The sequence below is a fragment of the Acipenser ruthenus genome, chromosome 5, assembly GCF_902713425.1.
Source record: "Acipenser ruthenus chromosome 5, fAciRut3.2 maternal haplotype, whole genome shotgun sequence".
NCBI lineage: Eukaryota > Metazoa > Chordata > Actinopteri > Acipenseriformes > Acipenseridae > Acipenser > Acipenser ruthenus.
The window spans coordinates 915,875-987,963 of NC_081193.1; the positions used below are offsets into that span (position 1 = coordinate 915,875).

At 41.6% G+C, this 72,089-nt stretch overlaps 1 protein-coding gene and 1 long non-coding RNA gene across 3 annotated transcripts; one reads left to right on the top strand and one right to left on the bottom strand.

Moving 5' to 3' along the window:
* Window positions 1–6,425: 6,425 nt before the first annotated feature.
* LOC117972458 (C-X-C chemokine receptor type 3-like) lies at window positions 6,426–23,747 on the top strand. The gene is made up of 3 exons (XM_059024742.1): window positions 6,426–6,905; window positions 21,797–22,186; window positions 22,880–23,747. Exons 1-3 carry the CDS (start codon window positions 6,426–6,428, stop codon window positions 23,525–23,527), a joined length of 1,518 nt encoding a protein of 505 aa, XP_058880725.1. The 3' UTR covers window positions 23,528–23,747.
* A 7,256-nt stretch (window positions 23,748–31,003) lies between these two features.
* Window positions 31,004–35,932, bottom strand: LOC131737076 (uncharacterized). Of its 2 annotated transcripts, XR_009328640.1 has the most exons (4): window positions 34,851–35,929; window positions 34,509–34,616; window positions 32,735–33,736; window positions 31,004–32,623 (listed from the first exon to the last, which is right to left on the bottom strand). It is a non-coding gene; the product is annotated as an uncharacterized LOC131737076 (long non-coding RNA). The 2 variants fall into 2 exon arrangements; XR_009328639.1 differs by having other exon boundaries at window positions 32,735–34,616; window positions 34,851–35,932.
* Window positions 35,933–72,089: the final 36,157 nt, after the last annotated feature.

Here is a 72,089-nt window from a genome sequence, read left to right on the forward strand (position 1 = left end):
CAGTAAACAGAATCCCTCCATTCCCCTCTATATCAAACAGTACCCCCTTCCCCCCTCTATATTAAACAGAATCCCCCCTCCCCCCCTCTCTCTCTCTCTCTCTCTCTCTCTCTCTCTCTCTCTCTCTCTCTCTCTCTCTTTTCTGATTTCTATTGCTCAAAGGAAATCTTTCAACCCTGGCTGGATTTAGTCCATCAGTTTTTTATGGTTTGTAATAGTCCTGACATTTACATTAAATGCTTAAGACATACAGTAGCACTAAACATAAACTTAGCAAGAAAAGCAGGCATACATTTCAAGAATAATCTGTGTCAGTGTAGCTATAAAACATTACTTCTACTTGTAATGTTTGTCAATAAGTTTAATTTGTAAAGTTTTAACATTACTTCCTTTGATTTAAATTCAACACTTCTCACAATATATCCAAGCATCTTGTTGGCTTTTTTATAACTTCCCCACATTGTCTAGATGAAGACATTTCTGAGTCAACATAAACTCCTAGGTCTTTTTCATAGATCCCTTCTTCAATTTCAGTGTCTCCCATATGATATTTATAATGCACATTTTTATTTCCTGCATGCTATAGTTTACACTTTTCTCTATTAAATGTCATTTGCCATGTGTCTGCCCAGTTCTGAATGCTGTCTAGATCATTTTTAATGAAATTTGCTGCTGCAACAGTGTTTGCCACGCCTCCTATTTTTGTGTCGTCTGCAAATTTAACAAGTTTGCTTACTATACCAGAATCTAAATCATTAATGTAGATTAGAAATAGCAGAGGACCTAATACTGATCCCTGTGGTACACCACTGGTTACCTCGCTCCACTTTGAGGTTTCTCCTCTAATAAGTACTTTCTGTTTTCTACATGTTTACCACTCCCTAATCCATGTGAATGCATTTCCATGAATCGCTACTGCGTTCAATTTCAGCATTAATCTTTTATGCGGGACTTTGTCAAAAGCTTTCTGGAAATCTAAATAAACCATGTCGTATGCTTTGCAGTTATCCATTGTCGATGTTGCATCCTCAAAAAAATCAAGCAGGTTAGTTAGACACGATCTCTCTTTCCTAAAACTAATGTGTGCTCCAGATGGAACTGGAACAAAAGCCATGAGCTAACAGAAAAGGAGCTCACTTTCTCATTGCCTTGTTGACTTCTCGCTTGCCTCTGCTCTCCCGCAGACGCACCATGATGGCAAAGATACAGCATTCAGCACGCGTGGGAGCTAGCAAGGGGTCTTATTTATTTAGAACATTATTCAGCATTGTTTCTTTAGAACTTAGCAAAAAAAGAAAGAACATATTTAGTCTTCTCATTGGAGCTCCATCGTGCCTTCAATCCCAACCTGAAGCCCCCTGGAATGCAGTCCAGTATGTGACCCTATTGCATATGTTTCAGCAGGTGAAGCTTTTGCTGTACCTATTACAGCTTTCCAGTCACACAAAGGTCAATGTATGTATTAGTAGTCAGGAAGTTACTTCAATAATTACTCTTCTCATTTACATTTTTCTGGCTGTGGGCATATCTAATCCATACTTAATAGATGTATTCAACAGTCGCATATCTTAAAATGATACACTGAATGCAAATGCTATTGAAATACAATGGTGTACTTACAAGGTTTTCCGCAAAGTGTATATATATATATATATATATATATATATATTGTGAAAAGATTGCACTCACTTGCGTTCGTTGCCCCTTTAAAAATACGACCCAGAACACAGAAGTGGATTTTTCAGCGCGTTTGCGCTATTTTTTTAATAACACACAAACAAAACAAATACAAAGCAAAACAAACACCTAGCTCCTCTTGGAGCGCTAACTCAACTTTCAGGAACCCTTCCTAACACGGGACAGCTAAGCTGTTTTCCCGTCTTCACAAAACCCAGGTTTAACACCGCACTTACTTTTCTCTCTCGAATGGCTACTCGGAGACAGCGCCCCTCTCTGCCTCCTTCCATTCAGCAGCCCCGAGCAGACTGCTTGCTCTCCTTTTAAACTCCCGCACCTGGACCTAATTTTTAATAACGCCCAGGTGCGGATAATAATTAATAATAAAACAATTAAACTAAACAATTAACAAACTAAATGAAACAATAAAGCAATACAAAACGGTGCATTCTCACATGTTTTTTTCTTGCAGGGAGGTTTTAACCCCCTCCCTGCCGTCTCTCACAACCCGCTATATTACATTTCCCCCCCCTTGTCTTTCCAAGACACAGGCCACGAGACGGCCACCTCCTCCCCTAAAACACAACCACCCACCCTCGAGTCCATAAATGTCAATTTTCGCCCTCTTCCATAGGCGAACTCGAGGGTGGATTGGTCCACATCCCGGCTCAGCCAGGTAGGGACCGCACACCGGCGACGAGGGACCCCACCGGTTTGTCAGGGGCGACCGGCACGACAACCGGGGCACTGGAGGCTGCAGTAGCGGGCAGAGGTCTGCAGCTGGGACCCAGTGCATCGACGTCCGGTCAGCAAGGGGGAGTGAAGTAGTGACCAGGGGGAGCGTACGTGACGTCTGGGAGCAGCGTAGCGACGTCTTAGTGTCCGGGAGGAGCGGAGCAGGGGACCAGGTGGAGAACTGTGCCCGATCCTGCCGACTCCTGGGCTCCAGGTCAAGTGAAGGGAGGTCCAGGCTAACCGACAGGGTGTCCAGGAGCAAGGGGTGAGGGACTGGACGCAGCGACGCCGGACTGGACCGTAGGGGTGGTGGTCGGGGCTGTGGTGGAGGTACGCTTGTCACCTCCTCCCTAGGCTCCGGAAGCGGCAGCTCCTCCCCTCTGGGCTCTGGCAGCGGCAGCTCCTCCCCTCTGGGCTCTGGCAGCTCCTCCCCTCTGGGCTCTGGCAGCGGCAGCTCCTCCCCTCTGGGCTCTGGCAGCGGCAGCTCCTCCCCTCTGGGCTCTGGCAGCGGCAGCTCCTCCCCTCTGGGCTCCGGCAGCGGCAGCTCCTCCCCTCTGGGCTCCGGCAGCGGCAGCTCCTCCCCTCTGGGCTCCGGCAGCTCCTCCCCTCTGGGCTCCGGCAGCGGCAGCTCCTCCCCTCTGGGCTCCGGCAGCTCCTCCCCTCTGGGCTCTGGCTCGGGAGACTGCGGAGCTGCACTAGCCTGCTCCCACTTTTGGAGTAACAGCTCCAATTCTGTTGGCTCCCTTTTCTTCACTGGAGCCAACCCCATCTCTCTCTCCCATCTCTCAAGTTGCTCTCTCTGAGCAACAGCATTCTTCGTGATCTGCTCAATCATCTCCAGCAAATCCATCTTTTCTGGGTCTTAGGGGCGATCCCACTTCTGACACCAAATGTGAAAAGATTGCACTCACTTGCGTTCGTTGCCCCTTTAAAAATACGACCCAGAACACAGAAGTGGATTTTTCAGCGCGTTTGCGCTATTTTTTTAATAACACACAAACAAAACAAATACAAAGCAAAACAAACACCTAGCTCCTCTTGGAGCGCTAACTCAACTTTCAGGAACCCTTCCTAACACGGGACAGCTAAGCTGTTTTCCCGTCTTCACAAAACCCAGGTTTAACACCGCACTTACTTTTCTCTCTCGAATGGCTACTCGGAGACAGCGCCCCTCTCTGCCTCCTTCCATTCAGCAGCCCCGAGCAGACTGCTTGCTCTCCTTTTAAACTCCCGCACCTGGACCTAATTTTTAATAACGCCCAGGTGCGGATAATAATTAATAATAAAACAATTAAACTAAACAATTAACAAACTAAATGAAACAATAAAGCAATACAAAACGGTGCATTCTCACATGTTTTTTTCTTGCAGGGAGGTTTTAACCCCCTCCCTGCCGTCTCTCACAACCCGCTATATTACAATATATATATATATATATATATATATATATATATATATATATATATATATATATATATATATATATAGATCAGGTCAGGTGTGGTGCAATACAATACATGGAGAATGGTCTGGGCGCTGGCTCATTGGTAGGTCTACAGCAGCATATGTTTCTTTTTCTGATTGTTAATTTAGGGCCTGAGTGCGATTATATTTGTTTTATTTAATTGTTGAGATACACAGGTGACAGTGGCTGATGAAACCTGGTTCGTTTTTGTCTCCCTTTTTGTGGATCGGTATTATGTTTGCAATTCTGCAGTCTGTCGATACAACCCCTGTGTCAAGAGACTGTTGCATGATCTTGGTTAGCGGTTTGTAAATAACTTCTTTCATTTCTTTGAGTACTATTGGGAAGATCTCATCCGGCCCAGGGGATTTGTTTATTTTAAGAGCTCCTAGTCCCTTTAACACTTCTGCCTCTGTTATGCTAAAGTTATTTAAAACTGGATAGGAACAGGTCGACATGTGGGGCATGTTGTCCGTGTCCTCCTTTGTAAAAACTTGTGAAAAGTAATCATTTAATATATTTACTATTTTTTTCTTCATCTATGATTTTGTCATTTGTATCTCTTAGACATTTAACCTCCTCTTTGAATATTCTCTTGTTGTTATAATATTGGAAAAAATTTTGGAATTGGTTTCAGCCCCCTTAGCAATATTGATTTCTATCTCTCTCTTGGCCTTTCTAACTTCCTTTTTGACTTGTGTTTGCAGTTCCAAGTACTCTTTCTGTGTACTTTGTTTTTGGTCCCTTTTAAACGCTCTGTAAAGTGCCTTTTTTCGCAGAATATTTTTTTTAATGGATCTATTAAACCATTTTGGCCATTTTGTTTTAGATTTAGATTTGTCTACTTTTGGGATGTAATTGTTTTGCGCCTCTAGTACTACCTTTTTAAAAAACAGCCATCCTTTTTCTGTGGATATTTTCTCTATTTTTCTCCTACTTCTGCTAGTCTCTACTTCTGTTAGTCTCTGTTTCATACCTTCATAGTTTGCTTTTGTAACATTGTAAACCTTAGCTTTAGTCATTACTTTTTGGGTTTTAAAAATCACTTCGAATGAGACCATGTTGTGGTCTGAGTTTGCCAATGGTTCTCTGTTTTAGTTATTCTGTCTTTATTATTTGAAAAGACCAAATCAAGGCATGCACTGCACGAATATAAAGGTTTACAAATTTAGTACATTTATAAACAATTTGTAAACCTTAAGTTTGCAGGAGTTTACAACATCATGGTAAACCATTTTGTAAACTGTATGTTTACATTAAGTTTACACACACATGTGAGTAAACATTATGTTTACAATGTTTACACAATGCATGTAGACTACACACAAAAAAGGTTTGCAGGTGTATAGGGAACCGCTTGTAAAATTTAAGTCTGCATAATGTTTACAAGAAACTTATATAGAGTAAAACTGATTTGTACCTTGTATACACTGCAACTGCATGAAACATAAGGTTTCCTAAGTTTATCAAAATTGTAAACCATTTTAAACCTTAGGTTAAAAAAGGTATATTTACATGGTTTACTCACAATCTTTCTGGTATAAAATAGTACTGAAGGGATAATGCAGTGGCCATATAGTTTATATTGTTAGCTGATTTTCCCAGTCTTTTTAATTGTGTTTTGTAACTTTAGGAGAAAGATTCAGTGTAATTTTTTTTAATTGTCAGAGCTTTCCTAGGTTTTCATTGCCCCACTTTCTCTGAAAACAAATCTATAAAACTGATGACATAGTAAAATCCTACTATCAATGCCATTTTGGCGGGGTGGCATTTTGCAGTATTTCATTGTGAGGATTTTTTTTTTCATCACGATACCATAAAAAAGTGTTAAGCAACATTACATGTGTTTGCCCACGGTATGCTCAGCAAAATCAACTGCTCATGGAAGGCATGACCAGTCCATCATGCTGAACGCTCTGGGCAAACACATGCAATGTTCTATGTCCCGGGCTCACTCCTTCTCATCTCTTGTCCCTCATTTATGGTATCAGCTGTCCATAAGCATCAGGACAATGCCGTGCTTCACCACCTTCTGGTGTCTCCTCATCACCTACCTTGGACTGCTTAACAGCTTCTCTTTCATTACCCTAACTAAATTGTACTTGGCTCTGTTGTTTCCTAAAGTGATTCAAGTGAGGGCGAGGTAAACAGACAGCCCCTAAGAAGAACATAAAGTTTATTAACGAGGAGGCCATTTGGCCCATCTTCCTCCTTGTTTTATCCCCTGCTGTGTTGGCACTGAACTCTGCTGGGAAAAAAACCCCCAAAATAAACCGAAGGACTGCTGTGCTGTAAGTAGTTCATCTTGGGTGGTCTGTCGGGACTGTACCATAAAATAAAATTTGCTTACTAAGGTGTGTGTACATTAGTCTGTGTTACATGGTGGATTGAGGCTGCAATCCACCACGTAACACTTCGGGAGCGTCATGTGTACATAGCCAGAGCACGTTTCTTTCTTTATTTTTTGAGCAGGGGTAGAAAAAAGCTGATATCTGAGTGAGGCGTTAATTCGAGGGCGGCATTAATTATATATATATCCAGCCCCCAGATGGGGGTACCGCGAGCATCCAGCCCCCAGAAGGGGGACCGCGAGCGTCCAGCCCCCAGACGGGGGTACCGCGAGCATCCAGCCCCCAGACGGGGGGACCGCGAGCATCCAGCCCCCAGACAGGGGACCGCGAGCGTCCAGCCCCCAGACGGGGGACCGCGAGCATCCAGCCTCCAGACGGGGGACCCCGAGCATCCAGCCTCCAGACGGGGGACCGCGAGCGTCCAGCCCCCAGACGGGGGACCGCGAGCGTCCAGCCCCCAGACGGGGGACCGCGAGCGTCCAGCCCCCAGACGGGGGACCGCGAGTGTCCAGCCCCCAGATGGGGGACCGCGAGCGTCCAGCCCCCAGACGGGGGACCGCGAGCGTCCAGCCCCCAGACAGGGGGACCGCGAGCATCCAGCCCCCAGACGGGGGACCGCGAGCATCCAGCGCCCAGACTGGGGGACAGCGAGCGTCCAGCGCCCAGACGGGGGGACCGTGGGAATCCAAAGCCCGAGAGGCAGCTGTTCCCATCTCTACCAGCAGAGGAAGAATGCCTGCTCTCCCCATCTCCACCAGCAGAGGAAAAATGCCTACTGTCCCCATCTCCACCAACAGAGGAAAAATGCCTGCTGTCCCCATCTCCACCAGCAGAAGAAGAATGCCTGCTGTCCCCATCTCCACCAGCAGAGGAAAAGTGCCTGCTGGTTGCACCTTCAGAGCCGCATCCGTCCCCTGCAAGAGAGGGACACCCGCACCAGTCCCCTGCAAGAGATGGAGACCCGCACCAGTCCTCTGCAAGAGAGGGAGACCCGCACCAGTCCCTTGCAAGTGAGGGAGACGCGCACCAGTCCCCTGCAAGAGAGGGAGACCCGCACCAGTCTCCTGCAATAGAGGTAGAGCCACACCAGTCCCCTGCAAGAGAGGGGGAGCCGCACTAGTCCCCTGCAAGTAAGGCAGAGCCGTACCAGTCCCCTGCAAGAGATGGAGAGCCACACAAGTTCCCTGCAAGAGAGGGAGAGCTGCACCAGCCCCCTGCAAGAGGGGGAGACTACACGCTGCTCCCACCTCCGTCGCCAGGAGACTACATGCTGCTCCAACCTCCGTCGCCAGGAGACTACACGCTGCTCCCACCTCCGTCACCAGGAGACTACACGCTGCTCCCACCTCCACCGCTTCCGCCACTAGGAGCAGAGCAGCAGAAGCTGCCTCTGCCTCCTCCACCAGCAGAGGATGAATACCTGCTGGTTCCGCCTCCACCATTGTGGGAGGACTGCTTGCCCTTCCCATCTCCACCAGTAGAGGGTGAATACCTGCTGAAGACACTTTGATTGGCATTAAAGAGAAAATGAATGAACCACAGACATGCAACAGACCACTCAGAGACATGCGTCAACTCTTGCCTATGATTCAGAGAATAAGAGGAAATAAACAAACCACGGACATAAAACTTCTAAATTGTGTCAAACTGCAGTGTGAAGAACAGTAACAATCAAATTAGTCTTTTGTAAATACAATGCAGTATATAAAATGTAATAGTGTGATACAAAATTAAAAAAAAAAAAATCTGCTTTACTATTTGTGTCCCTGGTTTTCCATTATGTTTGCTAAGGGGGCTAAAACCAATTCCAAAATGTTTTTCCAATATTATAACAGCAAGAGAACATTCAAAGAGGAGGTTAAATGTCTAAGAGACACAAATGGCAAAATCATAGACGAAGAAAAAAAAAATAGCAAATATATTAAATGATTACTTTTCACAGGTTTTTACAAAGGAGGACACGGACAACATGCCCCACAGGTCGACCTGTTCCTATCCAGTTTTAAATAACTTTAGCATAACAGAGGCAGAAGTGTTAAAGGGACTAGGAGCTCTTAAAATAAACAAATCCCCTGGTCTGGATGAGATCCTCCCAATAGTATTCAAAGAAATGAAAGAAGTTATTTACAAACCGCTAACCCAGATCATGCAACAGTCTCCTCACACAGGGGTTGTACCGACAGACTGGAAAATTGCAAACGTAATACCGAGCCACAAAAAGGGAGACAAAACCAAACCAGGTAACTATAGACCAATAAGCCTGACTTCTATTATATGTAAATTTATGGAAACTATAATAAGATCCAAAATGGAAAATTACCTATATTGTAACAATATGCTGGGAGACAGTCAGCATGGTTTTTGGAAAGGGAGATTGTGTCTAACTAACCTGCTTGATTTTTTTGAGGATGCAACATTGACAATGGATAATTGCAAAGCATACGACATGGTTTATTTAGATTTCCAGAAAGCTTTTGACAAAGTCCCGCATAAAAGATTAATTCTCAAACTGAACGCAGTGGGGTTTCAAGGAAATGCATGCACATGGATTAGGGAGTAGTTAACATGTAGAAAACAGAAAGTACTGATTAGAGGAGAAACCTCAAAATGGAGTGAGGTAACCAGTGGTGTACCACAGGGATCAGTATTAGGTCCTCTGCTATTCCTAATCTACATTAATGATTTAGATTCTGGTATTGTAAGCAAACTTGTTAAATTTGCAGACGACACAAAAATAGAAGGAGTGGCAAACACTGTTGCAGCAGCAAAGGTCATTCAAAATGATCTAGACAGCATTCAGAACTGGGCAAACACATGGCAAATTACATTTAATAGAGAAAAGTGTAAAGTACTGCACACAGGCAATATAAATGTGCATTATAAATATCATATGGGAGATACTGAAATTGAAGAAGGAATCTATGAAAAAGACCTAGGAGCTTATGTTGACTCAGAAATGTCTTCATCTAGACAATGTGGGGAAGCTATAAAATAGGACAACAAGATGCTCGGATATATTGTGAGAAGTGTTGAATTTAAATCAAAGGAAGTAATGTTAAAACTTTACAATGCATTAGTAAGGCATGCCATATGCAGACAAAATAATTTAATCTATTCAGTCTTGAACAAAGAAAACTACGCGGTGATCTGATTGAAGCATTCAAAATCCTAAAAAGGTATAGACAATGTCGACCCAGGGGACTTTTTTGACCTGAGAAAAGAAACAAGGACCAGGGGTCACAAATGGAGATTAGATAACGGGGCATTCAGAACAGAATATAAGAGGCACTATTTTACACAGAGAATTGTGAGGGTCTGGAACCAGCTCCCCAGTAATGTTGTTGAAGCTGACACCCTGGGATCCTTCAAGAAGCTGCTTGATGAGATTCTGGGATCAATAAGCTACTAACAACCAAACGAGCAAGATGGGCTGAATGGCCTCCTCTCGTTGTAAACTTTCTTATGTTCTTCTTATGTTCTTTTATATATATATATATATATATATATATATATATATATATATATATATATATATATATTGTGAGGGATTGGTTAAAGGAAGGTGAATGACAACATAAACCAACTGGATGATAAACAAAGGAATTAATGTAAAGTGCTTGGGATCAAAAATGAAGTTGGGTTAAATAATACACTTTATAAATAATAACAGTGTTAAATAAAGGAAAGTACAAATAAAAAGTATGGTTTAAAATAAATGTTTAATATTATGCAGAGACAATACCTGGGGGACAATAGGACCAGGGGGAAGCTACTGGAGTCAAAGCTGGCTCCAGGTCAAATTAATTGTCCAATTTTATGACCTGTCAATTGTTTAATAATTTAATTGGTTACCATTTAAAATGTCTGTTTGCTGAATGCTTGAACGAGGGTGATGGTAGGAGCTGAGTTGGAGAGTTGGAGAGTAAAACAAGGAAAAAAGAATATTCGGATTGTGAGAACTGGTTAACGACATTTTGGAAAGGTATCTGGATTACGATTTTGGTTTTGGAGACGAGGTAACAGGCTTAGCCTGCCCCGTCATTAGTTAGGAAACGATTTGTTTAGTTAGGACCCGAGACTGGGTTAGGTTTTGTTTTCTTTATTTTCTTTTTTCAGTCTGTAAATAATAAACATACGCTACGGCGTTTCCTTGCATCTGGTTGTCAAGTGTCTGATTGAAGCAAAGCCTGGGATAGGAACGCAGGTCGTCACATTGTGGTACCAGAAGTGGGGCTGTTTTGTCTGACAATAAATTCAGACTCATACCCTGGCTTTGTACTGTGATAAGAGTGGATCATGGAGGCGGCAGTACAGGCACTGTTGCAGGCTAGTGCTATGCAGCACGAGGCCAATCGGATGATACAGCAACAATTGACTGTAATGCAAGAACAAGTTACTAAACTGTTTGAAGAACGGGCTGTATCCACAACTTCTCTTTTACAAAAGATGACTGACCAGGATGATGTGGAGTCTTTCCTGCTAACCTTTGAGCGGACAGCGGAACGGGAGAAATGGCCGCAGGTTCGTTGGGCAGGGATCTTAGCACCACTCCTGATAGGGGACGCCCAAAAAGCATATTCTGACTTGGAGCCGGACTCGGCTGCTGACTACAGTCAGTTGAAGAAGGAGATATTGGCCCGGGCGGGAGTTACTACAGCTGTACGAGCTCAGCGGTTCCATGACTGGCAGTTCCTAAAGGATAAAGTGCCGCGGTCTCAAATGTTTGACCTGATACATCTAACCCGAAAATGGTTACAACCGGAGCTCAACTCATCCGCACGGGTCGTGGAATTACTTGTTATGGACCGGTATTTGAGAGCGTTGCCGTTTTTTTTAAGGAAAACGGTTGGACAGGCCAATCCAGCCAACGCCGATGAACTGATATCTCTGGTCGAGAGTCATACAGCCGCCGACAGGTTGGCTCGTTGTTCCCCGGAGGGACAACGCCGCTTCAACCCGCGCACCCCATTCCTGAAGAGGCAGGAACACACCGACGTGGGTAAGACTGTGCTTGGGAAACGGGGTGACGAAGAGCAGCCACGGGCTGTGAAGGGACCTTGGGGTGAAAAATATATGGGACGGGATAACCCTGACATTATATGTTTTAATTGTCATCAGAAGGGACACATTGCTAGACAATGTAGGAAAACTCAAGGGGTAGAAAATATGGAGTGTGATTGGGCTGATGCATATGGGGCCTGTGACTATACCTGCAATTACGTCACCACTGTTAATAACTTGTTTACCTCACGAATGTTGGAGGGGGATTATTTGTCTACTGTTAAAGTAGCTGGTAGGGAGACGGTAGCACTTTTGGATTCAGGCTGTGGGCAAAGTTTGATCACTGCATCACTAATTGAACATTTAAATTTACCAGAGTGTAACGAAGTTAGGATTAATTGCATTCATGGGGACATTAAAACCTATCCGGCTAAGTTAGTGGAGATAGAGATTGCCGGAGAACCAGTACGCTATAAATTTGGAGTATTTCCACGTCTTCCCTACCCGGTAGTTATAGGGAGAGATTGTCCTAGTTTTAACATTCTGATCAAGAACCAAAAGAAATTGTCCTCAATGTCAGCTGTTGATGAAGGTGTGTCTGAGGGACATACGTTGTTTGATTTTTCAGATGAGATATTTGCAGAACCGGGTAAGACAAGAAAGTCCAGGAAATTAAAAAAACAAGACGGGGTTATAGGGAAAAGGGAACGAGAAAAGAGGCAACTCTGTAACGTTATGGTAAACACTGATAATGAGTCTGGGAGAGGTGGGGATATTATACCTGAGAGCAGGGGTCAGCCTAAACCACAAAGGTTACCATCAGGAAAACATACAAAGAAAAGTGAAACTTCAAAACAAGAAAGGCTTAGAAAAGCCGAAACGTTGATTTCACAAGGAAATATGTCCGTGAAAATGTGGAATGAGTTGCCGGTATCGCAATTGGATTTCAGGAAAGAGCAGGCAGCAGACCCAAATTTACGTGCTGCTTTTAGCCAAGTCTTTGAAATTGATGACGACTATGAAAATATCCGAGACAGCCTACCTCTTCCACATTTTATCACCAGACATGACTTATTATATCGGGTAACCAAAACTGATCAAGGTGATTGGTTAGAACAGTTATTGGTTCCTGGTAAATTTAAAGAACTGATTTTTCATCTGTCACATAGTCATGTGTTAAGTGGCCACTTAGGGGCTCAGAAAACTAGGGAAAGGATTTTAAGTAGATTCTTCTGGCCTGGGATTTATCAAGAAATTCTTAATCGTTGTAATCAATGCAAAGAGTGTCAATTGGTTTCAGAAAGAAAGCCTGCACCCGCTCCTTTGATTCCTTTGCCCATAATTGAAATTCCGTTTTCCCGAATTGGCATGGATTTGGTGGGGCCGTTAGAAAAAACGAGTTCGGGGTACAAACACATTTTGGTTATAGTAGATTACGCAACTAGGTATCCGGAAGCGATTCCCTTAAGAGTTGCCAGCGCCAAGAACATAGCTCGAGCCTTGTTGCAAGTGTTTAGTCGAATGGGTTTTCCAAACGAAATAATTACCGACCAGGGAACTCCCTTTGTGTCTTCAATACTGAAGGAGCTGTGCACGCTATGTAATATTAAAAAGATAGTGACCTCTGTTTACCACCCACAATCAGACGGTTTGGTGGAGAGGTTTAATAAAACACTAAAGCAAATGTTAAAGAAAGTAATGCGCCCTGATGGGAAGGACTGGGACCAGCTGTTGCCCTTTGTGCTTTTTGCTTTTAGGGAAGTACCCCAAAGTTCCACTGGGTTTTCGCCATTTGAGTTGCTGTATGGCAGACAACCCCGGGGGATTTTGGACATAGTTAAAGAAGCTTGGGAGGAGAAATCAAGTTCAGGCCAAAATGTAGTTGAGTATGTCTGTCAAGTGCAAGAAAGAATGGGAAAAGTTGCTGAAATTGTCAAACAGAACATGGAAAGTGCACAAGAGAAACAACAGAGACATTACAATGCAGGTGCTAGGTTAAGGGAGTTTGCAGTAGGAGATTAAGTTTTGGTTTTATTACCCTCACATGTACATAAGTTTTTAGCTAAGTGGCAAGGGCCATACCAGGTAGTAGAAAAAATCTCTGATGTTAACTATCGGTTGTTTAGGCCAGGTAAGAGAAACCCATATCAGCTGTTTCACATTAATTTGCTGAAGCCATGGAATGAGGGGGATCTGACAGTGAATGATACACAGACAGAAGTGTTGAACGTGAATGTGGAAGAGGTACAGATTGGTGAACAGTTGTCTGAGATGCAGAAGAAAGAAATAAATCAGTTAATACAAACAAATCTAGATGTTTTTTCAGAGGTCCCAGGTAGGACTAATCTGGTGGAACACAGGATTATTACACCCCCAGGGGTAGTGATCAGGAAAAGGCCATATAGAATCCCACAAGCTAAGCGAGAGGGTATGAAAACAGAAATACAGAGTATGTTGAAAATGGGAATAATCGAGGAATCGGACAGTGACTGGTCAAGTCCAGTGGTAATGGTCCCGAAACCTGATGGGACAGTAAGGTTTTGCATTGACTTTAGAAAGGTTAATGAGATATCAAAGTTTGATGCATATCCCATGCCCAGAATAGATGAAATGATTGAGAAACTGGGCAGGGCTAAATATATTACCACGTTAGATCTGACTAAAGGATATTGGCAGGTTCCTTTAGAAGAAAGCTCAAAAGAAAAAACAACGTTTGCTACGCCAGAGGGTCTTTTTAAGTTTACAGTGCTTCCATTTGGCCTTCATGGCGCGCCAGCCACTTTTCAGAGGTTGATGAATAAAGTTCTTCGTCCCCATCAGCAGTACGCTGCTGCATATCTGGATGATGTAGTCATTTTTAGTAAGGATTAGAAATCCCATTTACACCAGGTGAGCGCGGTACTACAGGCGTTGCGGGACGCTAAACTGACCGCAAATAAAAAAAAGTGTGCGTTCGCCTTACAGGAAACCAAGTATTTGGGGTTTATACTGGGGAATGGAGAAATAAAACCCCAAGATAGGAAAGTACATGCAATCCAAGCTTGTAAACAACCAGCAAATAAAAAACAGCTGAGGGCATTTTTGGGGTTAGTAGGGTATTACAGACGATTCATAAAAGATTTTGCTACTCGAGCAGTTCCCCTGACAGAGCTGACGAAGGGAACAAGGTCAAACAAAATTGTCTGGAACTCTGAAGCGGAAAGGGCTTTTAAAGATTTAAAAACAGCAATTTGTCAGGAGCCAGTCTTGATTAGCCCAGATTTCAAGAAACCTTTCATTTTGCAGACTGATGCTTCTGTTGTAGGTTTAGGGGCTGTATTGTCCCAAGAAAGGAACGGAGAGGAACACCCAGTCTTGTTTTTAAGCAGGAAGTTGTTACCAAGGGAAATCAAATACGCCACTGTAGAGAAGGAGTGTATGGCTATCAAGTGGGCAGTAGAGGCTCTACGCTATTACTTGTGGGGTAGAAAATTTACCTTGGTAACAGACCATGCACCTCTAAAATGGCTTTACCGCAACAAAGACGGGAATGCAAGGGTGACCCGGTGGTTCTTGTCTTTACAACCGTACTGTTTCGAGCTCAAGTACAGAAAGGGCAAAGAGCATATTAATGCAGATTTTTTTTCACGGTACCCACAAACAGAGGTTAGTTTGTTTGCACAGCAGGGTGAGGTTAAACGGAGAGGTTGGGTACAGGACGGAATCTATGTGTCCAAACAGCGCTTAAGAGGCCTCGGACATTGGGTGGAAAATTGTTAATTTTGGCAGCTCTGCCAGGTTGGTATGCCCGATCCCACGGGATCGTGCAAAAGGGGGGGGTAGTGTGAGGGATTGGTTAAAGGAAGGTGAATGACAACATAAACCAACTGGATGGTAAACAAAGGAATTAATGTAAAGTGCTTGGGATCAAAAATGAAGTTGGGTTAAATAATACACTTTATAAATAATAACAGTGTTAAATAAAGGAAAGTACAAATAAAAAGTATGGTTTAAAATAAATGTTTAATATTATGCAGAGACAATACCTGGGGGACAATAGGACCAGGGGGAAGCTACTGGAGTCAAAGCTGGCTCCAGGTCAAATTAATTGTCCAATTTTATGACCTGTCAATTGTTTAATAATTTAATTGGTTACCATTTAAAATGTCTGTTTGCTGAATGCTTGAACGAGGGTGATGGTAGGAGCTGAGTTGGAGAGTTGGAGAGTAAAACAAGGAAAAAGAATATTCGGATTGTGAGAACTGGTTAACGACATTTTGGAAAGGTATCTGGATTACGATTTTGGTTTTGGAGACGAGGTAACAGGCTTAGCCTGCCCCGTCATTAGTTAGGAAACGATTTGTTTAGTTAGGACCCGAGACTGGGTTAGGTTTTGTTTTCTTTATTTTCTTTTTTCAGTCTGTAAATAATAAACATACGCTACGGCGTTTCCTTGCATCTGGTTGTCAAGTGTCTGATTGAAGCAAAGCCTGGGATAGGAACGCAGATCGTCACAATAGATATATATATATATATATACAGACGTGCTCAAATTTGTTGGTACCCCTCCACAAAAAACGAAGAATGCACAATTTTCTCCGAAATAACTTGAAACTGACAAAAGTAATTGGCATCCACCATTGTTTATTCCATATTTCATAGAAATCAAACTTTGCTTTTGATTTTTTATTCAACATAATATTGTAAATAAGAAAACAAATGAAAATGGCATGGACAAAAATGATGGGACCGCTAACCTAATATTTTGTTGCACAACCTTTAGAGGCAATCACTGCAATCAATTGTTTTCTGTAGCTCTCAATGAGACTTCTGCACCTGTTAACAGGTAGTTTGGCCCACTCTTACTGAGCAAACTGCTCCAGCTGTCTCAGGTTTGATGGGTGCCTTCTCCAGACTGCAAGTTTCAGCTCTTTCCATAGATGTTCGATAGGATTCAGATCAGGACTCATAGAAGGCCACTTCAGAATAGTCCAATGTGACTTGCCAAAAAGCTCCAGTTTTGACTCATCTGTCCAAAGGACATTCTCCCTGAAGGATTGTGGCTTGTGAATAAGCATTTTAGCAAATTCCAGTCTGGCTTTTTTATGTTTTTCTGTCAAAAGTGGAGTCCTCCTGGGTCTTCTTCCATGGAGCCCACTTTCACTCAAAAAGCGACGGATGGTGCGATCAGAAACTGACGTACCTTCACCTTGGAGTTCAGCTTGTATCTTTTTGGCAGTTATCCTTGGTTCTTTTTCTACCATTCGCACTATCCTTCTGTTCAATCTGGGGTCGATTTTCCTCTTGCGGCCGCGCCCAGGGAGGTTGGCTACAGTTCCATGGACCTTAAACTTCTTAATAATATTTGCAACTGTTGTCACAGGAACATCAAGCTGCTTGGAGATGGTCTTGTAGCCTTTACCTTTACCATGCTTGTCTATTATTTTCTTTCTGATCTCCTCAGACAACTCTCTCCTTTGCTTTCTCTGGTCCATGTTCAGTGTGGTGCACACAATGATACCAAACAGCACAGTGACTACTTTTCTCCATTTAAATAGGCTGAATGACTGATTACAAGATTGGAGACATGTGTGATACTAATTAAAGAAACTAATTAGTTTGAAATATCACTATAATCCAATTATTTATTATCTTTTCTAAGGGGTACCAACAAATGTGTCCAGGCCTTTTTAGAATATCTTTGTAGAATAAGCAATAATTAATCTCTTTTCACAGCTTCTTTGCTTTATTCTATGACATAGCAAAGGCATGCAAGTATACATGATAAAATAGCTTTTAATTTCATCACTTTTCAGGAGGAATGAAGGATTATTTCAATGAGCTGTAAGGGTACCAACAAATTTGAGCACGTCTGTATATATTTGCTGTGGTTTACTTTTTTTATTAAAAAAGTGGTTTTCAGATCTAATACTGATAGACTTACCCGCGTCACACAGCTCCCCTCCCTCCCAGTCCCTCAGCTCTAACCACTAGACCAGGACACACCTCCCTCCCTCCCTCCTTCCTAACCCCTCCACCCTAACCACTAGACCAGGCTACACTACTCCCCTCCCTCCTAGCCCCTCGGCTCTAATGCACAAGACCAGCCTTTGGGTTCCATTCTGGGGGGCTAGGTGGCGGTAGCAGGTTAATGTTAATGCATTAGAGCAGCCTTTCACCTTCCTCTGGGGGCTGGGTTCGAATCTGGGGGGCTAGGTGGCGCTAGCGGGTTAATGTTAATGCACTAGACCAGCCTTTCACCTTCCTTTGGGGGCCTGGGTTCCATTCTGGGGGGCTAGGTGGCGCTAGCGGGTTCATGTTAATACACTAGATCAGCATTTCAGTGTGGACGCTACAAACTGCAGCTATGCTCCCTCGCTCCTCTCCCCCCCCCCCCCCCTCTCTCAATTTCTTGTAAATGACATCGCTTCCTCTCTCTCTAATAACTCTCTCAATCAGTCTCATCTCAATCCACTCGGATTGCGAGAATCTGAGAGAGACGGCAGCAGGGATTTTGAATCTCATCGTATCTGTTCCTGAAACAAAGCAAACAAACAAACAAACTAAACAACAACAACAACAACAACAACAACAACAACAACAACAACAACAACAACAACAAAACCCTTTAGTGTGTTCAGAATCACTGAATGGACGTGAGCCTGACCGACACGATGGAAGACTGGGTGAGTCCTGTTACATGTGATGAGTTAGCAGTGCTCTACCCTTCAGCGTTATTATTAGTATTATTATTATTAGCAGTAGTAATAGTATTAGTGGCATTAGTATCATTATCATTATTATTATCATGGACATACTTATTATTTATTTATTTATTTAGTTATTTATTTATTTATTAGCAGATGCCCTTATTCTTGAAATGTATTTTTTGTTTACAACTGTAATATTATAATAATAATAATAATAATAATAATAATAATAGAAAGTATAAAACTACAAACAGTGTTCGGGAAACAATGGCTTTGTATTGCTGGATTATCAACTCGTTGAAATGGTGTTAAGTACAGATGTTATCAAATGAGATTGAGTTTTATTGTGTTTTCTCTTCGCATTAGTTTCCGAATAAGCTTGTATATAAGAACAAAGGTAACGTAGGTACACACCTGTGAATAATTGATCAAAAATCTATCACATCAGGACGTTCTTTCTTCAGCTGGATTGAAAAAGCAGCGCCTAAACAGTTTTTGTCAACCTACCTGAGCTTTCTCTTTTAGATTTTGCACCTTTTGGCAGAGAAGCCTTCAGGCATCCTGGTACTGAGTCTGTTTATGAGTTTAGTTTCCTTTATTCTGCTGTATTGCACACAACTCATGTTATATCTTCTAAAAACTACAACATTGTAAGTCATTTGCATATAAAAATGCACATTCGCTAAAGTATTTATAAGCACATTAATAAGTTTTTTTTTATTTTTTTATAACAGCATCAGAAGCATGTTCTCAAAGCACGCACATTTCCCATTAATTAATCTCTAAAAACATTTACGCGTTAATCGCAGAAGTTAACTGCGATTAATTGACAGCACTAAATATATATATATATATATATATATATATATATATATATATATGCATGAGATTCCTCTAGTGGTCTCTACGAGCGTCATCGGGCAAAGTATACATGGTTTACATGCCATTACTGTGAAGTATTTTTTAACTCTGTATATACAGTCACCTCCCAAATTATTGGCACCCTTGATAAAGATGAGCAAAAAAGGCTGTATGAAATAAACAACAGAGGTAATTAGCTATATTTTATGCTCAAATATATGGAAAAATCATATTCTTTTATTCTAATACAATTGCTCAGAGAAAAAGATAGGTGTCAGAATTATTGACACCCCTAAAGATTCTTATGAATAAAATCAAACAAAATTAAATCTGCATTAACATTCTACTTCTTTAAGTTCATCTCGGTCTTAAGGAACTGTATTGTGGCCTTCCATGGCTTCCTGTTTCACTGGGGTATAAAAATGAGGTAACACGCATATGAAATCCATTTGTCATCCATCACCATGGGGTAGGGCAAAGAACTCACAAATAAAAAGAGACAAATGGTTGTTGACCTTCATAAATCAGGCAATGGGTACAAAACAATAGCTAAAAAAACTAAATATACCACCTACCACTATTAGGGCAATAATTAAGAAGTTCAAAACCACTGGAACAGTGGTAAACTTGCCTGGTAGAGGACGCAAGTGTATCTTGCCCCCACGCACAGTGAGGCAGATGGTTCGGGAGGCAAAGGGAAATCCAAGGGCCACAGTTGGAGAATTACAGAATTTGGTTGCATCTTGGGGTCACCAAGTCTCCAAATCTACAATTAGACGCCACCTCCATGCCAATAGGCTATTTGGAAGGGTTGCCAGAATAAAAGCCTTTATTGAGAGCAACCAACAAACGTAAGCGCCTGGAGTTTGCTAAACGGCATTGGCACTTCGATTGGAACCGGGTGCTATGGTCAGATGAGATGAAAATAGAGCTCTTTGGCCACGCACACCAGTGGTGGGTTTGGCGTCAAAAGAAGGATGCGAGTGCAGAAAAGAACCTCATACCTACTGTAAAATATGGTGGTGGATCTTTGATGTTATGGGGCTGTTCCACTGGTCCTGGGGCCCTTGTTAAGATCAACAGCATCATGAACTCTACCCAGTACCAGGACATTTTAGCCAAAAACCTGGTTGCCTCTGCCAGGAGGCTGAAACTTGGCCGCAAGTGGATCTTCCAGCAAGACAATGACCCCAAGCACACATCAAAATCCACAAAGAAATGGTTAATTGACCACAAAATCAACATTTTGCAATGGCCATCTCAGTCTCCGGACTTGAACCCCATTGAAAACCTGAAAACCTGTGGTTTCAATTGAAGAGGACAGTCCATAAGCGCAGACTGAAAGATATCAAGGATCTGGAAAGATTCTGTATGGAGGAATAGTCTAAGATCCCTCCCAATGTGTTCTCCAATCTCATTAAATATTATAGACTCCGTGCCGTTATCCTTTCAAGGGGAGGGTGCACAAAGTACTGAAAACAAGGGTGCCAATAATTGTGACACTTCATTTTTTTGGGAAAAAAATGTGAAATGAGAAATGTGTAATTTTGTCTGTATATATACACACACACCCTAATGTCGTAGCACTGAAAAGTGATTCATACCGTACTTGGTTTTTAACACAGATGTAAATTAGTTGCGATAGCGGCAGGCGCATTTATCTGCGTTTTTATTATGCTTTGGGTTACATTGTGGTGTTTTCAGTCACTAGAAAACTAGTCAGTCTAAATTCTAAACATCACAACCGCCATCATAGGACTGAAAAAAAAAAAAAAACCTCTACAGACCATTTTGGCAACGGTGGTGATCTATGTTTTCTCTGTGAAAAAGAAAGTGGGTAACACTTTACGTGTAGTGTCTGTAAGTTCTGCACATTTACATAGGAGTTAATCAGTGAATGCATGAGTGCTTACACAGTATTACAATGTTATTGGGTGTATTTATATGTTTATATGTACATCTTTGTGCGCGATATATTTAGAGTTCGGTTTAGAGTTAGGGTTGGGATTAAAGTTCGGATTATATCATGCAAAAAGATGCACACATTAAGTACATTGTAACTAGGCATAACAACATTGTAATGCTTTGTAAGCACACATGCATTTACTAAGTAAGCACTCTATAAAGACACAGTAATTAGAGACGCCGTAGAAAGTGCTACCCAGCTCCCCCTCGCTCAGAGACAGGACGGTTTTATTTTATTATTTTTTTAGCAGACATCCTTATCCAGGGCGATTTACAATTGTTACAAGATATCACATTATTTTTTTTATATACAATTACCCATTTATACAGTTGGGTTTTTATTGGAACAATCTAGGTAAAGTACCTTGCTCAAGGGTACAGCAGCAGTGTCCCCACCGGGGATTGAACCCATGACCCTCTGGTCAAAAGTCCAGAGCCCTAACCACTACTCCACACTCCACACTGCTTTGTGTATTTCACCTTTTACCAAAATAAGAGCCACTGTTTAGTTTCTGTTCCTCAGAGATGCTGCCTGGTTTCATTAACACGCTCGCTGTTTATTCTTTCAAAACAGCGTCCCTTTAAGGTTTCCATATAAACAGATAATTTCTGACTTCAGCATAACAGTACATCCACCGTTACCACACACACGCACACGCACACGTCATTCCTTTCTGTTGATCGACCGAACCTCAATTTGAAAAAAAAAAAAAAAAAAGAAAAGCCTGCTTTACTTGCGTAGTTTACTGCAGCTCTCGTTCGTCTGGTTATTTTAATAAACACGCTTGTTTCCCACGCAGAATATCAACAGTTTTTGGTTCCTCATTCATTTCAGTTCACAGCAGCCGCCACTGACCGGAATGAGTTTCAACCAAAGTATTAAATTAGAAACAGTTCTTTATCTGAGGTGTCAAGTTTTCAACCGCAGGGGTCAGACTCATTGGTGACTGACAACATCTCTGCCTGCTAAGCTGCTGTTGGGTTTTATGTTTTATGATTGATGATTATGTTTGTATTCGTTTTTAACACATATCTATTTATTGTATTTAAAGGGTTTCTCTGAGAAGATTTCCTTTGAAGCGGATGATCTGTTCAATGACAACGGCACCTATGACTATAACTACGCCTACAACTATAACTACTCCAGCGACTATAACTACTCCAGCGACTCCTGCTGTGGTCAGGCGTGTACCCAGCATGATGGCGTCTTCGAGCCCGTGCTGTACTCCCTGATCTTCGTGCTGGGGTTGCTAGGGAACGGGCTGGTCATAGCAGTGCTGCTGCAGTTCAGGCGCACCTGGAATGTGACGGACACTTTCATCCTCCACCTGGCGCTGGCCGACTTCCTGCTGGTCATCACGATGCCCTTCTGGGCCACCGAGGCCGTCCACGGCTGGGTCTTCGGAACCGGGCTGTGCAAGATCGTAGGGGCCACTTTCAAGGTAAGGGTGCAAGTAACAGGGCGGAGACTGTGCTTTAGAAACCCCCAAAACACAGCCACGTGACCCTGCCAGCAATGTGGAGCACAGGCTGCACAATACAGGTATGGACACAAGTTTTGCAGCATCACCCTATAGAATTAACTAATTCTGCTTCATCAAGTCGAATGAAACCTGCTGGAATAACATTATGTTAACATATTGAATTACACACCACCGCTTTGTAGTTTTCCCTGTACTTATTGGAAAAACTGAGAAAAAGTTTGTCGTTTTTGTCGTTTCTTTGATTAGATGATGTTAAATAAAAGCTATAAAATGTTGTTCATATATTATGTCCACATCTTCTAGATGGTGATGCAAAACTTTTGGCCACAGCTGGAGGAGCTGTGCAAAACTGGTTGTCTAATAACATTGTTTGGCTGCATAAAGAGGAGCCTTAATTTTATTATTAGTCATTTATCAGAGACTTTTATCCAAAGTGACTTACAGAGACTAGGGGGTGAACTATGCGTCAACAGTTACTGCTGCAGAGTCACTTACAATAGGACCTCGTTATACGTCTCATCCAAAGGACGGAGCACAAGGAGGTGAAGCGACTTGCTCAGGGTCACACACAGTGAGTCAGAGGCTGAGCCGGGATTTGACCCTCCTGGTATCAAGCCCCCTGTGTTCATCCCACGTTCCTCCTTATTTCAGGTGAACTTCTACTGCTGGATATTCTTGCTGGGCTGCATCAGCTTGGATCGCTACCTGTCCATCGTCCACGCGGTCCAGATGTACAGCCGGAGGAAGCCCTGGGTGGTCCAGGCCAACTGCGTGATCATGTGGGGGGTCTGTTTCCTCATGAGCGTCCCTGACCTGGTGTTCCTGGAAGCCGTGAAGGACGACAGGAGAGACGGCCGGACGGAGTGTCTCCACAACTACAGCATCGAAGCGGCAGGACAGTGGAGGCTCTTCTCCCGGCTCCTGTACCACATCGCTGGGTTCTTCCTCCCCTCCGCGGTCATGGTCTTCTGCTACACCATGATCCTCCACACGCTGGGCAAGTCCCAAGGCCTCCAGAAGAGAAAAGCCATGAAGGTAATTCTGGCTTTGGTGGTGGCTTTCTTTGTGTGCTGGACTCCCTTCAACGTGGTCATCTTCTTGGACACGCTGGTCTTGGAGAAAGCGATGGAGCCAACCTGCGGGATGCAGAATTTCCTGGATATTGGGAAGACTGTCACCTCCTGTCTGGGGTACCTGCACTGCTGCCTGAACCCCATCCTGTACGCCTTCGTGGGGGTGAAGTTTCGGAATAACCTCCTGGATGTTTTGAGCACGCTCGGCTGCAACATCAAGAAATAACGGCCAGTCGGGTGGAGGGGAACCAATTGGTCGGAATCTGGGGATACGAGTGTTTTGAGGAAAAGCTCCAGGGGGGCCACAGCACAGTCACAGAGCTTTTAGAACCCCATGCAAAATGGACACCATTGGTTTTTTTTGTGTGTTTTTTTACAGTAGGCTAAAAGGCACATTTTTATAGTTTTTTTTTTTAAATAAATAAATAACCCTGAATGATATGGAAGTAACTATATATATATAGTAATGATTTTATAAGTAGGCTAACACCTTACATGAAGTGTCTCTAGTGACAGTGTATTTACATCAGAGTTACATGGAAAAAATGTACAGACTAAGTACATTGTAACTATGTATACTAACATTGTATACTAGCTGTGTAGCATGCATGTATTTACTAAGTAACTACTCTGTAAACACAGTCATTAGAGGCGCTTCATGGAAAGTGTTACAATATTTTAATAGAAAATCTGTAAATATCTCAGTGTGTCTCTCTAGCATGGTGTAGGGTGTAGATATGTACATAGATATTAAAGATCATTCTTTAAATATGAATGATACATTTATTCTGTTTAGTCTAACATTAGTTTATGGATCCAGTTATAACACATTTATTGACCAGTTTTGAAGATTGTAACGATATATATGCAATTCTGTAAATATTAAGTATATTATTATTATTATTATTATTATTATTATTATTATTATTATTATTATTATTAGCAATAACTAACAGCAGATTCATATCATGTTTTAATGTAATGTAGCCAGTTGCGAGATTTCAAAATGTAATATGAAATACTACTGTACTACTATTATGGCTTCCGGTAGACTTTTGCGATATCATTTTGCAGTTTCTTTGATTACATGATGTTAAATAAAAGATCTAAATTCTGTTCATATAGTTTTCTAGGTGATGCAAAACTTTTGTCCTCAGCTGTATGTGATTAAACGATGAATGTGTTTTTTTTTTCCTTGTTTATTTTTTTTTTGAATGGAAGCGAATTGGATTGTGAAACTCCTGAAACTGCTTTGTGAAACTCTCCCCTGGCATTAACAGTGTAATATCGCTTATAACACACAAGTATTAATGCATGGATACATAATATGTACTATTTTCACCCCTTCTGATTTTATTTTTATGTCAATAAAGGATATTTTGTGCAGATGCATTTATGTGTTTGTTTGTTTGTTTATTTATTGTTAATTATTTATGGAAATCAATCAATTTAGGGTTAAACTAAGAAAGGGTGTTCCCTCCAGTCCAGGGCAGACTTGAGGCACGGAGACTGAACTGCTCCCTCCCTCCCTCACCCCCCTAAGAGAAAGGGTGCTCCCTCCAGTCCAGGGCAGGCTTGAGGCACGGAGACTGAACTGATCCCTCTATACTTTCTTTTTTTTTTATTTTGTAATTGTGGTGCTTTGTCATACCTTTCACAACCACAATAATTCACCACACAGAAACACACACACACAGACACACACACATAGATTACAGATAAGAAATAAACACTTTTGAAAGCTGATAAGCAGCAAACAATTATTTTTAAGTCAGATCAGAGCTGCACAGCAAATTAATTAGTGTTAAAATCCCAGTGTTACTGATTTCAGAGTTGAAGTGTTGGCATATTGGTGTTGTTTTTAAGAGGATTGATATCACCTAGTGCCTAGTTACCTAAAGTACGGGTATTAAATCAAAGTGTTGCGTCAAACATCACCACCGAGTGTTTAATTAACATCCGGGTCTTCCATTTTCAAGCCTGATCCGTTTGTTGTCTCGGATGAGTGGCCGTCATTACCAGAGGCACGCGCTGAACAGGTAGGGATTTTAATTTATCTTAACAGTTGACATGTTTAAAGTACTGGCTGGCTTTTTTGCTTTATGATTTAACATTCTTGTTTGAATTTTAACGTTACATTTACCAATTCATGTCGAATTGATCATCTCTCTAGCTAGCCGCACGTTTCAGCTAGCTAACGTTAGCCAATTTCAATTTCAAACAATATAAAAATGAAAATCAACTTGACTGAACCTCATAACTGCTAACGTAACTTACAACAATTTGGAGTTCTAACCAATGGATAAGAAAAGTGGACTTTAGATATTGCTCTGGTGGCCAACAACAGTAAACAATAACAGCGTTTAGCTCAAGTAGATTAGGTAACGTTAGCTCACAGAATTATAACAGTTAGAACTATAACAGTTATAATTCTATGAGCTAGCTAGCTATGTGACACGTGTGGCGTTCTGGATATTTCTTCACGCAAAATGGCGACACACAGCTACTAGCTAGCTAGCTAGCTAACTTTAGCTGTCAAATGTCATTATCTAAGTCAAGCTAGGCGAGTTAAATTAAGCACTAATAATTTTAACTTATTTTCAATTTTTCACAAGAACTGGCCACTAAGAGATACTTAGCTAGCGTTAGCTAACTCTGGAATGATTTAGGCAGCTAACGTTAGCTAGCTAGCTAACTATCTATCCAAGCTCAAGGTTGACTGTGTGTTGCAATTTTCTAAGTTTCAGTGAGCAAGCACGCCGAGTTTTTCAGTGGTGAGCACATGGATGGAGATGGCGTACCGAACTGAAGTGGTGAGTCTGCTGTATTTCTTGTCTGAAGTCTGAAGTTATTTAACGTTAGTAATTAGTCATTGAATCAGGTAGCTACTTGGTTAGGTTTACAAATACGGTTTCATATTGATTTATCCCTTCAAGTTAATCATCAGTTTTAAAATATCGATGGGCAGGCTTGTCTGACTTGGTGAGAGAAATTGAAACGTTATTTTTCAGACCGTGTTCATTTTGCAGACTTACAACAAAGCCAAAGGTGCAATACAGAAGTGACAGAAAATACATCAAACTCCCAGGGCCTGCTTCAATGAGTTAATCACAGAAGGCAAGCTTTACAATGACTAACGTTGTCCTTTGTTTTTGGTGTGTATGTTTTGGTTTGCTTGTAGCTAATTCGAAAAAATAATTTGTTGGTTGAACATTATTGTTTATAGTCATTTTGGCATAAACCCAGTTCAATGTGTTGTAACATTTTTGCCATTTTGTAATTGTTGACGCTAGCCACCTGTACTCATTAGTTTCTCATAGTATACTTTTATTACTGCCATTCAAGTCAAGGAGAAGTGCTCCATACCAAGTGAGACAAACCTTGAAGTAATGGATGAAACTGGCACTGAAGTAGATGTGGATGTTCCCTGATGTTGTGGCCATGAAAGACATATGTTTTGTCATTCGTGATGATCTTGATAAGTTTGAATTTCAATCATTAACGCACCTTCACATTACAGAATTTAGTTGCTCCTAATCATAATTTGTGTTAATGTGATTCCCCTGGTAATTGTGTATTGTCTATCTCTTTCAGAATGGGAAAGTGATTTATCATCAATCCTCTTCTTGTTGCATCTCCTGTTACCACAACCTTCTGGAGGGAAGAGGACACAGGAAATAAGTCTGCGTGAAGCTGTTGGACATTTGGTGAAGTTTCACATGGTTTGTTGGAGACTACATTGTCTTGTTTTTAGCTTTTAACTTAAATATCTTGACTTAATCATCTCAATGATTGAGTAGTGTTTTTGTGATATTACCTCCCCAAATGCTAGCAACTTAGCCCATTGTTTTCTTGTCTCGTTTTTATTTTATGTTTTTGATTCCAGTCCGGTCGGAGCCTAGATGAACATCTCAACGAGATCGAGGAGCAGCATCAGCCGTACCTCCTTGCATCCGGAACCGCGAAAGCAGATGTCCACAGCTTTTACATAGTGATGGGCAAAAAGCTGATCCCATGTCAGGCGAGCACATCCTTGGCTGCCTTTGATGAGCTATTCAAGGCTCATTTTGTTTTCAGTTTAACATATGATGAATCCCTCAGCAGCCTCCCCTCTAGTCGGTGCCTTGACAAATTGCGTTAGGAAGCTGTCATTTGTCATTTCCACCATTTCAATTTCGTCCGTCGTGCTCCCCACCGGGTTTTCCCCTTTTATATGGGGGAAGTTGAAATCCCCCATTAGTATGGCTTCTCCTTTGCTACACGCTTCTCCTTAGCTACACGGGTGGTTTGCTCATATACAGTATGTCCCAGAGAAAGTCTGTAAAATCCTCACAGCATGTTGCATATTGCAGAACATCGCAGTCATCCTCAATATAAACATTGAAAACTTCGAAATTGAGCCAGATGACCCAGAAATAGCAGACCTGAGGCAAGAACATTTGAGGGCTATACAAATTAGAAACAATGTAATTGCAAATGTTTTTGATATTTAGTTTAATGTTTTGGTAGTAATAGATAACATAGCCTACCAAAAGAAATGCAATATATTTCACAGACTAGCCTTGTAAGTTCATTTCACTGGTTGCCTACGAGGGCTTGAGAGGAGGCGAAATTGGGAGTGAGATATTAAGAATGAGACCAGATGAGAGGATTAATCCGGTTGCTTAGGAGGCTTGAGAGGGGTGAGACATTTGAGAGTTTAAGAGTGAGATGAGTTTGAGGGATGGCGAGATTGAGGGCTGGCGTTTGGGAATGGTGCTTAGTAACATTGAGGTTAGATACTGATAGCAGGACGAGATAGGGGGGACGAAGAGTTTTCCCTTCTCGTCGGGTCAGGCAGCATCCTCTGGCTGCTGGGCGACGTAGAGAGGGAGACATGAGAAGAGCAAAGGATTAGATATAAACACTTTCCGCCGGGTCAGACAGCATCCTCCGACTGCTGGGTGACGTAAAAGTGAGAGAGAGAGAGCAAAATTTAGACATATAACATACAACAAACTGACTCTCGCTCCCGACGGGTCAGGCAGCATCCTCTGGCTGCTGGGCGTTTAGTGGAGCAAGAGACAGGAAGGGGACGAACAGGACAAAAGGACAGATCCTTCGCAACTCAGTGCAGCATCCTCAGGCAGCTAAGCTGGCAGCTGGGCGGCGTGGAGAGCTTAGGAAAAAGTGTCTCGGGTCCGTTTAGGAGAGACGAAAACAGAGAAACCCCCCCCCCCTCGGTCGGGGCCCGCTCGGCAGGTGGAGGCACGGCCTACTGCATGAGGGGGCTGAAATGGTCCTGGACCTGAAATAGAAGAGAGGAGATGGGACAGCAAGGTTGAGGCCTGGAAGGCTTAGCGCATAAGCAGCAGAAGAATAGGATGTGGCCGGGGGTCCCCTCAGGCCGGCGAGGAACAGCCGGGCGGCAGTGGTTGAGACGAGAGGCCGACCCGGACAGCCGGGGGAGTGAGACTCACTTCCCCCCCTGAGGGAGCCCTGTGCGGACAGTGCGATATGGAAAGGAGCAGAGGTGGGGAGGAGGAGGAACAAAAAACAAACACAGACAAGGAAGCGGAAATAGTGCTGGGTTAAAGTAGAAAAAGAGAGCGAGATAGACAGGAGGGGCAGCCAATAACACATACGTGGAGCAGTGCTGGCCATGCCCTAATAATTGACGTGGCGTGCGCTGCATTGTGCGATTGGCTGGAAATACTAAATGAGGCTGAACTGGGATCAGCTTCCACCTGGAAGAGATCGCGGACGCTACCGGACAGAATGCCACGGAGGGAAGGTAAGACAGGCTAAAGAAAAGGAAATAGGATAAGAAGAAAAAAGGAGCGCAAAGCGGGAGAGCGCCCTCTACGGCATCCCCCGAATTACGCCTAAAGGCTAACATTTAATTAAATACAAGTAGCCTAGAGGAAAGCCCACATATAAGAGTACAGTATTACAACTGTTATAATAAACACCAATACGGCTTCAATGACGTTCTTATGGCTTTGACATTGTATTGCCATTTCTTAATTATGATTCATATTTGCCTTGAATTTTATGTTCAATTGAAAGTGCTGTAAATAGTCCTCCTGGACTCTGTCACTTGCAAGAACACAGTGGAAAGCTGAGAGTGGAAAGAGATGAGAGTTGACGAGAGGGAGACAGGTGTGTTGTAATTGTTGTGAACATTATTTACATGTATCGTAAACAAATAGAGTTTTTGGAGTTTACCCAAAATTACATTCATGTTTTTATTACAGGAAATAAACATGGAAAAATCAGAACAGTACCATGTTGATAATGCGATCAATAAGCACGAAACAGTCCTCAAGTAAAGTCTGAGCAATAACAGACATTCAAAAGGTTTAAAGTAAATCAAGCAGTATTTATGTACTGCTACGGGGTACAGCATACCAAAAGGTTTTCATTCAAACTAAGTAGCACTCTAAGACAAATTTATTTTCTCTGTCCCTTGCTGAATTGCATGGGGGAAAAAAATACTGTACTTTAAAAATTCAATAGTGCTCCAAAGGTGAGCTATTTATCTGATACAAAAACAAAGTCGTCTCGATTAAGAGTGTCATTACTAAATGATAAAGCATGTAACAAAAAGGCTCATGGCTCCTAGGTCATGCTCCCTGGTGTTGAAAGACAAATTCCATATTTATTTAGTTTTTTGAGCAAAGCATTCGCCTTTCTCATCTGAGGCTTTTCTTTTGACAGTAGTGGGGTGGTCAGCTCCCTTTTCTTCTGCAGCGGGAGAGGGCACTGCCCTGGCTGACTGTCAGATTTGCTGGAAACGTACACCCCTTCATATAGGTCATATTCACACAGCCATAACTCATGTGATTTACCACAAACCTTTAATGTAGTTGAACTTTTATAATCTTTGTTGGACACAACCACGTTGATATAAAAATAAACACAACTGTTCTGCTTCGCTCATAACCGACTCAAGTGAGGCGTTAGATGGAACCTTGTTATGTTTGATTGAAATATAAACCCCAACCCACAGCTTAGCAAGACAGCAGGTCACATTACTGCCTCGTACGCTCGCCAGGCCCTACGCTGTTCCTTTAAATAAATGACTTGTTGTTAATACTATACAGATAATATTATACAGAGAACTTCTCCTTTCAAGATTCTGTCAGCTTGCTAATATGCCTGGCTTGGTGCAGATAATGGCATCAGATTCAGAAATTGCTCTCAGTAGAGTCAAGTAGTCTTCCACATTGTTTAGGAAATTGACCTGATTTACTCTGCTTTTGTTTAGATAATGGGACCGACACGAAACAGATACTGTAATTGCTCACTTGTCAGATAATATTGAAAGTCAAGAGGATCATTTCAAGTGCTTGTGTTCAAGGGCCTTTTCTTTCTTGCGTCATTCCTATAAACCATTTCATAACACAGTTCCAATTCTTTATCTAATAGTTATCCAACCAACAAATCAATACAACATAAAAATAAAAGGCTTGCTATAGGATTTTGAAAAACAAATGGGCTTGTTTGTAAATCTCATCACCGGACCTGGATGCTGTATTGGTCTTCCTTTTGGTCCTGGTCTGTGTCCTGTTCTGTAAACTCAACAGCACTGAAAGGGGGACAGCAAGAAACGCTGCTTCATATGTAACATGTAAATGTAAATGAAAACTAGATTAAAATCAAATAAAGCCATAAGAATATACACAGAGTTTGAACTTCATTTTAATTTATTTAAGCAGGAGATGTACCTTTTGAGACTGAGGCCTCGTTTACAAGGGCAACTGGAAAACAATGAAAGGACAATCGCAAAGTACAAAGAACACAATAAAAACACGAGTGGTTCAAACTGAACCAGCAGCACACAGAGATCAAAGAACAGAATGAATAAGACATGGATCTATGTGTTAATGTGGACTGAGGGAGAAGCATTGGCAGGAGCTTCTAAGCAATTCACAAATACGATCTTTGAAACCACAGAAGGAAAAATCATCAAATTCCATCTTCATAGAGATGATCAAATTCCATCTCCATATTCTTCTTGTCCTTTTTAATAACCCCTATTTCTGACAGTGTGAATAAGGTAATTTTAGGTCGGTGTGTTTTTGCTGGGAGACAATTTGTTTTAAATAGGGTCATAACATTTCAAACATCATCCAAGGTGGGCCACTGGGTAAAAAGAGTTAGCGACTTATATTGCTTTGTAGTTTACATTAATAATCTCTTTACAAGATGATAAAGTTCACCTTCCTAACATGAACCTAAAATGACCCTATTCACACTGTGAGAAATATGTGATATTAAAAGGACAAGAAGAATAAAACTTAAAAATATCAGTAAGTAGATGGGTTTATACCCTCACTGAGAGACATGCATTTGGTTCACTGCTACTGACACTGCTGGGACTGGTAAGACTGGTGCTGACACTGCTGGACTGGTAAGACTAGTGCTGACACTGCTGGGACTGGTAAGTGGTGCTGACACTGCTGGACTGGTAAGACTGGTGCTGACACTGCTGGGACTGGTAAGACTGGTGCTGACACTGCTGGGACTGGTAAGACTGGTGCTGCTACTGCTAGGACTGGTAAGACTGGTGCTGACACTGCTGGGACTGGTAAGACTGGTGCTGACACTGCTGGTACTGGTAAGATTGGTGCTGACACTGCTGGGACTGGTAAGATTGCTGATACTAGTGCTTAGACTGATCAGACTGCTGAGACTGTATGATGTCATGATTTAGAAGGCTTTACTTTAGAGTTTACCAATCCTCCTATCGATCTATCGAAACGCTGCAACACTTCCTCCAGGGCACCTCCTTGTCTCTGTGGACATATAGCAGGGCAAGGCCATTCAGTTTATTTTCACCCAGACTGCTGCAAGACCTATCAAACATATCGGAACGATGCACTGTTAAACTCTTTCTATGTCATGAACCACAATTTTAACCCAGAATTAGCATCAAACTGAAAGAAACTGAATAAAACTGAGGTGTAAGGAGGTGCTACGACTGAAGTTGGTTCTGAAACACACTGTAGCGAGTTAGGAGATTGCAAGAGGACGCCAGCAACATGCTCTTTTATTTAAAAATACAGCAGGCTCAGCACCACGAATAGCAACAGCAGCAACAGCACAGTAACACACCAGACAGCAATCAACTACTGACTGAGCAGCAGCGCTCACAGAGATTCACACAAAGCGGACCAACTGAAACCCCCCCAAAGTCCGATGTGGCACGCTGAAGACCGGCGTTGGACCTCGACCTCCGTGCTGACTGGTAAGTATCTCCGGACCCGGATGCTGGACCTCGAACCTTGGGACAACGATAAGTAGAACGCTGGCAGACCTTGAGCGTGTCCTGACATGACTACAAAGAGATTGTTCAGAGTAGGTAAGTGCAAAGTACAAAAATATTAAAAAGTTAGAGCAGTTCTGGAAATGATTAAAGTGCAAAGAAAATAATGTTATTTCTTCTCACCCTCAGACCCTTGACCGTCTCCCGGGACCACGACCTTGACTCTACTGGGGAATGGATTATCCAAGGAGTGCCAACCAGACAGAGCAAGGCAGTTATCCAAAATAAAAATCTATTTGTAAACCAAAAAAAACAAAAAACCGTTACCACATAAAAAGCAGCTCAAACACAGTCCAACAGTGGCAGGTGATAATAAAACAAAATCCCAAGAAACAAAAATCCATACAAAAATATCCCAACCAAGTCCCGCTGCAACAAAGTCCCAAATAGGAGAAAAACCAAAAACTCCAAACCCATTCCTTTGTTCCTGCAGTCAACCTTAAACTGCTCCCAAGAGTGTTCTCCCTGCTGCTGTTCCTTTCTAATACTGCTGTCTCCTCACTATTCTTCCAGATATGTTGCATGCTTCTTCCCCAAACACTTCTCTCCCATCCTGGTCCCTGTTCCTCCCTTTTTATAGTCAGCCCATGACTATCATTGGCTGGACTGGCAGGTAAGGCGGGACTTCCTATCGACTGTGGGGAAAGTGCTAAACCCAAACGTCAGTCACAGTGCACAGGAGAATGAGCAGCAGTTTAAAAACAACAGATTCACTAATAAAACACACAACAAAAATACAGGCATTAAAAACCACCACTTGTGACATATTTTTGATATATTTTTTTGTTTTAAAAAATGTACAGAGCCGATTTTTACCGAGGCTACCGCCTTGGCTGCCTTAATGTACACTACGTCCCTGGTATAGTTTGATCAAGCTAACTTTAAGTCAAGCAGTGAAGCCTTTGGGCGAGTGCCTTCGTCATCAGTGTAAATGTATCCAGTGTTTGCATCTGTACAGACCAGGTAAGTTTGATGAACAGTGGCCCTGGGGCCCTTGACGACACGATACCAATGGACCACTGTTCAAAGGCTCCCAATGTAACCCAACCCGACCCGAAATACACAACCACACGCACACCATGAAATGAGGAATTTCCAGAGCTGTCGGAACACATTCTCCAGATGCTGTAAATGAGAATTGAAATGAGGTGAACACACTATCACATGATCCAGATAAATCAATAATGGGCCCCCAAACATTGTTGCATCAAATGTTGGAAGGTTGCTGGGGCATTGCAAAGGACAAAAAGCATATGTTCAAATTCATACAGCCTGAGGAGGGTTGTGAAGGCAGTCTTCTCCCTGTCTCGCGGATCCACTTCTACCTGCCAATACCCACTGGCCAGATCCAATGTAGACTACCACTGGGCCTGTTTTAGGCAGGCGAGGGACTCCTCAATAAGGGGTATGCATCCTTATGAGTCAGTGCATTGAGCATTATTGCATTGCACTGCATTATAATTTTTATCCCGGTTCACCGCTGCAACCCAACGGCCACTCGGGAAACGGAGCCTGAAACACGCGTCCTCCGAAACGTGTTCCTGCCAACCTATTAATTTTCGCACTATGGATCCACAGCGAAGCCACCGGACCTATAGCGCTGGAGGACAACACAGATCTGAATGGTGTTTAAAGCCGGCTCTCGTCCTACTTCCCGAGAGCACTCATAGGACATATGCCCCACCCTGATCACATATTATGCAAATAGGCCGGCCTCATCCCACTGGTATTTGGGGTATTGCAGTGGTCTTGCTCAATACCAAGTATTCAAGGCTGGCCTACGGGGCTCCCTATTTGCCAGGGGCTGTCAGGGGTTAGGCGGTAGATTTTCGGGGGTCCACCCTCCCATTGTCTGCCCTCTTACTTCTTGTAGCAAGGTTTTCCCCGACTCCCTTACCTCAGTTTTCCATCAATCCAGGTCTGGTGATGGTAGGGCGATGATTGCAAGGACCTTGACCAACTGCTGCGCACCGGAGAGACTCGCTCTCCTCCTTCCTAAGACCGCCTAATAAAATGAGTTCAACAAGAATATATTTTATTAACACACAAATAATAAAATAATAAAACAATGCACAAGCAATGATGGTACGGTCAGCCAATACTGAAGCTCCACAAACAATATTCATTTATAGCACCCCAGGAGGACGATATGCTAAAAGTGCTCATACTAATTTGGTAAATACTGCAATAGTTTACTGTGCCCCTTGTGTACCCACACGATCCTACTGGCATGCTCCACCTTATTTATACAGCGCAGTGATACCCAGTGTCACCAGCTTGTTACGAGCCGCTCTCACTCCTCTTCGTCCCGCTTGCGTGTGGTTGCTCTTTCTCCCGCGTTGCCAGCCTGTCCCCCAGGCCAGTCCAGCTCCTCACCAGATGCGCCTTTCCTCTTTGGGGCTTCTAGCTTGAGGTGAAGCGAAAGCTGTCCTGGTCTCTGCACTTGAACTGATCTTCCAGAGCCGTGTCACCTCTCCCTCTTGGGCAAAACAATGTTGTTTACTTTGCTGTAAGTCGCACACATGCCAGTAGCCCTGGCTCTTTAAATCACTTGATGATCTGATCAGACATATAGATCCCAGACAAACACAATCATACTTCCCATGTGTTTACTGCTTTCGTTAACTGTTTTACATATAGATCACAGACAAACACAATCATACTTCCCATGTGTTTACTGCTTTCGTTAACTGTTTTACATATAGATCCCAGACAAACACAATCATACTTCCCATGTGTTTACTGCTTTCGTTAACTGTTTTACATATAGATCCCAGACAAACACAATCATACTTCCCATGTGTTTACTGCTTTCGTTAACTGTTTTACATATAGATCCCAGACAAACACAATCATACTTCCCATGTGTTTACTGCTCCCGTTGCCGGTCTGGCGTTCTAGAACATAAGAACATAAGAAGGTTTACAAATGAGAGGAGGCCATTCAGCCCATCTTGCTCGTTTGGTTGTTAGTATCTTATTGATCCCATAATCTCATCAAGCATCTTCTTGAAGGATCCCAGGGTGTCAGCTTCAACAACATTACTGGGGTGTTAGTTCCAGACCCTCACAATTTTCTGTGTAAAAAGGTGCCTCATATCTTCTGTACTGAATGCCCCTTTATCTGATCTCCATTTGTGACCTGTGGTGGATTTTCTGCATACAACGCTGCAGGCACCGGTCCCGTGCTGAGGGAACGATTGAGACAGAGACAAGTTGGAGCAAGTTTACATTTTATTAGTTTGCAAACTAGCTAAGAAGCTCAAAATACACTAAGTCAAACAGTTCCTTATATAATCAGTTTTTGCGCAGACTTGTGGTAATTCTTATCTTCCTTAGTCAGCTCGAACCAACCTTGTGGTATCCTTGATACTGTTGTCTACCGACTTTTCTGATTGGTTGATTTTTTTAGTTGCTAGGGAGAGTGTCTATCAGGTCCCACAAAGTTGATTCCCCTAATACAAGAATAACAAATTCTCTATATCTTTATCATTTGAGACAGTGTCCTATTCTCATGTCGCTGACTCATGCACTTCTCTAAAAACAGGGCTACTGACCCTTGGCCACATTCCAGTATGTTAGTTCAACATTGTAAATCTAATACTTTGTTAACATCAAACTTCATATAATATCATTATTCAGGTTATACAAATCACAGAAATCATCAAAACACATTAAATTAAAACTCTTCGTATGATTAGTCTAAATTACTTCGATTTATTCTGAGTTATTCTAACACAGACCCCTGGTCTTTGTTTCTTTTTTCAGGTCAAAGAAGTCCCCTGGGTCGACATTGTCTATACCTTTTAGGATTTTGAATGTCTGAATCAGATCGCCGCGTAGTCTTCTTTGTTCAAGACTGAATAGATTCAATTCTTTTAGCCTGTCTGCATACCACATGCCTTTTAAACCCGGGATAATTCTGGTTGCTCTTCTTTGCACTCTTTCTAGAGCAGCAATATCCTTTTTCTAACGAGGTGACCAGAACTGAACACAATATTCTAGGTGAGGTCTTACTAATACATTGTAGAGTTTTAACATTACTTCCCTTGATTTAAATTCAACACTTCTCACAATATATCCGAGCATCTTGTTGTCCTTTTTTATAGCTTCCCAACATTGTCTAGATGAAGACATTTCTGAGTCAACATAAACTCCTAGGTCTTTTTCATAGTTCCCTTCTTCAATTTCAGTATCTCCCATATCATATTTATAATGCACATTTTTATTGCCTGCTTGCAATACTTTACACTTTTCTCTATTAAATGTCATTTGCCATGTGTCTGCCCATTTCTGAATGCTGTCTAGATCTGACTTCCTACAGATGTCAGGACTGCCCAGTCCCTGACCACATTCCGGCGCCTCCTTAAGACTCACCTCTTCAAACAGCACCTGTAGAACTCCTCTGTTGTATCCTGGGACACTATCACCCTTCATTTAAATATGCTTTATTTTGCTCTTATCTGCCCCCTATTTTACTGCATTTAATCCTGTACCTCAGAATATTGTAATCTGCCAAGTGTTTAATCTGTAGTATTTTGTACTTAATCATATCCTGATGTAACTATCACTATTTAATCATATCCTGATGTAACTTTCACTATTATCTGCTGTATTATTGAATTGTGATTTGTCACACTTGAGAATTATTGTATTTCTTGTTCTTATTGTATGACTTATATTGTAACACTTGAATGTATTTGTATTTGCTTGCGATTGTAAGTCGCCCTGGATAAGGGCGTCTGCTAAGAAATAAATAATAATAATAATAATAATAGATCATTTTGAATGACCTTTGCTACTGCAACAGTGTTTGCCACTCCTTCTATTTTTGTGTCGTCTGCAAATTTAACAAGTTTGATTACTATACCAGAATTAAAATCCTCCTGGAGGGTATCGCTCCTACCCCCGGGTTCCTGAAAGAGCTGCACTGCATTGCTCTCGTGCTTGCTCCTCGCTTCTTTCCTTTTTCTTCCTCTCTCTTTGTTTTCTTGTTTGCTGGTGTGGGTTTTCTTTTGAACTGCAGGTTGTGTTCCCCGGCTTGGCAATCTCCTGGATACCACCAACTCTTTTTATTGGGCCGTCTGTTACCAGTGGCAGTCTCAATTTGCAAGGGCAGGTGCCTGTGATTAAACTCTAAAGAAGCTTGGGGCAATCACTCTGGTGACAATTAACTTATTTGTTACACATCCTTCTTCACAGGACTGTTGCCCAGGGTGATGGTTCTAAGCATTATCATAATGTTCTGAATAGATGGATCAGTTTTTTCGTTTTTTCTGGGGGGGGGTGGGGAATGTAAAATAAAAAGAAGATTCGAGATGGCAGCTGAGAGTAAATGTGTAGAAGCATCCCCATAGAGACGTAGTGCTTTCCTCGCGTATAGACTGAGTCAGTGCCAGCTGACCTGCACAGCACTCGTCATGCATGTGTAGAAGCATCCCCATAGAGACGTAGTGCTTTCCTAGCATATAGACTGAGTCAGTGCCAGCTGGCCTGCACAGCGCTTGTCATGCATGTGTAGAAGCATCCCCATAGAGACGTAGTGCTTTCCTAGCATATAGACTGAGTCAGTGCCAGCTGACCTGCACAGCACTCGTCATGCATGTGTAGAAGCATCCCCATAGAGACGTAGTGCTTTCCTAGCATATAGACTGAGTCAGTGCCAGCTGGCCTGCACAGCGCTTGTCATGCATGTGTAGAAGCATCCCCATAGAGACGTAGTGCTTTCCTAGCATATAGACTGAGTCAGTGTGAGCTGGCCTGTACAGCACTCGTCATGCATGTGTAGAAGCATCCCCATAGAGACGTAGAGCTTTCCTAGCGCATAGACTGAGTCAGTGTGAGCTGGCCTGCACAGCACTCGTCATGCATGTGTAGAAGCATCCCCATAGAGACGTAGTGCTTTCCTAGCGTATAGACTGAGTCAGTGTGAGCTGGCCTGCACAGCGCTTGTCATGCATGTGTAGAAGCATCCCCATAGAGACGTAGTGCTTTCCTAGCGTATAGACTGAGTCAGTGTGGGCTGGCCTGCACAGCACTCGTCATGCATGTGTAGAAGCATCCCCATAGAGACGTAGTGCTTTCCTAGCGTATAGACTGAGTCAGTGTGAGCTGGCCTGCACAGCACTCGTCATGCATGTGTAGAAGCATCCCCATAGAGACGTAGTGCTTTCCTAGCGTATAGACTGAGTCAGTGTGAGCTGGCCTGCACAGCACTCGTCATGCATGTGTAGAAGCATCCCCATAGAGATGTAGTGCTTTCCTAGTATATAGACTGAGTCAGTGTGAGCTGGCCTGCACAGCACTCGTCATGCATGTGTAGAAGCATCCCCATAGAGACGTAGTGCTTTCCTAGCGTATAGACTGAGTCAGTGTGGGCTGGCCTGCACAGCACTCGTCATGCATGTGTAGAAGCATCCCCATAGAGACGTAGTGCTTTCCTAGCGTATAGACTGAGTCAGTGTGGGCTGGCCTGCACAGCACTCGTCATGCAGACACAATTTTGTTTCCACATCTTCGCTGGAAAAGGTTTCTCCATTGAAAAGCGTATTGTGCAGCAGACACTGTCCAGGCAGCCAGTGCAGACATAAGCTGCTTCAAACAGAACTGCTGGCTTCATTACTAGTCTGTATGCATATTTTCAGAGATTACCCCCGTAAAATCCTAGTGTGTAACACAGGGAGGCAACCATGACAAAAGGGCATTCTAAGGAGAATGTTAATATGAAGACACTAAAACAATTTCCATTAATTTTAGGGATATCGCATGGGAGTCATTACCACAAGCCTTAGGCTGGTTGCAATTGCATGGTCTGTCTATCAAATGATTCCATGGCATGTGACCCTCATATCTGAAGTACCGTATATGAGGTTTGGAGAGAACGAGGTACAGGAGAGCATATAGAAAGCCCAGGAGAGAATATTCAGGTATGTCTCTTACTGATATTACAGAAGAGCAGGGCTTTATGAAGGGCAAATTAGACAAAAGCACCAGTTCTGACCTCTGGACATAGGAAAGTGTCAACTGCATTGTCCTGTATATTCTGGATACTTCCAGAAAACTGAGGCACGGATAAACGACTAGTGTTACCCTACCATTGTTCTTCAGACATAGCCATCATTTAAAGCAAATGTAGCATTTCTATAACGATGTGTTTTTCTTAGACGAAAGTATTGGCACACTACGCTTATTATACCACAATTCAAGGTAACAGAGTAAGGACAAGCATTTAGTAAACTCAATCATTTTTTAATTAACAAAAAAGCAAAATACACAATTTCTAGTAATTTGACAAGTAATCTTTGTCCAAAAATAAACAAACTTATTTAATTTCAAGTATTTGTTCATGACAAAAGTGTTGGCACCCTGCTTTAGTGTTTCATGTGTCTTCCTTTTGGTTTTATTACGGCTTGCAGACGTTAATGAACATTTCTATTGGATTGCGATCTGGTGACTATGAAGGCCATTCCAGAACTTTTTTTTTTTTTTTCTTTTTAATTCCAGAGTTGACTTAGCCATATATTTTGGGTTGTTGTCGTGTTGGAAGATAAACTGTCTGCCAATCAGCCTACGAGCAGATGGCATCATTGCACTTTGTAGAATGTTTTGATACATGGCTCCATTCATTCAACCTTCAATCAATAATGTCTCCAGTCCCTGAACTGCTAAAGCACTCTGTATCCTCATTGGACCAGAGAATTTAGTTGAAGAACGCTCCATATTTCTTTTTAGAGGGTTTGTTTTATGATATATTTTTTGAAGTGGTTTGCAGCGAGGTCTGCATGCACACAGCTCTTCTGTGTTCAGGTGCTTTTGTACAGTTCTTTCATGCACTATTATACCTGATGGTACTAAATCTTTCTTTAAGTCCTTGGCTGTTAATCTTGGATATTTTTTAGCTGGACGATTCTCCTACCTGTTGTACCCGTAATTTTCTTTGGGCCTCCACTTCTTTAAAGCGTTTCAGTTGAATTTGTCCTGTGGTACTTCTTGATTATAGCTCTGATTGTGAATTTTGGTATTCCGTACTTCTTTGATACTGTTCTGCAGCCATTCCCTTTGTTGTAGTTTGCTATGAGTGCTTTGTCTTGACCATCATTTGCTGTGTTGCCAAAACATTCTTTTTCAAAAGGTTTTTTTTATAGACCATTTGTTAAACTACCAGAAATGGTGTATTTTGGTCTTTGTCATATTAATTAGTGGCTAACGTTCACTAAATGCTTGTCTTTAACATGTTTTCATGCATTATCTTCTATTAAACATGGGGGGGGGGGGGCAATACTTTTGTTTGCAACTGTACATGCCCGTCCACAGCCTGCACATTCACAATTAGAGCTATCGGTATGATGAAAAAACTGGTGACCATGACGTACATCAACAGAATAGAACAGAACAGAGGCGGCCAAACCATGGCTCGCGAGCAGCTCAAGAGCGGCTCCAGTGAAATGCTGGGTGATGCACACGCTATGGCTTGAATGAATTGAAGACAGAATAATAAACAGAAACGAAAAGAGAAAAAAAAAATAAACACAACAAGTTTTTTCTTTTTGTTCTCTGCATTCATTAGTGATAATTATTATTTATTCTCTCAGGTCTCTCTCTGCTGTTTCTTTGAGCCTGCATGTTTACTGCAAGGATATTTTGTCACTTGTTGGCTTTCGACACCGCTTGTTGGCTCATACGTATTTCGGTCACTGAGTGAAAGCCGAATGTTTAGTTGAAAGTAAATTTCATAATTTTGAATTAAGTGTCTCGTTCGTTTCGTGGAGACAATGGCATTGAGCAAACCCACCGCGTGTAGTAAACTAAAGTATGAGGCTTTAAACCAGACTGGAAGAAAGAGTTTGCTTTCACTGAAAACAGTGATACACCGGTGTCTCATCTGCACCAAATCGTACACACTGTAGTCTGTAATCTGTACAAGGCGACAAACCTCAATAGTCATTATAAAACAAATCACAACACATTTTCATCTGAATATCCTCCTGGATCAGACTTAAGGCAGGTGCTCCTTTCGGCGTTCAGTAAATAACTAATTTAACGACTCAAGCGAGTTTTATATGGCAAACATGGTATACGCTCGTGCCAAACGTCCTTATCCAGATGAAGGAATCTTTTCATAAAATTGCTGTGTTAACGCTAGACTATAGAATGCATGTTTACATGTTATATTGCAGGTCCAAAATTAATATTCTATTTACATGTGTTACGTCTCGTCATGAGCAGGTACTGTAATCCCTTTCAAAATAAATACTGTGCATTTGTCATCCACAAAGCTCTCAAATGTATTTAACACGCAGCAGTCGTACTGAAAAAAACCCCGCATCTTTTATTTCTTTTTTTAAACATTCACCCCCCCACCCCCCCACAGCATTCAGATCTTAAAGGGAAGAGCTTGTCAAAAAGAATCCTTACAAAAATGTGTCTTTTTATGTGGTGTTTTTGGTGAAATCAGGTCAGCTGTAATAACTAATGTAATAATTGCTTCATAATAACTGAATAGATGTTATTTAAAGTGTGTAATACATAAAGTATAAGCAGAAATAATGGAGAAACACCATAGTGTTACATTTCAAGTGTAATACACTGTAGATCTGCAGTACAATACAAATTACACACACACTGTGTCGGCTCTGTAATGTTCTATCCCTTGTTCTTGTGTATTTTGCTGCCATCAAGACATAGCCTTACAGCTACTGTACTGCACAGCAATGCTAGCATTTGAAATGTCTTGCTCTCAAACGTGTCATGTTTTACAGCGTGTGTCTTGCGGCTCTCGACCATATGGAAATGTTGGTATGCGCTCGTAATGTCAGGAAGTTTGGCCACCCCTGGTTTAGAATAAGAATTACCAAGACATTATCCAGATATATGCAAAAATGCACGTGTGGCTCACAGATGGACAGATGTATGGACAGACAGACGGACCCCTTTATATAACCCTGAAACATGGTATTGCCAATAACTAACCCTACATTGTATTAATGCCAAGTTTCATGACCTCTGGATGAGTGGTCCTCCCCATATCTGCAAAGTGTGACATGCAGTGTAATATATTTCAGGTAAGTCAGGTCCATGAAGGGGTTAACCAATCAGTGTTCAGGGCTAGAATACCATACAGGTGCTTAGGTTTGCTGTGATTCATTTACAAATAGAATAGTTTATTTTCTCTTAATGTACACATGCTTTCATTCAACTGTAACTGAAGAAACAGCTGCCATGCTGAGCCAATACAGGACATTCTTCTATTCAGAAGTGCATTCACCGGCATGCTGGTACGCAGTCGATGGAGAGCGAGCGGGGTTATTCTCCTGTGCCGCATGCTGTTAGGGTTACAGCACATCAGCATGCTGCCCACTCCTTGCTCTGCGGTGATTTTATAAGCCTGTTAAGTTAAAAAAGAATATTGTTGTTTAGGTTAACGTTTGAAGCACTTAAAGAACTAATAATGCAAGGCTGTTCATTTCCTGCTGTTTTTTAAACCTGAGGCATGTTTCTGCACAATAAGTAAAACTGCTTATGTAATAATGTAGCTTTGAATATGTAATGCTGGCTTCCAGCCTCCTTTAAGTGATAGCCATTTGTAGTCTAGAAGAAATAAGTAATAAACTGCTGTGTTTATAAAGCGCCTTCATCTCAATGGCACACACAAAAGAGATTTGAGCAGATCTGAGGCATATCAGCATAGTAGCCTTGTCTGACGTGGGTTCCTGTTGAACTTATTGTACTGCTGCATTTCTTTTTCAGGGCTAGCTATCTCCAGTAGTCCGGGCTGATTAGTGAAACATTCCCTGGAAACAGAGCTTTGACAGCAGCTACAGCTGGGCCCATTCTAGCTCTGAATACCAAGCTGACAGGCAGTGTTGATGGTACATGTGAAAGCAGCAGCGGGAGCCTGTTAGCTAAGTGCACTGTTTTGTTCGCTGGTTGCATGTCTACACAGGCCGTCATTGTGTCAGTCATGGTCCCCACCTGTTCTCAGCTCCCTTCAGGTTTCATCACCTCCGCTGGATTAAGCAGCATCTGCAGGAAGTGAACACACCTGCCCTGGAGCAGCGACTGTCAGGCTCCGCATCTTCACAATATAATTGCTGCTGCACATAAACACAAACAAAAAACCACTTACTTTCACAGCAGAGCAGATCAGAGGTCTATCAAATGTATTTTCACACCCTGCCTTATAAACAAAGAAATAGCAGCTCTGCACCCCACATATTCACTGGGGGGTATGATGGCTACAAATCTGTGAACAGAGCTATTACTGCATATGAACGCAATAGGACTAAAAGGAAGCTTAGCAATGAGAAGACTTTGTTTGTTTGTGTGTTGAAAACAAGAAGACATTCTACTTGTCGAAACCTTTTTTTTTTACATTAAGTGTTTAAGGATGGGTTTTTGCTTTTTGTATATATTAATACTCTATTCTGTTATTGAAATTATGTTTTACATAATCTTGCATTGTCTTCTTTGTTTCAATCCCTTAAGCTTCTGAGAATTATTTTTCACAGGTCAGAGAACAGAACCAGGGGCCACAGGTGGAAGCTGAAGAAGGGCATATTCAGAACCGAGGGGAGAAGGAGCTTTTTCACGGAAAGGGTGAACCACTGGAACAGGCTGCCGGACAGAGTTGTTGAAGCAGAGACCATCAGATCCTTCAAGATATACACATACACATGCAAGGGCTGTGAGGATTCTTTCTATTCTGATAAAGACTACAGGCAATGCATTGCCTCATCCTGCTTGCTCTGGCAATACTGAGAACCCTTAAGCAAGAGAAAGTGATTCAAGCCCAAAGTTAAGCGTATTGTAGATTCATTCAAGGGTGGTGGTTGAGCAATCATTCTGTTTCCCTGGCTCGGAGTTGCTCTGTTCATTAGAAGAGGCTGCACTGGGATGGAAACAAGGTTATACATGTGCTTGGGAGTAGACTGTGAGGTTTCATTTCCTTTGAGATAACCAATGACACTGCAGCATGTAGGATGCCTGAAGTTACAAGCTTTAAGACACACTAAGTGTATTCCTGGGTATGCAGTACAGTGCAGTTCACACTTCTATATCTCAAGGCACTGCACAGTATCTCAAGGCACTGCACAGCACCTGAAGGGGGGCAATCAGCAGGACTAGTGGAAAACTGATGCATGTCTGTCTTTGGTTGCTTAGCTGAATAGTCCTGAGATAAGATAGACACAACCGCGTTCGTGGACACCTAGGGTGGGCATGTCTGAGCTGCAGGGGCGTGTCTGAGCTGCAGGGGGCGTGTCAGGCACAGGGTGTGTGTCTGAGCTGTGGGGGGTGTGTCTGAGCTGCGGGGGGTGTGTCCATTTCAAAGAAGTCCGAAGAGGGTAGAACACAATTTCAACTTATTTTTTAAAAACGGAATTACTCTTTTCTAAAAAGCTAGAACAACTCAAGCAGGATAGCTGGTGCATGTTTTTAATATTTACGAGTAGACTGTTCATGTGATTCTGTGCTTCAAACTCTTTAAATTATATCTTCCAAAACGACACCCAGCCAACATAACTTGTTGGCCTCTGTCATTTATTGACATAATCATTGAGACAGACTTGAAGTTAGGCTGGCAATGAACCAAACAAGCAGCTTGACACTGATTGTATTTCTCCTAATGAAACCCTGTCTGACCTCAGTGATAAGAAATGATTTGTTTCAAGTTATAATCATCACATATCAGCAATTACATGCAGTTCTCCCTATTTGCATCTAGTGCAGTGTCTTCGTTGCTGTCAAGGGCTGATGCACAATTGTTCTTTATTGTAAACTCAATAAAAGCATAAGGGACTCTTTCCATACCAGGACAATTCCTGCACTATGTCTAAACACTGCCAGAAAACAGTGGGGAGACAGAGTCTGAAATGTTTGTTAAGGAGAAAGATTACATCATTTACTGATGTCACTTATGATGCTATTTGCACCATGTACCGATATGCTAAAAGCTAAAAGAGTCATTTTAGCTGCTGAACATCCTGGCACTACGTTCGTGCATTAAAAAAAATATATATATATATGTTTTCACAAATATTTTCTAACTTTTCCCCACAGGACAGGAGACTGAGCATTAATGGATGTCACAAGTCCAGTAATGCTTTCACATGCATATACCTCGTGTTAGTAATCCTGGAGTGTGGACAGCACTTCAAGTTTGTTTCTTTAAACAGTCACTCCAGCAGGTTCTTCTCCAGTGAATACATCTAGCCTGTTCCCATTAACACGTCCACAACTCTCCATTCGAAATGAGGGTTCTCTCTGAACTCTCTGCGCCTCAAAACTCAACAACAAGTGACAGAACGTTCAAATACGCAAACCTGAGGACAGTCTAAACAGGATTCTTCTAGACTGGAGTGTTGTGTCTGCATCCAGAGCAATCGATTACATTACACAATGGATTGATTGCATTAGCACAGCCCTCTTGCCCTCTTAAGTAAGCAGTTTATATTCTCCATGTGATGTGTTGGCACATTTATTTCTCACAGCTTCTCACACAAATGATCTGAAATGCACTTCACCAGTTCATCGCCCTGATCCTGCCTTCAATCAGCAGGATGCCTCATAGGAGAGATTAATTAAATAACGTTTGGTATGCACGAAACTGCTCTCAATTGATGTTACAGAAGCCAACAATAGTCTAGCACAGTTCGATAAATGTAAATATCAATATTTTATATTATAAGCAGATATCAAAAACATTATTTAAATAACTCATGAGCTAAAGCTTTGTGAATAGTGCCAAATATTTTATAAAATACTTCAACTCAGTAGTGCACTTCTCATTTAAGAAATAAAGCATTTATTATCATTATTATTCATTTCTTAGCAGACTCCCTTATCCAGGGTGACTTACAATTGTTACAAGATATCACATTATTTTTACATACAATTACATTTTTTTTTACACATTATTTTTTACATACAATTACCCATTTATTTATTATTTATTTCTTAGCAGACGCCCTTATCCAGGGCGACTTACAGTCATAAACAAAAATACATTTCAAGAATCACAGTACAAGTAATAATACAATTAAGAGCAAGATAAATACAATGACTTTGGTTCTAGCAAGTACAAGTATGATAAAATATGATTCAATAACAGAGCAGATAACAGTGTCAGTGATAGTTACATCTGGATATAATTAAATACAAAATACTACAGATTAAATATTATTACACCGTGTAACAATTATTATTTTTTTTTTGGTTCCTGGCTAGTAAGTGTTATTTCCTAATTGCTTATGCCTCAAAAGTATAGAAAATGGCTATTATTCCCCACAGACTTTGCTTTTGTGACCAGGACAGTGATATTTTGAAATTTACCTATTTTCCAGAACATTCCAGATAGATTCAGTGCTGAGTAAACTTGGAGTAACTTCTAGAACTTTCTAGAGCTTTCCAGTAATATAAATAGTAGTATAAATACAGAGGCCTTAAGCCCACCAGTTCAGTTTAGTTCCAGCTGCCTAAGTGGATACATATCTGCATTTTTCTGAGATGGCATCAAGAGGCTGCAATGGTGACATTCCTGATGGGTCTCCAAGGCGGTTTTACCAAGTTTCCCTGCTACCTTTGCCTTTGGGACAGCAGGGACACCAAGGTGCACTACCACAGGCGGGACTGGCCACAGCGGACCGAGTTCTCTGTGGGGAGGAACAATGTCAAGTGGGAGCCACTGGTGGACCCCCGGAAGGTGCTGATGCCACCACTGCACATCAAATTGGGCCTTATGAAACAATTTGTCAGAGCTCTAGATAAGGAGTCGGCAGCCTTTAAGTACCTTCAAGACTTCTTCCCTAAGCTGTCTGAGGCAAAGGTCAAAGCCGGTGTCTTCGTCGGACCACAGATAAAGAAGATCCTGGAGTGCAATGAATTCCCCAAGAAGCTCACTAGTAAGGAGAAAGCGGCTTGGAACAGCTTTGTCGCAGTGGTTCGGGGCTTCCTGGGCAATCACAAGGCCGAAAACTATGTGGATCTGGTTGAGACTCTGGTGAAGAACTACGGCACAATGGGCTGTAGGATGTCCCTCAAAGTCCATATCCTTGATGCTCATCTTGATAAATTCAAGGAGAACATGGGAGCGTACTCGGAGGAGCAAGGCGAGCGCTTCCACCAGGATATACTGGACTTTGAACGCCGCTACCAAGGACAGTATAACGAGAACATGATGGGAGACTACATTTGGGGGCTGATTCGTGAAAGTGATTTACAGTATAATCGTAAATCTCGAAAAACTGCTCACTTCTAAATCTTTTGTAGTCATTTTTGTATTACTTTAGTATAAATACATGTTAATTTGGATTCATATGTTGTTTTCTTCTGACTTTATGTGAACGAAAAGACACAAATTCGCCCGTTTTCTCATTGGAAATAGGTAAATTTCAAAATATCACTGTCTGGTCACAAAAGCAAAGTTTGTGGGAAATAATAGCCATTTTCTATACTTTTGAGGCATAAGCAATTAGGAAATAACACTTACTACCCAGGAACAAAAATTGTGTTACATAGTGTTATCATTATTATTATTATTATTATTATTATTATTATTATTATTATTATTATTATTATTATTATTATTATTTATTTATTTATTTCTTAGCAGACTCCCTTATCCAGGGCGACTTACAATCGTAAGCAAATACATTTCAAGTGTTACAATACAAGTAATACAATAGGAGCAAGATAAATACAATGACTTTTGTTCAAGCAAAGTACACTTGACAGATTACAGTACTCTAAAGTACAGGATTAAATGTAGTAAAATAGGGAGAAGATAAGAGCAAGTAAAGCACATTTATACAAGAGTGATAAGTGTCCAGAGGGAAAAGAGTTCTACAGGTGTTGTCTGAAGAGGTTAGTCTTGAGGAGGCGCCGGAAGGTGGTCAGGGACTGTGCAGTCCTGACATCTGTAGGAAGGTCATTCCACCACTGCGGGGCGAGGGTGGAGAAGAAGCGGGCTCTGGAGGCAGGGGAGCGTAGAGGAGGTAGAGCCAGTCTTCTAGTGCAGGAGGAGCTGAGAGGTCGAGTGGGGGTGTAGAGGGAGAGATGAGGGTCTGGAGGTAGCTGGGTGCAGTCTGGTCAAGGCATCTGTAGGCTAGTACAAGAGTCTTGAACTGGATGCGAGCGGTGATCGGGAGCCAGTGGAGCGAGCGGAGCAGTGGAGTTGTGTGGGAGAAGCGAGGCAGAGAGAACACCAGGCGGACGCAGGGAGGCCAGCCAGGAGGGAGTTGCAGTAGTCTAGGCGGGAGAGTACCAGGGTCTGGACCAGGAGCTGGGTGGCGTAGTTGGTGAGGAAGGGTCGGATTCTTCGTATGTTGCTCAGGAAGAATCGGCAAGTGCGTGCCAGAGTGGAGATGTGCTGGGAATAAGAGAGGCAGGGGTCCAGGGTGACTCCGAGGTTCTTAGCTGAGGAGGAGGGAGAGAGTGTGGTAGATTCCAGAGGAACGGAGATAGAGAGATCAGAGGAGGGGGAGGAGGAGGAGGGAAAGAAAAGGAGGTCAGATTTAGAGAGGTTGAGTTTGAGGTGATGCGAGTGCATCCAGGAGGAGATAGCAGACAGACAGGTAGAGATACGGGAGGGGATGGTGGAGTCAGAGGTGGGGAAGGAGAGGAAAATCTGAGCATCATCAGCATAGAAATGGTATGAGAAACCATAGGATGCGATGAGGGGGCCCAGGGAGCGGGTGTAGAGAGAGAACAGGAGAGGACCCAAGACTGACCCTTGGGGGACTCCTGTTGAGAGAGGGCGAGGTGTGGAGATTGCTCCACACCAGGTTACCTGGTAAGTGCGGTTGAGGAGGTAGGAGGAGAACCAGTCCAGAGCAGTGCCAGAGATTCCCTGGTCAGCGAGAGAGGATAGTAGAATAGAGTGATCAACAATGTCAAAAGCAGCAGAGAGGTCGAGGAGAATTAGGACAAAGGAGAGAGAGGCAGCTCAGAAGTTAAGTGAGTTGGTGACAGTTGGGTTTTTACTGGAGCAATCTAGGTAAAGTACCTTGCTCAAGGGTACAGCAGCAGTGTCCCCTATCTGGGATTGAACCCACAACCCTCCAGTCAAGAGTCCAGAGCCGTAACCACTACTGCACACTGCTGCCCTTTTACTATCCTGTTATAAGCAAATCCTGGCTATATCAAGGGTTAAAGCAGAGGCATATTCCAGTTTATTATATAAGAGCGATTCAGGTGCATTTAATGATGTGCAGAATCTCTTCAGATTAACCTTCGACCCAAAATCCTGCACAACCACCAAAATGACATGCTCATAATCTACCAATCCTGCACAACCACCAGAATGACATGCTCATAATCTACCAATCTCTGCACAGCCACCAGAATGACATGCTCATAATCTACCAATCTCTGCACAACCACCAGAATGACATGCTCATAATCTACCAATCTCTACACAACCACCAGAATGACATGCTCATAATCTACCAATCTCTGCACAGCCTTAGTGCCGACCATGCCACTGCCTGGCCTGGAAGGCCAAAACAGATTGCTTACCCACTTCATTATTCACCAGCACACCACTGGGCACTCCTGCTAAAGCTAAGTAAATCTGTCCCACCACACTACTGTTCCACTCCATCTCTTTGCTGAAAAAGCTCTCCACAGTAAATAAGACTATAATGTAAAAACAATACCTTTAACAGCATAATAATAATAAGATGAAAGGGGAACGCTGTTGATGACTGTGGATAACTTGAATATGCCCGACAGGCATGGCACCTGATCTTTGAAAACTACTCCTCTGCTAGTTGAGTGCATAGACTCAAATAGCAGTGTTTTCCATTTACAAATGTCATGACTCAAGTATTAAAAATGTATGTGATCTAATTTCCTGCTAATAGATGTATGCTCTAGGACAAATAGAGCCCACAGACACCATTCAATCCACATCTAGTATCAGAGGCTTGTGATAAAAAAAAAAAAAAAAACAATCACAAACCTGGTTTAATACCCCACTGCTACTGCACACAAACCTGGTTCAATACCCCACTGCTCCTGCACACAAACCTGGTTCAATATCTCATTGCTACTGCACACAAACCTGGTTCAATATCTCATTGCTACTGCACACAAACCTGGTTCAATATCTCATTGCTACTACACACAAACCTGGTTCAATACCCCACTGCTACTACACACAAACCTGGTTCAATACCCCACTGCTACTACACACAAACCTGGTTCAATACCCCACTGCTACTACACACAAACCTGGTTCAATACCCCACTGCTACTACACACAAACCTGGTTCAATACCCCACTGCTACTACACACAAACCTGGTTCAATACCCCACTGCTACTACACACAAACCTGGTTCAATACCCCACTGCTACTACACACAAACCTGATTCAATATCCCATTGCTACTACACACAAACCTGGTTCAATACCCCACTGCTACTACACACAAACCTGGTTCAATACCCCACTGCTCCTGCACACAAACCTGGTTCAATATCCCATTGCTACTGCACACAAACCTGGTTCAATATCCCATTGCTACTACACACAAACCTGGTTCAATACCCCACTGCTACTACACACAAACCTGGTTCAATACCCCACTGCTACTACACACAAACCTGGTTCAATACCCCACTGCTACTACACACAAACCTGGTTCAATACCCCACTGCTACTACACACAAACCTGGTTCAATACCCCACTGCTACTACACACAAACCTGGTTCAATACCCCACTGCTACTACACACAAACCTGATTCAATATCCCATTGCTACTACACACAAACCTGGTTCAATACCCCACTGCTACTACACACAAACCTGGTTCAATACCCCACTGCTCCTGCACACAAACCTGGTTCAATATCCCATTGCTACTGCACACAAACCTGGTTCAATATCCCACTGCTACTACACACAAACCTGGTTCAATACCCCACTGCTACTGCACACAAACCTGGTTCAATATCCCATTGCTACTACACACAAACCTGGCTCAATATCCCACTGCTACTACACACAAACCTGGTTTAATACCCCACTGCTACTACACACAAACCTGGTTCAATACCCCACTGCTACTACACACAAACCTGGTTCAATACCCCACTGCTACTACACACAAACCTGGTTCAATACCCCACTGCTCCTGCACACAAACCTGGTTCAATATCCCATTGCTACTACACACAAACCTGGTTCAATACCCCACTGCTACTACACACAAACCTGGTTCAATACCCCACTGCTACTACACACAAACCTGGTTCAATACCCCACTGCTACTACACACAAACCTGGTTCAATACCCCACTGCTCCTGCACACAAACCTGGTTCAATATCCCATTGCTACTGCACACAAACCTGGTTCAATACCCCACTGCTACTACACACAAACCTGGTTCAATACCCCACTGCTACTACACACAAACCTGGTTCAATATCCCATTGCTACTACACACAAACCTGGTTCAATACCCCACTGCTACTACACACAAACCTGGTTCAATACCCCACTGCTACTACACACAAACCTGGTTCAATACCCCACTGCTACTACACACAAACCTGGTTCAATACCCCACTGCTACTACACACAAACCTGGTTCAATACCCCACTGCTCCTGCACACAAACCTGGTTCAATACCCCACTGCTACTACACACAAACCTGGTTCAATACCCCACTGCTCCTGCACACAAACCTGGTTCAATACCCCACTGCTACTACACACAAACCTGGTTCAATACCCCACTGCTACTACACACAAACCTGGTTCAATATCCCATTGCTACTACACACAAACCTGGCTCAATATCCCATTGCTACTACACACAAACCTGGTTTAATACCCCACTGCTACTACACACAAACCTGGTTCAATACCCCACTGCTACTACACACAAACCTGGTTCAATACCCCACTGCTACTACACACAAACCTGGTTCAATACCCCACTGCTACTACACACAAACCTGGTTCAATACCCCACTGCTCCTGCACACAAACCTGGTTCAATATCCCACTGCTACTACACACAAACCTGGTTCAATACCCCACTGCTACTACACACAAACCTGGTTCAATATCCCACTGCTACTACACACAAACCTGGTTCAATACCCCACTGCTCCTGCACACAAACCTGGTTCAATACCCCACTGCTCCTGCACACAAACCTGGTTCAATATCCCACTGCTACTACACACAAACCTGATTCAATATCCCACTGCTACTACACACAAACCTGATTCAATATCCCATTGCTACTACACACAAAACTGGTTCAATATCCCATTGCTACTACACACAAACCTGGTTCAATATCTCATTGCTACTACACACAAACCTGGCTCAATATCCCATTGCTACTACACACAAACCTGGTTTAATACCCCACTGCTACTACACACAAACCTGGTTCAATACCCCACTGCTACTACACACAAACCTGGTTCAATACCCCACTGCTACTACACACAAACCTGGTTCAATACCCCACTGCTACTACACACAAACCTGGTTCAATACCCCACTGCTCCTGCACACAAACCTGGTTCAATATCCCACTGCTACTACACACAAACCTGGTTCAATACCCCACTGCTACTACACACAAACCTGGTTCAATATCCCACTGCTACTACACACAAACCTGGTTCAATACCCCACTGCTCCTGCACACAAACCTGGTTCAATACCCCACTGCTCCTGCACACAAACCTGGTTCAATATCCCACTGCTACTACACACAAACCTGATTCAATATCCCACTGCTACTACACACAAACCTGATTCAATATCCCATTGCTACTACACACAAAACTGGTTCAATATCCCATTGCTACTACACACAAACCTGGTTCAATATCTCATTGCTACTGCACACAAACCTGGTTCAATATCCCATTGCTACTGCACACAAACCTGGTTCAATACCCCACTGCTACTGCACACAAACCTGGTTCAATATCCATGTGCTTTTCCTATCATTTCTTATCATGATGTTAACGTCACTCTTTACAGCAGCACAGAGCAAGGAAAACATAAAACAGAGTTACAAAAAAAAAAAAAAAAATCCATGACGTTGCTTGGGGTCATTCTCTCACTCATCATCCCCAATTCTAAGAGAATGTTGATTTCCATATCATAAGCTGAATTAGCATGCATTTATCAGCAGGCATTTCTTACAGTTATTATTAAAATTATTTAATATCAAAATGACTATCGCCAATTGAAATGGGATTTTTAAAATTCAAAGTCAACAATATCTAATAATTGGTCATTTAGATTGTGAGACTTCTCCCCCCTTCCTCCAAAATCTACCTTTTACTCTCTCAGTGATAGAATTACTGTCTGTCTTTGTGTGAACAGGCTGACTGTAGGGGTGACGTCAGGCCAGAAAGGAACACACAGATAGGCAGTACTGGCAGGTGAAACTGAGACACAATGGCTGCGCTCAGTGTGTTTATTGAATTAAACAAATAAAAGACTAAAACAAAAACAGCACACGGCACTTTAGGCCAAAATAAACAGACAAGCAAAACGTACTAACACTAAACAAAACAGACACTAACAAACAGGACGAACGCTAAACAAATTCTGACCTAATTCAGCACGTATGGCAATTGTAATTTTACTATTATTTTTAAAGCTTACTCCTGACTTTCTCTTCCGTTCTCTCGCCCAGAACACCCAACACCGAATGAGTGAAACACTGCATCTTTTATGCAGATGTACCGAGACTCATTTATGGCTCCACAGACCCATTTATATCCCATGCACCAACATCTATACACCAACATTAACACACCACACGCAACATATAACACAAAATACACACAGGCGGGGCACACTGCCACACTTTGTTATCTAGCTGCTTAATGAAAATCTCTATTCCATTTACTAATTCTAATTTGCAGATGTTCCCTCAATACCACAATCAGTGCAGATGAATGTATGAGAACTCCAGTGCTTGGTCCTGATGGGTTACGTAACTGAAGAGGTGCTTAACAGAGTCTATTTGGAAACGCTACCATAAATCTGAAGTGAGCACATGCACATCGAAGAGGGATGTGTTTCAAAGTAATGATTTCCATTACATGAGAGTAGATGTTAAAACTTCATGCTGATTTGAACTCGGCTCTCGCCAAGATAAGCACCAACTAAGATGTAGCTTTACAGTAAACTAATGTGATCCATCTGCATCTCCATCCATTTGCGTTTCTTTCCATCTGATATTGTAGATATCCTTCTGCCTGGTGTTGATGGCTGAAGTGTAATGCTGGTTCCAGGGATCAGCTTATTTTGCCTCCCCAGCGCATCAGCACACACACCGGCTGCAATGCTGGCTCCGGGGTCAACCACAGTGCGGTCTCCCCAGCGCACCAGCATGACAACCGTCTGGATTGAGCGAAGTAGGGTACATCTCTGGAGTCTTCAAGTGGGCACCTTCCATCCTCGGTGTTTCGTCGACTAGCCCACGACACCTCAAGAGGGCTCAACAGTGATTCTGGCATCACAGCATCACCCCCCTCCGTCCCCCACTCAACTCAACCCAGCGTACTTACCCATACATCAGCATTTCTTTCTTTCTATTGTGTTTGAAATCCCCAGCCAGAATCTTTCTGTCTCAACCACAGCCAGTTGCTGTTCCTCTCTGCTGCTTCAGATAAGTTCTTCACTGTGCGACGCAACTCTTGCCCACTGAATCCGACGTCTCTGAGAAACCGGGTTGTAGAGTGTGACACAAATCCTCAACAACCCACCTCCACTGGGTAAACCCGGACTCTCCATCCTCGCTGTTCCACTTCAGCGGCTAGTTGAGCATACTGCAGTTTCTTTCTCTCATACGCCTCATCTACTGCATCCTCCCATGGCACAGGTGAACAAGGCGTGCAGATCCACAAGACAATATCTGGTCGAAGGTTAGTGGTTGCAATCTCAGGTGGAAAAATAAGCCGTTGACCAACATCTGCCAGCATTTTCCAGTCTCTAGCAGCTTCCAGTTGTCCTGGGCGAGGATTGGTTTTAACACCTTTTTTTGGCGGTTGCTCTCCTGGGTGGAGGAATGTTGTCTTTTGTGTGTAATGTTTTGATGGAACAGGTGGCAACTTATTGGTCATGTTACACTTGTCTTCCAATGCTAAGGCCAAACATCGCAGCACCTGGTCATGGCGCCAAGTAAACCGTCCTTGGCTAAGACCCACCTTACATCCTGTCAAAATGTGCCTTAATTTTGCAGGTGATGAACACAAAGGACCTGAGGGATCCTCTCCTACCCAGAGGTTTAGGTTCTGTGGTGATGGAAGAACATCATATGTTGATCTGATGAGGAAACTGATCCTGCTCTGTTCCATTGTCCATAGGTCTTGCCAGCCGATCTTGCATTGTTCCACACTCATCCTTTGTTATCATCCTTTCTTCCTGCTTGGCCTGGGAAACTGACTTTGCACACCTCATACTCTCCTCCTGCTTCCTCCGTTGAGCTGGGGTTGACTTGTGCCATGTAGGAGGAGCTGAACTGAGACCAAGACACCCTCTTCCATGCTGAACTTGCCCCATAATATCACCGATTCGATATTCCACGGCTTTCTTTGCAGCCCACTTTCTTCCAGTTTTCAACACAGGTGCTGCCTCCTTTACGTATTTGTCATGTGAATCTACTAATGTCATTTCCAGTCTGACCTTGGCGCACTTAAACTCCTTGGTTAGAGCGGATGCTGGTAGCTGCAGTATTCCTTTACCATAAAGTCCCATTTCCTGATATATGAAGTGATTAAGGCTTCCAGCTTCTCTACTGTTGTCAAAGAAACCTCATACACAGTCAGTGGCCACAGCAACCTCGGCAGTAGACCAAACTGAAAGCACCAGAGTTTTAGTTTGCCTGGTAAAGCGCTGCTGTCTATGCTCTTCAACCCTTCCACTGCTTGTTGTCTAACTTCTCCCACACGAACTGTGTCCTTTAGATCCCCGTCGTACCATCTCCCAAGACTTTTCACTGGCTTCTCAGACACTGTTGGTATTGCCTCACCATTAATGAAGAATGTTTTATCTACTACTTTACCTTTAATTATAGAGATGCTCCTTGATTTAGTGGGCTTGAATTGCAATCGTGCCCATTCAATATTATTGGTTAATTGCCCAATAACTGATTAGTGCAGGCTACTGTTGTAATCATGGTTGTCATGTCATCCATGTATGCTTGAATTGGTGGTAGTCACATTCCAGAAGCCAAGCGCTCTCCTCCCCCTACCCATTTTGATGCCCTAATGATTACTTCCATTGCCATGGTAAAAGCCAGTGGAGAAATTGTGCATGTAGTGCTGAATTCTGAAGTTGAAAAACTAAATAGCAAATCTGCAAAGTAGGCTTTCACTAAATTAAAATCAAATGCTGCCCAAAGAAGTTCATGTGGCACTGAACCATATGCATTAGCCAAACCCAGGAATGTCACATGGAGCTCCTTCCTCTCCTTTTCAGCTGATTGAATTTGTTGCCAGATTGATCGATGTGTTCTAAGCATCCTGGGAAACCTGGAATGCCCGCTTTTTGTACTGAAGTTTCAATGAAGCAGCTCTTTAATAGGTATAATGATTATTATTATTATTATTTGTTTATTTAGCAGACGCCTTTATCCAAGGCGACTTACAGAGACTCGGGTGTGTGAACTATGCATCAGCTGCAGAGTCACTTACAACTACGTCTCACCCGAAAGACGGAGCACAAGGAGGTGAAGTGACTTGCTCAGGGTCACACAATGAGTCAGTGGCTGAGGTGGGATTTGAACCGGGAACCTCCTGGTTACAAGCCCTTTTCTTTAACCACTGGACCACACAGCCTCCTAAACAATGCCACAATGCTTTAGGTAGATGAGTAAAAACATATCAAAGATAAACACTAACTCAGGACCCTGTTCTTAATATATATATATATATATATATATATATATATATATATATATATATATATATATATATATATATATATATGAACATAATTTAGATATTTTATTTAACATCATGTAAATCAAAAAAACTACAAAATGATATTGCAAAAGTCTACCTGAAGCCATACTAGTATTACAGTATTCCATATTAGATTTCAAAATGTCATTTTTCAATTTTTGTCAGTTTTTTGTTAAATATATGAAAAAAACTACAAAGCGGTATGTAATTCAATATGCTAACGTAACATTACTCAGCAGGTTAAATTTGATTTTATGAAGCAAAAATAAGTTAATTCTATATGGTGATTTTGGCCTCAGCCATATTATTATTATTATTATTATTATTATTATTATTATTATTATTATTATTATTATTATTATTATTAATGCAAGGACACCCTGAGACAGAGCTGTAAATGTGGCTAATTTTCAATAGCTGAAAGGCGTTCAAAAAATAAAAAGGCTTTGTGTTATCACAAGGTTTTCTCTCAGCTCTGTGCTTTTCTCTTTAGGAACAGTGGCTGTACTTTGCAGCTCTGGTTAATGATCCTGTAGGTGTTCCACAAACTGAAAGAACTCTAGGTATTGTGAGGGGCAGGTTCAGATGCCTGGGCCCTTCTGGTGGTGCTCTACAGCCCAATCAAAGTGTGAAATGTTCCTGATGTGACGTGATTTATACAGTATCACTGTCCAAGGAGGTTTTAATGAACATCCTGATAATGCACATCATGAAGCTGCTGCAAATGGCAGGATTGACCAATGTGTTTGGACATGCTGTAATAGGACATTTTACCAGTTACAGCATTTAGCAATAAACATGCTTGCCTTAAAACCAGTTGACTGGGTTTCCATGCTATTCCAACATTAGCAATAATAATCAGCAGAGCCTATCCCTTTAGTGTTCCTGATTAATGGTGTTCATGAATAACACAAATATGGCTATGGAAGAAAAAGAAATGTTCTCGTTGTAAAACCCAAAGCATGCAAACAAATTCCGAAGAATAATCGTCCTAAATGTGGGATTGCACTTTAGAGACTAAACTCTAAGTATTAGAGAGAGACATAGGGGTTATAATAATAAAAAAAAAAATGAATAAAAGAATACTGTGTTGATTGATTGTAAAACTTGTTTGGCACCTGTTTTTTAAAAAAATAAATAAATAATAGTTTGATTTTACTAAAAGACCTTCACAAATCAGTCCCAAACTACTAAGGTTGAAACCCACAAATACAATGCTGTTCATTTGGGCTCCCTGGTAACTAATAACAGCTGTATTTACTGGTTTATGACTTATTAAATCAAAACGACTGAACCACAAAAATATTAATTTCCAGTAAGCCCCAAATTGGCAAGAGACAATATTGAAATCCTTAATGAAATTAACAAGATATTGAGTAAGTGCCTGTGGAGTCGACAAACACTGTGGTGCTGACATATTCTGAACAATCCACAGCGGCTTCTTTGAAAGAGCAGCTCCTGTTTTATGTATGTGAAAAAATCACCTTTTACAAAGAAAAAAAAGGAGATCCAGTTTTCAAAATGTAAATGTTTTGTTTCTTTAACAATGATTAAAGCTTGTGTCCCAACAGAAAAAAAAAAAAAAAATCCTTAGGGGAAAATAAACAAGCAAACAAGCAATAAATAAACTGCTCAGACAAGTAGAACGCACAGAAATCATTGACAGCCAAACATATTGAAGTAAACTAATATTTCCTTAAAACTGGAGTACAAGGTAGGCTGTGGAGAGCAGAAAACCTGAACCTGCATCCCAAAACATACTGAATGGACGTATTTGGAATTGTAATATTGCATGCTTATGGTTCCAGAGTAAGAATGCTGGACTGATTGGAATGGTCTGTAGGTCAGTCTGTGGTTACAGTGCAAACAGGTGTATTACATTAATGAGTTCATACATCATACAACATCATACAACTAAATTACTAGAATGTGTTTGTTTCTTTCTTTGCAACGGTAAAAATAGTGTCAACTTGTTTCTGTTACTTTTCCTTTACCACTGGCTGATAAATAATTGAAGTATATATACAGAGAGAGAGAATATATCGTGGAGTAGTGGTTAGGGCTCTGGACTCTTGACCAGAGGGTCATGGGTTCAATACCAGGTGGGGGGACACTGCTGCTGTATCCTTGAGCAAGGTACTTTACCTAGATTGCTCCAATAAAAACCCAACTGTATAAATGGGTAATTGTATGTAAAAAAAATAATGTGTATCTGTATAATGTGAAATAATGTATAACGTAATATCTTGTAACAATTGTAAGCTGCCCTGGATAAGGGCATCTGCTATGAAATAAATAATAATAATTATACTATGCGTATAGGGTGGTGTATGATAGGATTTCCATATATACATATATAGTTATAGATAGATCTTTAACATACTCATCTGTTTTAAAAGGTCTTTGCCTTTTAAACCATACTGGCTACTGTGTGTTAACATTAATACTAACATGAAACAATTGTGATAATGACTAATATGCCATTAAGTATATTTAGTACATACAGGCTTGCTTTTTTGTTAGAATTGTCTTTATTTTCACACAAAAGAAGCACTTTACAAGACATTTCTGTTTGGAATATGCTGGAATCTCTAATAAGGGGCTGACTCCTGTGTAACTCAATTTGACAAGATTAATTATACAATTAATGTCAAACTCTTCTCAATTATGAGACTAAAAACTCTAGCTGCCTTCTTAAAGGGATCTTGAACCTTTTGTGAGGAGGGGTGCTTAAGAAGCATAATCTCAGTTGAAGCAGCAGGAAATGCAGCAGATTGTGTTTCCATGTAAGCATGGCTGAACCCATGTGAACATTATTATTTAATTGAAACACAAATGTGCAAAGAAAACACAGAACTGCCATTGATAAATAGAACAAATGTCATGTCCTCTTACAAAAGGGCTGCAGTCAGAACATCAGCAGTTATCCTGTTAAGATTTTACATTTAACAGTTTGTCATACTTTCATCAGTTTTATAAATGGCTATCAGAAAGCCAAATCAAGGTTGTGTTTAGTCTTATATAGTTTTCATGCACGATTGAATCAATAATTACAATACACTGCTTCCATCTACACTACTAAAAATTTGCAACACATGCTTTAGTTTTAAGCTGCTCATCTCAGACAGAGGCTGTACTGGCGAGCCTTCAGAAGTCTCTTGACTTCATGGATGCTTATTCCACTAAAGGTGCCATCCCGCGATCATTTCCAACCAGGAACGGACTTCAAAGCTCACACCAGGCAGGCATGGAAGACCTACCTGTTCACTGAAACACTGTGAAGATTTAAACAAACGCCCAGAAGCTGGCCCGTGCACTTGTTTTTCTAACGAATAGAATACAATGGGTGTGTTAAGTAAGTGAGCGGCTCAGAGCAGCTCATTAAAAGAATCAATTCAACGGCTTGCTCAGTTCCGCTCCCCCTGAGCAGCTCAGAGCTGCACAGCGGATTCCATCTGTGATCCGAGTGACAGAAAGAGTCTCGGTTACGTAATGCACCCAATATCTTCCCAGGCTAAAGTATGTTTTGAAGGCTGTCCATGAAAACGAAGCCCCCTGAACACATAACTCTCAGTAATGCTTCTTTGCACTGGCTTCCAGGATTGGTTTCAAGATCCTGCTTTGCAAAGCCATTCATCGTCTGCTCCCTTTGACCTAGGGCAGCTGGCCATTGTTCCTTGGACTGCTATGTGTGATAGTGATGCACCCACCCACAGAATTCACTGCCCAGCTCCAACAGAGATTCATTCTACTGTAGCTCAGTGGACAAACTATATTTATATAAATGGTGTTGTTTTCGTTGTAAAGCGCCTTGGAATTTCTCTGGTTATCAAAGCTGCTACATTAATCTGAGTTTGTACATAATCCCCTGACAAGTATTATGACAGTATTAGGGTTAGAAAACCCTGTCTTATTGATACGAGATTTCTTATGCTTTGTTAAATAAAATATGATTATATTTAAATAAAAACATGTGGCACATATACACACATACAGTAGGGCATATACAGATAAAAAACAAGATTGATCAAAAAGATTCAGTCGATACTGTGAAGTGGATAAACATTTTCACAGGTACATTTAAAAGGTGAATACAGTATTAAAAACAAATGGAGGGTAACAGGCAACAGTGGAGTATGAGCGAATTCACAGTCTAGAAGTCATTTATAATATCAAACAATGGGAATCAGTCGACAAATCTCAAAGTACTGCCCTGGGTGACTTTCAATCCACTGTTGTGACTCTCTTTCTCTACAGCCTGTTAACTCTACCCAGCATCTGAAAGGCTTTTGTTCTGTCAAGGTTTTATTTTCACTCTGTTCCATTCCAGTAGGTTTGAATATTCATAAGAAACTGGTCCAAAAGGGGCTTCACAAGTCCCACGAAGCTGCACAATACTTATAGTAAGGCCTGTGTCAGCACTTTCTCAGAACTATTGTATAATATAACACGAGAATTCAAAAGGGACAACCCTGCCAGTTAATCAACGGCAGATTTAAAAACATGTGGAATCTGGAGACAAGAACCACAAAATATATGAAAAGTTTTCCCGTTCTGAATTTCAGTTTCGAATGCTCTGTTCTTCTAAGATTATTTTGTATATAGACTTAATTGAACCTGCAGGTCACCAATGAAAGCCTTTAGGTATCAACATTTTGAAAAGTGCAGCAACAAAATCAATTGTATATAGCAGTTCATCCTTCCCTTTACAGCATACTACATCTAAAATATATTGTGAACGATGTAGTAAGAAAGCATTTTATATCCTGGTCAGTTATAAATGTAGGTCTTTGTCGTCTCTTATATTTAGCACCTCTTAAACTCAATACCAGCACACAATGTTACAACAAATAGATGCAATGCTGATGGATTTTACACATCAGTCAGTGTTCAGCATTACTTGCAGAAAGTGTAAATAAAAGGCTGATAACTCACTGTGAAGCTACAACGTCTTGACACAAGTCAGGGCACAGCTGCTTTTCAGCTACTCAGGAATTGCATTGATATAACCTGTCTGGGAGGTTGTTAGTGGCGAGTCATTTGTCTCGGGCTAAAAGGCTTTCCTTTGGAAAATAAATGTATAAAGTGTTTGTAAATGCAACTGTCAGGTCCAATGTTGAAAGCAGCTCACAGGTCAAGCAGCTCCACTGTGTTCTTTTTGTGTGAGGCAACATAGCAACTTTTTGTTTGCCTAGGGTCATGCTTTGATGTAGCCGAAAACCAAATTGTAGATCACTAACAGGTTACATGGTTTGCAGTGAAACTCTACAACATTCATAAAATAAGGTGCCAGTAATTACTACATTTGCCCTTTATAAGAAAAAGATAACCATGCTATTATTGAAATAGATCATGAAACTCTGCAATGTGGATAGTGAATGCCACCTTGTTCTGATCATTTTCATTCCAGGAACTACCTTACTATACCGAGCACCAAAAGAAACTATATATCACCTGAAAATATGATTTCTACCAGATTTCTGAGTTTTTTAAAAATCTTTTCTTTTCATACAGCATTCTTTTGTAGCAACGTGACTTACTTTATCTTTATATGTGTTGCAGGGGTAGCTCGAATCGGTTTAAGACTATTGTCTCTTAGCATCCTTTGTACAAAACATGCTCCATGGTAGCCTTGCGACACATACTGTGTACAGTTAGAAATGGTGCCTTATTATAAAAAAAAACTAAATAAAATCTAATCTTGGAGCATGCATTAGAAATGTATTTTCAGATGTCTCAGTGCATTCTTTAACATCTTGGTGACAAGAGACAAGATAGGGATTTCATTATGCATGACTGTGACAGAGACAGAATGATTCTTGGTGATAAATCAAGCGCTGTGTAAAGGGAACGGAGTGCCCAGGACTGGATGGCCAGACAATTCATTCCAACGGTTAGGTGGAAGTCGGCCATCTAGAAAGGGGGCGGAGCAACGGTACACCAAATTATCAACCCGGAAGGGAAGCGATGTGGCAGCCATGGGTTGGAGGAGTGGTTGCAATCATTAACCAAGGGAGCGTGATTGACGGTACATAAGGGGACGTAGCAAGGTGATCTGTTCCTTTGTTATGGTCAACGTTGAACTGGAAGGAGAGCCGTACTGTTATCGTGAGTGTTTTGTCTGTTTTGTCGTGTCTTGTTTGTTGTTATTAGATGGCTAACACGAGCCGGAGCTGGTGCTAAAAGCCAGCACGAAACCCAGAGAACACTGCACTTGAGTCATGATTAATTGTGGTTGCACCATGAGCACTACAGCACTCACTATGGACTTGTGATCGTGTCTGTGTTTACTGTGGGTGTTTAAATACCGGGACTATTATTTCAGGCTGAACCTCTCAGCTTGTCAGTCTAGGTCAGTGTTTGCAATAAGAATATGTACTGTTGTTTTGAAAATAGACCGTTCTTAATGAGTTTGGGGGCGTTAGGGTAAAGAGAGCTTGTGGCAATGCGCCCCGCCCCTGTGTGCATGTGTGTGTTATATGGTGTATGTTGCGTGTGTTAATGTTGGTGTATAGAGATTGGTACACGGGATATAAACGGGTCTGTGTTTCACGTGTGATTTAAATTGTATATTTGTATTTAGGCACGGGATTGCACATCACTGAACGTGCATTTAAAGCAATTAATATGTGAGCATGAGGTTGCACGTAATTAATTCACGTGCTGGGATTCAAGTGAATAATTAATTAGTAATTGAATCCCAGCACAACAGTATATATAGATGCACGTTTGACTCACTTGGGGTGGTGTGTTCGGTGAGTGGAGAACGGGATTGGAGACGGAGGTAAAGAGAAGAATAATAATAATAATCTTTAAAAGAAGCTCATCGTGTTTTGTCTGTTTGGTTCGTTTTGTTTGTCTCTTTATTTTGGCGTGAAGTGCCGTGTCCTGTTTTGTGTTCTGTTTAAACCTTTTACTTTGTTAATAAACGCTGAGTGCTACCATTTGCACTCAGCTCCTCATCACCATCGTCTCTCTGTGTGTTTCTCTCTCTGGTCTGAGTCCCTCCCTGCAGCCAGCCTGTCACAGAGCTGTATTAACACCAATTAAGTATTATCCATTTTACAATTAACATTTTGTGTTTGTACTTAATTTAAGTTTTAATCTACACACTGAGAGGCAGTCACATATCCACATTCAAATGTTAGAGCTTTGCCACAGTGCTTAGTGACACTGTGTATGAATTGCAAATGGACCTGAAATGCATCTCTGTGATGACGCTTATTTGGAATCTTGTAGTACTTCTTGAATACATAAAAGATGCATGCAGTTTGTCCCTAGAAAACCTTATTTCTATTTTCATTCCCTGTGGTGAAACTGCATGATGCTTAATTTGTTGTTATAAAGTTAATTACAGTGACATCAGCGTAATTTCATTCTCTAGTTGAACAATCTTGGGATTCATTACAATATGGCGTAAGAACTTGATTGCTGAATGGTTGATGGATGTTTAAAAAAGTATGCCTTCTATTCTTATGATCTAAAAAGCGGACAATCTAAATACCAGTCCTAAAACTTGTAAATCGTTAGGTTATTATCATAACCCTGGTTCCCTGAAATAGAAATATAACCATTACCTCATGGGTATGTATCTTTTAATAGCACCTAACCTGAATAGATATAGCAAAGCTGCATGTAGTGCTTGTGACGTAGTCCAACTGGAATGCTACAAGGCTTGGCCATATGCAGTCTAAACCATACCTGTGATCCATCTTGATAGACTCTGTTTAGACAGAGCTTTCCCATGGGACTTAGCCCCATAACAGATTAAAAAAAACTGCTCAGAATGCCTCCAACTTTGAGTTTTGTCCACATAATCGACTAGTGCCCGCACCGGGCAAAGCGTATGGAACTGCCACTCTCTATCAGACTGGAAATGAGGCGGATGAAAAGCCTCAAGCTCCCCCGTCTGGTTAATGTGGAATGCTGAGATGGTTTCGGGCAAAAAAGCAGCATTAGTGCGAAGCGTGACTTTCACCCTGGCCTCTAAAAATATTAAGCAGGCTTTTGCAATTGAAAAAGCTTGCATCTCACCCACCCGCTTAGCGGATGTAATCAAAAGCAAGAAAGCCGCTTTCATAAATAAATATTTCTGCTCAGCTGAATTCAAGGGCTCAAAGGGAGGCTTCATAAGTGCTTCAAGCACCACATTAAGCCTCCAGCGAGGGACAATGTCCTTTATAGGTGGCCGAAGTCACTGAGCTCCTTTCAAAAATTGCCCTGCCAGGAAATGCGCTCCTGGGGAGACTGCATCAATTTTAATATGACAAGCTGAAATGGCTGCCAAATAGACCTTCAATGTAGAGGGGTATTTCCCCTCATCAAATAGGTCCTGTAAAAACTACAGTATAACTGCAATGGCACAGGTTGTAGGGTCATGGTCTCATTCGAAGTGATTTTTAAAACCCCAAAAGTAATGACTAAAGCTAAGGTTTACAATTTTAGAAAAGCAAACTATGAAGGTATGAAACAGAAACAGAAGTAGATTGGAGTAAAATAGAGAAAACATCCACAGAAAAAGGATGGCTGTTATTTAAAAATGCAATACTAGATGCGCAAAACAATTACATCCCAAAAGTAGACAAATCTAAATCTAAAACAAAATGGCCAAAATGGTTTAATAGATTAATTAAAAATAAATATTCAGCGAAAAAAGGCTCTTTACAGAGTGTTTAAAAGGGACCAAAAACAAAGTACACAGAAAGAGTACTTAGAACTGCAAACACAAGTCAAAAAGGAAGTTAGAAAGGCCAAGAGAGAGATAGAAATCAATATTGCTAAGGGGGCTAAAACCAATTCCAAAATGTTTTTCCAATATTATAACAGCAAGAGAACATTCAAAGAGGAGGTTAAATGTCTAAGAGACAGAAATGGCAAAATCATAGATGAAGAAAAAAAAATAGCAAATATATTAAATGATTATTTTCACAGGTTTTTACAAAGGAGGACACGGACAACATGCCCCACATGTCGACCTGTTCCTATCCAGTTTTAAATAATTTTAGCATAACAGAGGCAGAAGTGTTAAAGGGACTAGGAGCTCTTAAAATAAACAAATCCCCTGGGCCGGATGAGATCCTCCCAATAGTATTCAAAGAAATGAAAGAAGTTATTTACAAACCGCTAACCAAGATCATGCAACAGTCTCTTGACACAGGGGTTGTACCGACAGACTGGAAAATAGCAAACATAATACTGATCCACAAAAAGGGAGACAAAACCGAACCAGGTAACTATAGACCAATAAGTCTGACTTCTATTATATGTAAACTTATGGAAACTATAATAAGATCCAAAATGGAAAATTTCCTATATGGTAACAATATCCTGGGAGACAGTCAGCATGGTTTTAGGAAAGGGAGATCGTGTCTAACTAACTTACTTGACTTTTTTGAGGATGCAACATTGAAAATGAATAATTGCAAAGCATACGACATGGTTTATTTAGATTTCCAGAAAGCTTTTGACAAAGTCCCGATTAATTCTCAAACTGAACACAGTAGGGATTCAAGGAAATGCATGCACATGGATTAGGGAGTGGTTAACATCTAGAAAACAGATAGTACTGATTAGAGGAGAAACCTCAAAATGGAGCGAGGTAACCAGTGGTGTACCACAGGGATCAGTATTAGGTCCTCTGCTATTCCTGATCTACATTAATGATTTAGATTCTGGTATAGTAAGCAAACTTGTTAAATTTGCAGACGACACAAAAATAGGAGGAGTGGCAAACACTGTTGCAGCAAAGGTCATTCAAAATGATCTAGACAGCATTCAGAACTGGGCAGACACATGGCAAATGACATTCAATAGAGAAAAGTGTAAAGTATTGCATGCAGGCAATAAAAATGTGCATTATAAATATCATATGGGAGATACTGAAATTGAAGAAGGGAACTATGAAAAAGACTTAGGAGTTTATGTTGACTCAGAAATGTCTTCATCTAGACAATGTGGGGAAGCTATAAAAAAGGCCAACAAGATGCTTGGATATATTGTGAGAAGTGTTGAATTTAAATCAAGGGAAGTAATGTTAAAACTTTACAATGCATTAGTAAGATCTCACCTAGAATATTGTGTTCAGTTCTGGTCACCTCGTTACAAAAAGGATATTGCTGCTCTAGAAAGAGTGCAAAGAAGAGCAACCAGAATTATCCCGGGTTTAAAAGGCATGTCGTATGCAGACAGGCTAAAAGAATTGAATCTATTCAGTCTTGAACAAAGAAGACTACGCGGTGATCTGATTCAAACATTCAAAATCCTAAAAGGTATAGAGAGTGTCGACCCAGGGGACTTCTTTGACCTGAAAAAAGAAACAAGGGCCAGGGGTCACAAATGGAGATTAGATAAAGAGGCATTCAGAACAGAAAATAGGAGGCACTTTTTTACACAGAGAATTGTGAGGGTCTGGAACCAACACCCCAGTAATGTTGTTGAAGCTGACACCCTTGGATCCTTCAAGAAGCTGCTTGATGAGATTCTGGGATCAATAAGCTACTAACAACCAAATGAGCAAGATGGGCTGAATGGCCTCCTCTCGTTTGTAAACTTTCTTATGTTCTTATGTTCTTATGTTCTTATGTTCTTATGTCAAACCCATAGGGCAGGCACCACATTTGAAAAATGCCCCACTTTTACCCATACTGGAAATGCGTAGGCTACGCTCTGGCATTCTGTAAGGTTTCAATGACCCTAGTAGATAATCCCAGACGCCTCAAATGATGCCGTTCAGGGGCCAGACCCAAAGCTGCAGGCTCGGTGGGTCGGGATGCCACAATGTCCCCCGTGCTTGACTGAGCAGGTTGTGGCGTTTCGGCAAGCTCCACGGCTGGCCTTTCAGGAACTGATCAGGGTTGAAAACCAGATCTAGGTACGGTACAGTATGGTGCACGGGTACACTACCGTTACAGTAACCTTGTTCACTAAGAACGGTGGTAGATCAGTGACCTACAGTTACAGAAGAAGCAATATACAGGGATGCCCACCTGAATAGCTTCTAGCTTAACACAACACAGCCCTAAGACTGGAGGAAGCCTGCTGTCAAGCCGTAACAGCCATCGCAATGGTACTGCAAGCAGAGACCAGAGCAGCATTGAAACACTGCGGGAAGGACTGCAAGCAATCAGACCCGAAGCAGAGCTGAGCCCAGCAACTGCTAGTGAATCGGAAGGGTAACCTCTTTCGATGTACAAAGTACTGGCGAGAACAAGAGCAGGTCTGGGATCTACAGTTACCACAGGAGCGAAATAGAGATGCCCATCTATAACGCGTTTTGGCTAACCAACCCGAGGAAAACCTACTGCTAGAGCCCTAACAGTCTTCACACTAATTCTGCAAGCAGATCTTAATGTGGCAATGAGACACTGTGGGAAAACTGCAAGCAGCTGAACACAGCAGTCGCGTTAGTATTTCTGTGGAAAAAGACAGAAAATACAATACATAGAAATAAATGTTCTCACACAAAACAGTAACCAAACAAATACTCTTATTTTAATATATATTTTTTTATAACAAAAAAACAAACTTTTTTTTTAATTTTAATCTTCAACCAAAGCTAGCAGCTTAAGAGAGAGCCCCAGTAGCCAATTTAAGGTGTTCAATCCCGGGGAAGGGGCAGCAGAGCTGCAGGCTTCGCGCAGAGCACAAGGCCGCTGAGGGACTAACAAAACAACCATGGCTGAGTGTACAAAACGTGAAGTAAATTTACTAAAACACGTGAAAACAATAAGTGTTAAAACACAAGCGAAAAATCTGATATAACACTTTGTGTCACTAATCTGTTTGTAGATCTCTCTCTTCAGGCAGTGAAAATGATGATGAAACTTGTGTCAGGGGTCGTTTATGCCCTTGGGGGCGGGCACGACTACGTCACAAACACCATGTGCAGCTTTGATATATCTATTCAGGTTAGACGGTATTAAAGGATTAATACCCATGAGGTAATGGTTACATTTCGTACTTGATAGGGAACTGCTCCAAAATGGTCATGTTCCCACTGTCCAGCAAGTTAAATGGTAGCAGCATTTGTATTCACCTTCATTAAAATAGACCCCATGTCTCCAAACTATACAATTCAATGCAGTTGTGCAGTTTAATCAACTATCCAATTTTAAATGACTACAATCATATCTTATACTTTAAGTCTTGACTAAAAAAAACAAAACAAAAAATCAAATTATTATTTGTTTATTTAGCAGACGCCTTTATCCAAGGCGACTTATAGGGTGTGTGAACTATGCATCAGCTGCAGAGTCACTTACAATTACGTCTCACCCCAAAGACAGAGCACAAGGAGGTTAAGTGACTTGTGACTTGCTCAGGGTCACACAATGAGTCAGTGGCTCAGGTGGGATTTGAACTGGGGACCTCCTGGTTATAAGCCCTTTTCTTTAACCACTGGACCACACAGCCTCCTCAAATAATGTTTATAGTGATATTTAACCACATAACTTTAACGTATGGGAAATGTATATACTCACATATGCACACATACTTGTCTCACACCCATAGTGCTACATTTCTACTATATACACATAACCACACACAAACAATACAAACCGGTATGTTTCAAAGCTAAAAGCACCAGGTTTACGACCTTCAAAAGTTTATGACACGGCATTGTTTCATTAAGACTAACTACAGGAAGAAAGCAAAGGCAGGATGTCTGCAGCCATCTCTGATGATTCATTCTCTTCTGTATGGGTGGAATTCATTTGTAGTCTATCTGTAACGTAGGCTGTCAGACTGCACTTCCCTGAACTCATCTGTCCTCGGGTCCTTTTTTAGCTGCATTTAAAATGAAGCTGAACTGTAATGCTGGAACGTGTCTTTGATAAACATTGAAGATGCAAATGAATACAGCTTGCAGTCTTAAAATCAAAAGCAACTGATTTAACTAATCTTAAAAAATGAAAGCTTCTCAACTAACAATGGGTTTCCAGTCGTAAATCTTGTTGTGCGCAATGCCATTTTTTACTGGCTTTACTAAAATAAATTCTGGTTCATCAAAATGCAGAAGCTGGAAAAAAACTGATGAGCTTTCAGATTGGCCTCTTTTGCATGCAAATCATATCAGAATTTTCTCATTAGCATAAATGCATGAGCAACTCTAAATGCTTTTAATTTCCAATCTCAGCCAGCGGAGGAGTCATTTGTCACTGTCATGGTGAAAATCTAAAAGGAAAAAAAGGAGCAAAGGAATCCCAGCTAAACTGGAATGATACACATTTTTGATTTGCTAATTGACTGATGCGCAGTTCAATCAGCAGTCTTAAAGGTGTAAATAATTAAATGTATGGTCAGAAATAAAAGCGTAATGTGGATTTGCTACTTCAGATTAGAATTCCCTGCTGCAGGACTACTGTACTGTACCTGATGATGTTATTTTAATAGACATTCCCTGTCAACCTATTAGGTTTTACAAAAATATATCTCATAAAATGCTCTACAGCTATATATCATCGAAAAAATATATAGCTGTCTGTGTATAGAAGTTTAAATGTAAGTGTAAAAAGATGGGGGGGGGGATTAAAGTGGTTTTTGAAAGAAATAAATAATTCCTTGATTCTTACCTGTTGCATTTTTGAGAGTAAGACATCATTAGCAAGCATGTGTCTTCATTTAAAGCATGATATCTGGTCCTCAATAAGACTGCCTTACTTTAGGTTGTCTGTTCCTACTTCATTTCCTAAGTCACTTGTGTCTCTTGTTTCAAAGCATGATTCTGTCTGCAAAGTGTCATTCCGATGTTGCACCCAATAAAGGATCTATAAGCATGTAGTTAGCGGTTATCTAGTCACAGCTACTTTCAGAATCTAATGCATTATAAATGAACAATTATGACAAACTGTAATTAGTAGCCTCCAGTCAAGTTTAACTGTAATGTAAATTTCATTCTTTATAAATTTGCCTATCAACAAGATTCTTTTTTATTTTTGTTGTCGTTTCCATTTAAACTGCAGTTTTGTAAAAACGACTTATTTGGGAGACATTCCCATTCAAGTACCATAATATTGCATTTTGGTAAATAAAAATAAATAAAAAAATGGGATACAAAGCACATCACCTATTTTGAAGATATCTTAATTTCATTTTGAGACAAAAATAAAATAAAGATATCTCAAATTGATTTACAGATATCGTTAAATAATGTTTTGCTAGCATGGTACGCCAAACTGGCATCCACCATTGTTTATTCCATATTTAATAGAAATCAGACTTTGCTTTTGATTTTTTATTCAACATAATATTGTAAATAATAAAACAAATGAAAATGGCATGGACAAAAATGATGGGACCGCTAACCTAATATTTTGTTGCACAACCTTTAGAGGCAATCACTGCAATCAGACGTTTTCTGTAGCTCTCAATGAGACTTCTGCACCTGTTAACAGGTAGTTTGGCCCACTCTTCCTGAGCAAACTGCTCCAGCTGTCTCAGGTTTGATGGGTGCCTTCTCCAGACTGCAAGTTTCAGCTCTTTCCATAGATGTTCGATAGGATTCAGATCAGGACTCATAGAAGGCC

What these genes read in the sequence shown, in the direction of transcription:
- LOC117972458 (XM_059024742.1), top strand. Translation starts at nt 6,426, where the DNA reads ATGGGGGTACCGCGAGCATCCAGCCCCCAGAAGGGGGACCGCGAGCGT. An exon ending in AGCGCCCAGACGGGGGGACC is followed by an intron (nt 6,906 to 21,796) that starts GTGGGAATCCAA and finishes TTGTATTTAAAG; the next exon opens with GGTTTCTCTGAGAAGATTTC. An exon ending in TCGTAGGGGCCACTTTCAAG is followed by an intron (nt 22,187 to 22,879) that starts GTAAGGGTGCAA and finishes TCCTTATTTCAG; the next exon opens with GTGAACTTCTACTGCTGGAT.